The sequence below is a fragment of the Lygodium microphyllum genome, chromosome 21 (genome assembly GCF_053477565.2).
Source record: "Lygodium microphyllum isolate KBCC chromosome 21, Lygodium_microphyllum_v1.1.10, whole genome shotgun sequence".
Lineage (NCBI taxonomy): Eukaryota > Viridiplantae > Streptophyta > Polypodiopsida > Schizaeales > Lygodiaceae > Lygodium > Lygodium microphyllum.
In genome coordinates, this window is record NC_141155.1 from 56,894,121 (window position 1) to 56,966,209 (window position 72,089).

At 41.3% G+C, this 72,089-nt stretch overlaps 1 protein-coding gene across 1 annotated transcript; it reads left to right on the forward strand.

Annotated features, from left to right (window-relative positions):
* Window positions 1–20,297: 20,297 nt before the first annotated feature.
* LOC148018032 (protein S-acyltransferase 21-like) lies at window positions 20,298–50,302 on the forward strand. The gene is made up of 9 exons (XM_087661770.1): window positions 20,298–20,715; window positions 41,956–42,069; window positions 42,155–42,550; window positions 42,668–42,736; window positions 42,830–42,901; window positions 47,783–47,911; window positions 47,991–48,071; window positions 48,169–48,363; window positions 48,452–50,302. Exons 1-9 carry the CDS (start codon window positions 20,671–20,673, stop codon window positions 49,694–49,696), a joined length of 2,346 nt encoding a protein of 781 aa, XP_087517896.1. The 5' UTR covers window positions 20,298–20,670; the 3' UTR covers window positions 49,697–50,302.
* The last annotated feature ends 21,787 nt before the right edge of the window (window positions 50,303–72,089 follow it).

Genomic DNA, 72,089 nt, shown 5'->3' on the forward strand with positions numbered 1-72,089 from the left:
CTAAGTGAAAAGCAATCACCGAGTCCTCCAATACTTTTTGACTCAGTCTACTTTGACTCCGAAGCAAAGGCGATGGGTAGCAACCTTACAGAACTATGACTTTGACATTCACACATGTGGGGCAAGGATAATATTGTGGTTGATTCTATCTCTCGAATGTGGGCATGCAGGGTGTCATCTATCTCAGAATTGCACAGTGATTGGGTTGAAGAGCTCCAAGAGGCTTACTTGTTAGATGATCATTTCAGCCACATATTTCAGAAATTACAGCATGGGGTTATGGCTGAAAACTCCCAATATCATCTCAAGCATGGCCTTATTTGGTCCCATAGCAAGATTGTCATCCCACACACTTCCCCCTTCACGTAGAAGATCATGGAAGAAATGAATTCTTGCCCCACTGCTGGTCACTTGGGTGTTTTCAAAACATATGACAGGATTGCCAAGAGCTTTCATTGAAAATGCTTATGGAGGGACATCAAGGACTTTGTGACCAAATGTGTTCCATGCTAACAGAACAAGGATAGTATACTCAGACCTGCTGGCCTCTTGCAGCCTCTCCCTATCCCTGAAGGGAAATGGACTCACATCACAATGGACTTTATCACCGGCCTTCCCGTGACTAAGAAAGGGTGGAATAGTATCTATGTGGTAGTTGATCGCCTCACCAAAGCTGCCCACTTTATCCCCACTAAGGTCCAATATACTACCTCTCAGGTGGCCACTTAGTTTATGGAAAATGTCTTCAAGTTCCATGGCTTACCACAAGTCATAGTACATGATCGGGATGCAAAGTTTATGAGCAATTTCTGGCAAGCAGTTTTCACCTCCATGGGGACCAAGCTTGTTCCATCCACTCCATACCACCCTTAGACTGATGGCCAAACTGAGAGAGTGAACAAATAGCTTGAGACATGCTTGAGGCACTTTTGCCATGATGTACAGCACAGTTGGGATACGTGGCTTCACTTGGCTAAGTTTGCATATAATAACTCCACCCACTCTAGCATTGGAGTTTCCCCTTTTGAGGCCTTATATGGGTATAAGGTTCCCCTTCCTATAGTCTTGTTTATTGATAAGATCAATCCTCAAAGTTAAGCTGAATTGGATCTCATGCAAGCTTTACTTCAGCAATGCAAAATGAATCTTCAGAAGGCCCAAACACACATGAAACTCTATGCTGATGAAAGACGTAGGCATTTGGAATTCCAAGAAGGGGATTAAATACATGAATACTCAAAATTAGCTCATCAACCCTATAAGATGTCTCTCCAATTCATAATGATATGTGGTATACCCTTTTTCCCAATGATACCAAGCTATGGATTAGGATTCATGGGCTGAAATGGCTACTAAAATGATTGCTTATCTCAACTCTCTTTGTCTACCATTTGTACTACCACAAGCATGAAATCTTTGCACTAAGCTTATCTAAAGATTCTTTAGTAAAATATGTAAATTTCTCCAAGGAATCCTTAGTAGAGTGGGCTATTTGCTCCATGGCTTCCTTGGTTAGGATTTTTTATTGGACCATTTGCTTCACTACTTGATTTGACTTAGAAACTAACTCTATGTGCTCAATGGCATATCTAGTTTTATGGTTATAAAGTGTAACATTTAGAATGCCATATGTGCCATATTCTTGTGATTCTTCTTCATCATGATGTGGCTTGGGTATTGCTTCAAGTGCTTCTTTGATTTGTTGCTAAACATCCTCGTTAGCTTTGTTATTTCCCTTATTTCCGGCCATTTTTGCTCACTATCACAATGCAATCTAAGCAGACCTCCTGTCACTAAAATGGCTATAACTTTTCACAACGGCATCAAAATGAGGAATTTTTTAGTTCAAAACAAAGCTAAAGAATAGTCTTCAAGATGAGCTATAAGGCTTGACTTCAAATTTGAATTATAATATTTTGAAAATATTCTTTTTCTACTGCATAGAATAGCCCAACACCTTATAAATTCCTTTTTTGGGCCTTTCCACTACTAATGTAGATCCAAATTAAGGTCTTAAGACTCTATAGCACCCTAGATAGGACCTGTAGGTATTGAGTACCACCTGTGATACCTCATATGAGTCCTACAAGAGCTTTGAAATACCCTATAGCACCTATAACCAAGTGAATAATGCCCAAAAATTGGGTCATAGCACCTTGTAAGCAACATCTAAATGGCTAAATATCCACCCCAATAAATGCTCAAGTTTCCTTTTACTCTTGCAAGTACCTAAACCTTCCTTATAAATGCTAAATGGACTTGGAATAAACTTGTAATCCCCATAAACTAATCAATGAAGGCCCTAATTGAATGCTCTTCAAATGAGATCTTCAAGTCTTCAATTTCTCCACTCATGGTACCTATGTGAGGGGTAAAATGATGGAATGGGCTCCCTACATGGGCTCTGGATCATTGGGAGATTGACAAAGTTTCCCCTCCCAAGTCTATCAGTTGTACCCCTTCAATATATTTGATAGTGAGGGAGGGTCACCTCTCTTTTGTCTCACTATCTCCCTCAAAATCCACCTTTCTCCTCGATGGGTGTATACATGACAACAAGAGCATTCTAGTCTATAAAAACAAGGATGAAATGCATTACTAAAATGAGTCTTTCAACCTTTAATGATATACATGAATTGATTAATCAAAAGAGAATTAAAAAATGGGGATTGTTGGCTAAGGGTCTTACCACTGCAAATCAGTGGCTTACTAGTTGTAATACTTACCCTTTACAATTTGTTTCTTGGGTACAAGAGAATCAAAAGATAAAATTTTATTTATGCATAAAAGCATGCAATATTGGAACCATGATTGAATTGAAATGGAATCAATGATGAAAATTTTATGCATGTAAAATTAGAACCATGATTGAATTGGAATGGAATCAATTATGAAATTCAACTTAGAATTGGAACCATGATTGAATTGGAATGGAATCAATTATGAAATTCAATTTAGAATCTTTGATTTGTCTAGAGAGGTATTTAATCTCTAATCTATGGTTCATTCAAGGACTCAGCAAACCATTATCTCTCATCAAAAAATGGATAATCTTGAGCAAGTGGATTAAGAGAGATTTCAAATATTAAAAGTAGATGAAATGCCGCTTGTAAGCTTGAAGAAGATGGAAGATTCAAATAGAATCAAGCCTCAAAATTAGTGGAAGAAGAATGCCTCATTCAATCCATATGCTCCATGCTCCATGCTCCATATGAATACCCATGCTTTGCTTGAAGATAGAAAGCCTTTAAAGAATAAGTACCATGAGCCCCTTTGAATGCTTAAACGTAAGAAATTCAAGCTCTTTGACCCAATTTCCAAATATAACTCTTTTATGCTTGATAGGCTAGAGTATCCTTCAATGTTGATGGTATTCCACCTCAATGCCCTCTTGAATAATGCCCTTTACCTATATATGCAAGCTTTTTTTATGATTCTTGAAGGCTTTAAAAGAAATTCAGCAATACCTTACTATCCATGAACATTGGGAGAAGAAGAAAGCTTGTGGAAGAGAGAAAATGGCTCAATCTTAACACCATGGATAGCCCATAGTAAGCAAGGTAGAAGCAAGAAAATGAGTAATTCCATCATATTCTTCAAGATTCTTCACTGTGGAGACTATTGCCATGTTTCTGCCATAACTAGGGTTTGAGTGTGAAAGAAACAACTTAAAGCTTGAAGGAGAAGCTACCTTACTTGTCAAGGATGGCATGACTTGATCCTTGATCACCATGGAAGATATTGATGCTTACATGAAGGAGATAATCATTGCTATGTTCATCACAAAATGTGTTGCATAAGCTAGTCCAAAGCTTGATCGATCTTGGCAACAAGGATACTCTATGGATTAAGCATGTTGTGTAAATCATTTGCCCTTTAATCAAAGAGAGAGATCATGCTCACATTGGACATGAAAAGAGATTTCTTATTGTCCTCAATGGAAGTTTGAAAATGCTTGAAGGGAAGAAGAGAGAGAAAGCATGTGTTGCAAAAAGAAACTAGACTTCTAACCCAAATTAATTCTATTTTCCCTTTATTTAACCATTTTACCTCTAGAATGGCTTATTTCTTGACCATGACCTACCATTTTGTCCATTGTTCCTCTAACTTGGTTTCCATGTCCTCCATCTAGCTCTAACTAGGTTGTCCTCTACACTTGAAAGCTCCCTGGTCTCTACACCTATCCACTTCAAGAGCTAACACCCTGTCCTTGTGAGAAATTGGAATGTGACTAGTCTAAGAAGGAAATCTAAGATAAGATTATGACCAAATGGATCAAATACCGATGCTTTGATAGCACTTGTCAAGAAAAGGACTAAGAGATGGGAGAAGAGAGAGAGGTGATGAGAATAGATAAAGACTCGAGTATACTAAAGATTAAAAGAGATGGCACATATCAGAGGATGTGCATGTTTAGAGGGGATGGTTGAGAAGACAAGTCATAAAATGCTAATATATATCAATTCAAGTGACCTTGTAGAATGTTTATGACATTGACTATCATACATGACAAAACTTATAAGTATTCACATTGGTATATACACTTTGAGATGTAAAAGACAAGAAGTGCCAAAGTATAGGTGTAAACTTGTATGCATAAAAATGAGTTTTAAAGGGGATCAAATAAGTGAATAAATGCATGTATTTGGTGAGAATTAGGAATAGAGAGAGACCAAATGGGAACTCCAACAATCACAATGTGTGACTAGGCCTTCCTTTATTCAAATTGTTACTAAAAGAATAAAGAATAAAGTGATGATAATGAGCACCCACCACCTGCAATGTGAAGTGGTGGGTACTGTCAATAAAGTAATACACTGGCGGTTAAGCGCAAAACACCTTTACCCCCAACAACCTCCCACTTAAAGGTAGATCTGTCCCAATGAGGAGTGAAAATAAAATAAAAAATACAGTACAATGTACACATGTACAACATGATGAGGAAAAACATAATCGCATCCAATGTCCATCAATCTCCTGAGGAAGGCAAAGAGCTCAATAGTGAGGCTTTTCATGAGCACATCTACATGATTTTCATCAATGGAGAACTTGACAAGGTCAACAAACTTGTCCTCCACGACCTCACGTATAAAGTGATACTTCAGCTCAATGTGTTTCATCTTCACATGGAAAACCTGATTCTTGGCTAGCTGAATAGCACTCATAGAATCTGAATGCAGCGTAGGTATAGTATCAATCCCAAGGTCATGAACCAAACAACCCAACCAACCATATGGCCTCCATGCAAGCCTCAGTTAGTTGCAACATACTCGGCCTCAATGGTAGAGAGAGCCGTATATTTCTGAACCCTGGACATCCAAGAGATAGCACCTCCAACATAGGTGAATACATAGCCAGAAGTGAACTTCCTACTATCTACATGTCCTGCATAATTAGAGTCTATATAGTGCACAACTCTTGTAGCCTAGCTACCATAGCAAATACACATATATGTTGTGCCCTTTAGGTATCTCATGATACCCTTCACAGCATCCCAATGTTTCTTGCTAGGTGTAGCCATATAGTGTGCCACAATACCAACTGCAAAGGCAATATTTGGACAAGTGGCTATCATGGCATACATCAAACTACCCACAGCTGATGCATAAGGGATCTTGGCCATCTCGGCCCTCTACTCATTTGTTTGCAGACAATTTACTTGTGAGACCTTCACATAAGAATGTAATGGACAACCAATAGGCTTCACATCCTGCATGTGGAAACCCTCAAGGACTTTATGAATGTACTCCCTCTATGAGAGATGGAGTAGTCCCCAATGCCTGTCCCGTTTAATGCACATACTAAGAATGTGAGAGGCATGTCCCAAATCCTTCATCTCAAAGCTCTTCTTCAGTTGAGATTTAAGAGCATCTAGCTCATCATGAGCTTTCCTTGCTATCAACATATCATCCACATAAAGTACCAAAACAAGCAATGAGCCATCATAGGCTTTCTTTGTGTAAAGACACACATCCATAGCACTCCTATTGTAGCCCTGTGACTACATAAAGGCATAAAACTTTTGATACCAGTCCCTAGGTGCCTGCTTCAAGCCATAAATACTTTTCTTCAACTTGCACACTAGGTGCTCCCTGCCAGGTTCTGCAAAGCCCTTGGGCTGCTCCATGTAAATCTCATCTTGCAAATCCCCATGCAAGAATGTAGTCTTGATATCCATCTGATACATGTCCAAGTCAAGCTGCGCAACTAAGGCCAAAACCAAGCATAGGGTGGTCATCTTGACTATAGGAGAAAATACTTCATCAAAATCAACTCTATGCTCATGCTTAAGACCCTTAGTAAGAAGTCTTGCCTTATAAGCCGGCTTAGGGTATCCAGGGATACTTTTCAGCTTGTACACCCACTTGTTGGCAGAGTCTTCTTGCCAGGAGGCAAGGAAACCAAATCCCAAGTCATATTCTTATGTAGGGAGTCCATCTCAAACTGTATAGCCCTCTCCCATGAGTGAATGTCACCCATGTGCATAGCCTCATCATTGGTGAGAGGCTCTCCTGCATCTGTAACCAAGACATAATGCATTGAGGGCTCAAATCTATCAGGTGGACGTCTAACTCTAGTAGACCATCTCATGTAGCCTCTGCTACATGTCTAGCATCCTGTCCAACACCTTGGCCATGTGTACCAACTACTGCTGCAGGCTGTCCAACTAGCTATGCAGGAGCACGTGGCTCCTCTAGAATATAACCCTACGTATGTCCCCCACCTTCTTAGGCTACATATGCATCTTGTCTTCATGGAAGACTACATCATGGCTGTGGATGACTTTCCGTGCCTGCGGATCCCAGAGGTGGTAACCCATCTCGCCTACATCTCCATAGCTAAGGAAAATGCATTTGACACTCTTAGGATCCAACTTAATCCGCTTGTCCTCGGGTACATGACATAATGCATCACATCCAAAGACACATAGATGCTCATAAGACGAAGGTTTCCTAGTCCATATCTCCTCTGCAACTTGGAAATCCAAACCACTAGAAGGTGATCTATTGATGACATGCACAACTGTACTAACTGCCTCAACCCAAAAGCTCTGTGGTAGGTGTACATGGCTAAGCATACTACGTACACGCTCCCGGATGGTTCTATTCATCAGCTCATCCAAACCATTCTGGGATGGGGTATAGGGGGCGATCAACTGATGCTTAATACCCCTCTCATCACATAGCTACTCAAAGGCATGTGAAATATATTCTCCCCCATTGTTAGTCCTAAGGCATTTCAACCTATGCCCAATCTGGCTCTCAACTAATGCAAGCCATCTCTGAAACACAGCCAAGGCATCTGACTTAAGTTTAATGGGATAAGCCTAGACTTCACATGAAAATTCATCAATAAATGTCACAAAATACTTTGCATCACCCACAGACTAGATAGGGAATGGGCTCACACACATCCGAATGTATCAATGCCAAGGGCTCACTCATGCATGTCCTACCACACTTCTCATGTGTATTCCTAGTCTGTCTGCCATAAAGACAATGCTCACATGAATCAAAACATGAATAGTCAAGGGGCATTAAGTACTGCAAACCAAAAAGCATTTTTATTCCCTTTAAAGACATATGGCCCAAACACACATGCCAAAGAGATACATGTGGGATGGAACCCACTGACAAAACATGGTCAAGAGAGGGCCCATCAACTACAAGAGGATAAAGTCTGCCAGCCTTTGCACCTCTAGCAAGCACAAGTCTGCCATGGATGATCTTCTAGGTAGAATCCCCAAAAGAGACATGAAACCCAGCATCATCAAGCTGCCCTGCAGACATAAGACTGTGTGTAAGCATAGGTACATGACATACATCCTATGACAGAAAAGTACTACCAATAGAGAACTGCAGCCATACATTCGCAATGCCAACAATAGCAAGAGGCATGTCATCATCCAAGTGAACTGAACTAGAGACAGTGCATTAGGAGTGGAACCACTCACGGCATGGTGTAACATGAAATGCAGCACCAGAATCCAACAGCCAGCACTACACATACGTAGAGTGAACCTCGATCAACGACATAGCATCACAAGAACTAGTTGCAACTATGTACTCCCTATCAAAGCCATCAATCTGCATGACATTTGTCTCCTCGATGTTCACACTGGATTTCACAGGCATAATGTTGCGATCAAAGGACTTTTCCCATACTTTGTCTTTCCCATTGTCTTTGCGCTTCTCATTGTGCAACTCATGACACTATGGGTGTATGTGAACCTTCTTGCCGCAATGATGACATGTCATACTAGCATTTCTTCCACGAGACTTGCTGCGCGGCTTACCATGCAACTTAGACCTAGACTTCTAACAATCTCTGCCACGTCTATACCCACGGTCATTCTTTCCAGTACCATCTCTGTCTCTAACAGTCACAACATGCGACACACAAAAAAGGCATCCAAGTTCTTATGGTTGATCTCTTCCTGCAAGAGAGCACTCTCTACATCAGGCAAGTTCATAATAGTAGCAGGAGCACATAAGGCAGTGTAGAATACATCCCATGACTCACTTAGAGTCCCAAGCAAAAACAATGGAGTAACCTCATCATTAAAGATAATGCCTTGCAAAGTCAAGTTCTTGAGAATAGCATGGAACTAGCTCAAATGAGTAGACATTGTCATATTCTCCTTCTTGCGCAGGTCAGTAAGTTGCTTCAGCCAATACATCTGACTTGCTAAACTTTTCTTATCATAAAGGTCCCTAATTTTATCCCAAAGCTGCCAAGCACTCTGTGCTTCCTCAAACACATTGTAATGCTCATGTTCGGTGAGAGAAGATGAGGATGGATTTGCATAACTCATCAAGCTCATCCCATTCATCATCAGTTATAGTTTCAGGCTACTCGCCATGCATCCTTAGTGGCTTTATCTACGATTTTTGCATCAATACTTGCACAATTGGCTCTTCCAATATGCATAATTCGTACCATCAAGCTTAATGATGTTGAAGATAGCACTGTTAGTGGAAGAAGGTCCCATACTGCAAGCTGAAATAATGTAGACAGTTCAAAATTGCTTATTGTTTTCTGTTGTAAATAACCAAAATACCACCAAAACCAAGGCAAAATGACCACAAACTAATAGCTAATGATGCTGCCCACCAAATACCATCAAAAGTACATAAAATCAGGATAATTAAACATGAAAATTTCACGTCAATCCATACTTAAATGCTTGTTGTAATAAATTATAGCCAAGTATAATGAGAGCAAACTGTAGGCAAAATGAATGCACCAAGTCAACCATTGACTGTCAAAGCATAACTAGCATCAAGCGGATATAAATCAGCAGGTGATAGTCATACGGACATCGAGCAAACACCCAAGAATGTCAAATGAATCCATCAATAAGCTGGCACACCCCTTATGTTATAGGGCAAGTGTACACAATATTGGCAAGACCTAACACATAGATGTATGCTCAGGAAGTGCAAAGCCCAAATTAGCCCAAGTACATCTGTGAGGACCACAGCATATCAACCATGCAACATCCAAGTGAAGATCCCAATCTCAAGTATCCGAATGCTCAATTAGCATAAACCGCCTGCTTAATGTCTATCAAGTGTATCAAGATGCTCCCACTGGCACAAAAGCTGTAAATATCAAGCAAAGAATCTCAACAAGGACATATGATAGCACCAATGCCAGAAGATCTAAGATCAAGCATAAAAAAAACCTCATGAGCATATAGGCCATGCATCATCCATATATAGCATCCATAGACATCAAGTACATCCAAACTATAACTCTGGCAAGCCGAAAAATAGCCAAAGGCTGAGTAGCATCCAACTCTAAACAATGTAAGGGGCATGTAGTAGTGGCATAGATTAAGCATATCAAGTCGATCAGACATAAGAAAAGTACATGCCATAAGTACATTAGAGATGAAGATCCAAATGCTATGCGAAGCGAGCTCAATCTCAACTAATGATTCAAGAGCAAATCCAAGCTCTATGTTGATCCCCGAGAGTCACTGCATCAATGTATACATCCAAAACATAGCCCGAATGCAATAGGCATATCCAAACATAAGCAAAAGAGCTTCAACCATGAATATTCCAACAAAAAATAAAAATCCAAAACTGAGCAAACAATGGCTCAATTCAAGCTCAAAACCATAGACAAACCATAGGTATACTTTCCCATATGTATAGGCACTAACCAGGCATAATCGGGCATCAAATGACTATGTATTATGAACATAAAGTGTAATGACAAAGGGCTGCCCTATTTCGGGCTACCTGTGGACTGTGTAAAATAGTCAATGATTGAGCAAATTCAGCCCCAAAAGCATCACACATCATAGGCATACATTCCCCTAGCATTCAGGGCGCATATCGGGCAACCAATGCCAATGTCAAAGTGGTCCATACATTAAATGCTAATGTAGCACTACTATGGACTGCCTGCAAACTGTGTATAACAGTCCCAAACCTGAAGTAAATCACATCAATGCTCAATGCCAAGGCTCGGGATCAAATGCCAAGCATAAACCAAGTATATAGTGCCCAAATGAGGCTACCAATGACTGGAATGAGTTGGAGGAGATCAAACAACTGATCACGTGCTATAAATGCACTTGGAAAAATGGCACAAATCTACCTAGAGATGCTACTCATGTTTTTGTGTTGGTCAGAGTGGTAGGAAGCTCAAGTGGGTACCAAAGAAGGCACACAACAAGCTTGAGGTGCCCAAGTAAAGCCTATGTCAAGATATGGAGCACCGGAGCTTCAATGGTGTTGCCCCCTTTCACTTCTCAGACCTGTAGACTTGTAACTAGCATGAAGTGAAAGGGGGCATCACCCATCAAAGGAGCACCGGAGCTTCAATGGTGCTGTCCCTTTTCAATGGTACTCGGGAAGCCGGGGAGTGACAGGAGCTCGGGAGAGTCAGCTATGGCTGTCGGATGGCTATCGGGAAGGAGACCCAATGAGTGTAGGTAATCAATAGGAAGATAAAGGAGTTACGAACCAAGTCAAAATGCTCGAGCAACCATGATTTGATATCGATTGAAAGGTGAGAAGGATCGAAGCTTGGTTCAAAGAGCTATGGCAGGAGAGTAAGAGCAAGAAAGAGAGAGAGACTAAATGGCGACTCTAACAGTCACAATGTGTGATCGGGCATGTCTTTATTCAAATTGTCACTAAAAGAATAAAGAATAAAGTGACGATGATGGGCGCTCGCCACCTACAGTGTGCAGTGATGGGCGCTCGCCACCTGCAATGTGCAGTGGCGGGTATTGTCAATGTAATAATACACAGGCGACTAGGCAAAGGTGCCTTTACCCCCAACATTTTACACCAAAATTTGGGACTCTGATGGTGGGAAACAAGGCAGTGAAGGCACTATTTGTTTAGGGGCATATAAAGGAGGCATGAAGGAAAAACATTAAGAGGTACTTCAAGGTTGAACACAGGTTGCTATTGGACTATTATATGCTGAAATAATCTATTCTAAACTAATGTAAATAGGCAATTTGAGGTAGCCCACTAATGTCATAAATCTCTTCTTTATTATGCATACTTAGATGTCTTGAAGCAAGAGATATAGTGAACTATTCTTATGCTTTCTTGGTTCACGACTACTTTTCCTTAAAAGAATAATGTACAATGTTGAAGGCATGGGTCCTTAGTGATCTCGTGTAGGGTTTATTATGTTTATATGGACTGAATAAGTGTAGGGCTATTCTTATGTATGAACAAGACTGTTTAGGCTCTATAAAAATATTATTTGTTATTTAAACTTTTATATGGAAGTATATGCTTATAGGGCTAATCATAGATGAATATAGATTGAGTAGTAGTCTCAAAAATTGATATATATGTAGATGTATATGCTATACTTGGTTTGGAAGCAACTTCTTATGGGATTTATATTTTTGAGCATATTTGATTCCTTGTGTCTAAACCTACATAGCTTTTCTCTCTCTTTTCATATTTATCCTCTAATATTCATATCTTAGTGCTATGAGCTCTTCTTTCCTGAGACCTATTGTCTTTTGGCCATACACACCAAGTCTCTTGACATTGCTACATGTGACATTGGTCGCATTATGCTTGGTAGATAGATGGCAAGGAACTAAGGTGTTTTGTATTGTGGCTAGCAAATTATTAGTCAGACTTTTGTAGAATAAATATTTTGATTACAGCACATTTTACTACTTAAGGATTAATTATTTTTGGACACTTCACTAATGTAGCCCTAGCCAACTTGAGGACAACCCTAGCATAGACCTCAATGAACAAGCTAATGATGTTGAGTTGATTGATTTAGAAGAGGAGAACCTCTCTCAGGGGGGAGAATTCATTGCGCAGAGAGGGCCACAAAACTAACAGAATTAAAATACTCCTCTATTCTTTAAAAGGAGATGCTCCAAGGTTGGATAGAGGAATAACCACCCATTTGGTAAAGGGAATGACTCAGCTAATAAAGGTAAGGAAAAAAGATATTCTTAAAGATTAAATGATATGAACACTCAAGAATACTAAAGGTCTAACTGATCCTTTGAGATTGAAAGTGTTTAAGGGGTGGATTAAAGATTTATAACCCCTCCCTCTAGCAATATTATCAATCAGCAAAGAAATCAAAGAAAATAGTATTATTCTAGAGAAAAATATAAAAGTTGTTTCTAATGAGTTCAAGTGGTTTTACACCAACCACAACTCAAGAAGTAAAAGTGCAGCCCATCAATGTAAACAAAGAGGTCTAGTCAGCAATATTTCTAAAGACCCGACCAATAGATGGGTGGCACTACATATGAAAGGAGAAGAGGAATTAATTATAGTTTTTCTATATGCAATAGATAACACAAATGAAAGAGTTAATATTTGGGGTGGGCTCCTTAATCTTTATTGTCCTGCCATTTTGGGTGGTGATTTTAATATGGTCAAAGACCTAAAAGAAAGGGCAAGTAATAAATGGTAGGGAAAGAAACAATTGGGACATGTGTAAAACATTCCACAACCTAGTAGATTTAAGCCATGACTCATGTTTCACCTAATTAAACAACCCAAAAGGCTCTCACATGAGAAAAGCAAGACTTGACACTTCTATGTTTTAACAAGGTTGTTGTTAATGTCTATTAGTTGTAGTTTTGGGATTTTGAGGGATATAGTAATGTATGACCAAGGAAAGTAGTACAAAAGGATATGGACTCGAGCCTTTGTGGAAGAACCCAATTGGCTAGAGCCTAGAGTGTTGTAGTCAAGAATACATGGGATTTGCTCTAAGAAACAAAAAGAACAATCACTCTCAAACGATAAAGTTTAGAAATAGTAAGTATACTCAAATCCATCAATTAGAAATAGAAGTATCTAGGGGGAATACCCAGCTGAAGAAGAACTTACACAAGTAAGACAATAACTTGGAGTCATGATGAAGAGGAAGCCCGTAGATATCAAAATATTCAAAGAAGAAATATACCTTATTAATTGCTCATTTTCTTCTAATTTTAGGGGGAATCAATATTAAATAGTGGTCACACCTCTCTCTTTTCACTCTCTTCGTTTCCTTTCATATTTAATGGTCTCTTTTCCAAAAAAAAAACTAGGACCTCGAGAAGGGATTATGACCTCTAAATGTCTATTTTTTGAGTTCAACTACATTTTCTTTTTGGGCTTTGCTTATTTACATTCCTTTACTTTTGTACTTTTTATATGTCCTTGTGTTGTTTTTGTTTGTTCTTTTTTTTTCCCCTGGTCTTCTTTCTCTTCTCACCATTTCTCTTTCCCTCTTATTCATTTGTAACATTGGAAGAACCTTGAGATATCATTTCTCATGTTCTCTTTACCTTCTAACCATTTTTATTTCTCTCCTACTTGTATGCATCATTGGAAGAAGAAGCCCACTAGTGGGACGAAAGAGTGGGAAACCCCAAAAGAAACGTTCTCAAGGCTCAAGAAGAAGAAATAAAAATATATCATCCTTCTTCTCAGAAGAAAGATGGGAATGTAGCTAAATGACATCTAAGAAATCCTCTTGATAGCCAATAATTATTTTGAAATAAATCTTTAGTAGCCCAATTGTTGCTGATGAGGAGGTCATGGCTGTTATAGCCCAAATAGTTGGAACAAGAAAGAAAGTCATCCCTCGCACCCTGACCAAATTCTAGATGGAGATATATTGCTCCTAAAGTTGAAGACACAATCGATTCTAGGTAAAGGAAAATGCCCAAGACTAAATGACTTGCCAAATGAATTCTACAAAGAACTCAAAGACATTATCATTGCTCTGTTATTTAGTACATGGGTGAAAGCTATGAGGTTCAAGGCCCTTCTTATTAAAATCAACAAGGGTTTGATAAGATTGATACATAATAGAGATGATAAGGAGTGTTTAAACAACTGGTGACCCATTTGAAAATGCTCAAAAAACCAACCATAACTTTTTTTTTTTGGAGATAGATTTTGATAAAGCATATGAAAAATTGTACTGGACATTTACCTTCTAGTCTCTTCACAACATGGGACTTAGGAAGCATTTCAAAGAATATGTCAACATCCTCTTTGGCAATGCATCGATGAAAGTTGTAATCAATGGTGAGCTAACTAAAGCCTTTGCCTTTAAAAGATCAATTAGATATGGCTACGCTCTAGAACCACTATTGTTTGCTATTTCAACAAATGCTATCGAATGGCTAGTGGATGAAGAAGTATAAAAAGGCAACATACAAGGAATGAAACTTCCAAGTAATAAATACGTGCTCCTAAATAGACATCTTAGCCAAAACTTCTTATGGGCCAAAGACAATGAGAACTTCAAAATACCAAACATCGCATGGTCTCTGCACCCTAACTAAAAAGAAGGAGGGTTGGGACTCCCAAGCATTAAGCACATTGCCAATAGGATGGTAGCTAAATGGATTGCCAGAAGAAGCTTTCTTCTCATAGAAGAGAGCTAGGCAGAACTAACTACACCATAGTTGTTCCAAATTTAAGGTAGCAAGGGTTGAATCACATTACAATAGCCTTCAACCAATAAAATCATAATCCAAGTTTGGTCTAAATTGTCTAAAAAGCATGTGGCAAACATGGTTTAAATATACTCATCTTCTAGCCCTCTCCACTAGTCTTAATTTCACTTCACCATGGTGTTGGTTAGACTCCATTATGTTTAGTTTCTTTCATCCCAATTCATATACCCAATGGCTTGTAAAATCTACAAGAAAGGGTGGAAAATGGGATGATGTTGGGGATCTGAAAACAAAAGATTGGCTACTGTGTGAGTAGCTTAAAGCAAGATTCCAATTGTAACACCATGAGATAGAACTAATCTTAGAAAGAGTATCTTTATGGAACCAACATCTCAAAATGGCCATTTGCCTTCACCAATAATTCAACCTAAGAGACCTAGTTTAGAAGGATAGCAAACCTCTTCTCCCAATCCCTCTACTAAAAACTTGTAATGCATTACTAATCAATAAATCAACAAGAGGTGGCATCTAGGATAGAATAACAATATAGCTTCCAAAACCCGTGGATCAAATCTATGCAAGGAAAATTTGCTTACCTCCAACGCCTAATACTACACAAAGCCCTATGGACCAAGGAAAGAGCAACCGAGTTAAAATTATTTGTGTCCAAGATGTAAGGACGAACTTGAGACTACTATCCTCCATTTATTTATCAATTGTAAGGCTAACTAAAATATTCTTAATTGTTTGTAGGCTTCAATTCAACAATCCCACCCCATTGCACTAAACTAGAGATAACTTTTGTTGGGGGAATACTATGGCATGACCCCTACCATATACAATTGGCTCAAGGGTCTCTACCTTTGGAATATATGGATTAGTAGAAACAATAGCTAGTTTGATAATAATTTAGCTAACCCACTAATTGGTTTCAAATTGGATGTATGTTGGGAGGGAAAATCAAAGGAATGTAGCCTACTCAAGCAACATGACAAATGGATAGAAGAGACAATGCAAAGGGAAAATGTGTGTGTGTGTGTGTGTGTGTGTGTGTGTGTGTGTGAGAGAGAGAGAGAGAGAGAGAGAGAGAGAGAGAGAGAGAGAGAGAGAGAGAGAGAGAGAGAGAGAGAGAGAGAGAGAGAGAGAGAGAGAGAGAGAGAGAGAGAGAGAGAGAGAGAGAGAGAGAGAGAGAGAGAGAGAGAGAGAGAGAGCATTGTCCTTCCCTCTTACATGCCCCCTACCTCCTCCCTATTTAAAACACCACTATGTTACAACTATGGTTTTGCTATTGGTTTGGTGGGTGCATTGCACACTATTTCCTTTTTAGTGCAAAGCATGACAAATGTACATGAAAAAATTCAAGGTTGTTTAATGCATCTTGAGCTAGTAGAATCTATTGACCATTTTACTCTTTTGTCTCTTCTATTAATGGTTAGAGTTGTCTTGTTGCTTATCAACCAATAGCTTTGACTTGATTGTCACACTTTCTCAACATCCTTTAAAGTTTCAAATTTGAAAATGATTAATTTACGCAATGGCTTAAATTGTAAACCCTTTGATATGTTTATTAAAGGCATGCACCACTTTCTCAAGTTGGTTGAGGAAATATTTGCAAGGTCTCTCAAATTGCACCATTTTTCTCCATTGTTGAAAAAATATATGACATCTCCTATGATTTGATATGTATGTTCAAATCTTAATGGAAAGTGTTGCAAAGAACGCAAAGCATATAATGGGCAATCATACATTTATAAGTTTCTTCTTAGCTGAATTAGAAGATGACGATAAGATGTTAATTGCTATATTAATCAAATGACTTGCATGAAGCTATTGATGGCATATAGGGTTAGTAATATTGTCTACACTTGCATGTGTTGAATGCACCTATGAATATTAAGGACATGGCATCTGTTCTTGTAGTTCAATATCCATTACGACTACAAAAAGTAACATTCCATAAAGGTTTTGATATTAGACCCTTCAACATCAAACTAAAATATTTTAATAGATAGGATAGATGGTGTCACATCATGTAAAATGTCTTAGAATCCAAGGTAATGGGCTAGTTACTATTATGGACTTCGATACAATTTTGATGCTATTGAGCGCTTAGAGTTATTTATACAATTAGAGATTGACATATATTAACATGTTAACCTTTATAATAGGCCGTACATGTTTGTGCATTATTCTCTTAGTTGGGTATGGGTTTTGAAAAGAAAAAAAGGGTAGTAGGGTTTTTTTGTAGTGGTAAGTTTCTAAAGTTCCTTCATTTGGCTTCTATCAAATGATGAGCTTAATGATTGAATGATGCCTCCTTATTACCTCTATTGTAAGGAATGTGAGGAAAAGAGGTTCTAAGAAGATTTTTCTTGAATTGTCCTGTGTACTAATTGGCTTTCGAATGATCTCCCGTAGAGACACAAACCATCACAAATCAAAATCCATCCGCCTCACATGTTGGAAAAGAGCGAGAGGAGGAAGTGGAACGAGCCTGTTTTGGTAACCTTTGTTGTTGGTGCCTTAGTAAAAGAGAAAGTTAAGGTGGTTACTAGAGTGTTTTAATGAGGGGCATGCAATAATTGTGCTTGCTTATAAAGGCAAACAAACACAAATGATTTTATGTTCACGTGAAGATGGAAAAGGGCCTTTTGAAATCACTTACACAAGGTTCCAATTTCCATTGACGTGGTAAAAGCCTTATGGGAAGGGCTTGCTATGATGATGATGATGATGATGATTGAATAGATTGTAGGGGAGATGTTGGAAAGCCACTTGGAGGTCATGGGAAGCCTTTGCATTCTAAAACATTTGTTAGGTTGTTTATGTTTCAATTTTTGGAATCAAAGATGGAGACAAGAAGGCCAATGAGCTTTGGGATGGGGAGCCGTTGACTACTCAATACAAAAAGAACACACACACACACACACACACACAAACACACACACACACACACTCTCTCTCTCTCTTCATAGAGTTCCTATCACATCAAATGTTTCAAGTTTCTAGCAATAAAATAGAATAGCATTTCATGTAATGTATCGAGTGGGTATCCGTTCATGAAGAAAGTATTTGTGTATTCATAGTGGGAAAACGAGGGACACATGTCAATGCACCATTCGAGACAACCTTGCACTTTAAAATTCCCCTCTATGGGCCACCTCGGTAGTTCGGCTTGAGGTAATGAACCACATTGTGGAAGTGGTTATTTTTTTGCCTTCTTTATGAGAGTGGGGTTGGTTGTGCTAGTGAGCGTGTATTCACATGCTTAGCAGGAATGCCTATCGCACAAAACGAGCACATACTATCGACACTCATTAAAAGTTTGTTCTATTAGACTCTCTCTCTTTCTCAAAGAATCAAATTTAGCTATGTTAGTGTGCTTTTCTATGTGTTTGGTTTTGCAAATTAAATCATTAGCCTATTAGTTCATGATGTTAAAATATAAGTGCAAGTCAAGTGTAACAAGGGCTAAAATAGCACAATTGCCTATACTTGACTTAGCCACCATTATCTCATGTTGCCATTGACTAGTGCTTATGTAAGAATAATCTACAACCATTACTATAGTTATTAAATGGAATCTCTTAAAATACTTGGGTCTTAAAAAAAAAAGAAAACAATTTGCCAATTTAATGTTACTTTTGTCACCTCTTACATCTCTTTTCGCATCTTTGCTACCATCTCTATCTACGCTTATAGGCCACCACCAACAATAACATAGGAGGCGTGATCCTTTCTTGTCTTTTTTGGATGTTTGATAGCTTCATGTGTATGAAAGTTCCTTGATTAACCTATAAACTTAAAAAGAAGTTGATTAAGAGAATTCATAATTGATGGGTAGCAAGTCTATTGGGGTCAACTTTGCAAAAGAAGGCCTTCTTGTTCCATCGAGAAAACTTATGACATTTGTTTCTATCAAGCTCCCATATACCATTAAGCTCCTATTGATATTCTTTGATCTATTAAAAATGAATACTTAGGTCCATATTATGGATCATGTTTGGGAAGCTATAGATAACCAAAATTAAAATGGAGAATTTGCCAACTTTCACATTTCTATATAATTACACAAGTGACACATTAATTGAAGAAGGCCTAGGTGAAGAGAAGGTAAGGGCATACTATAGAGGTAGAGGTAGAGGTAGAGGCAGAGGTAGAGGTAGAGGTGAATGCTTAAGAGTTTGAGATGGCGAGTGGCAAGTGTTTGCAAACAGGCCAAGGAGTGGAATCCCAATTGTTTGGGAATGTGCACGAGTGATGGGTCAAAACCCACAATTGCATGGCTCTAGTAGTGTTGCACTTTTAGGTGAAAAGGTGGTGTTATCCATCAAAAACTCTACCAAAAGGCATTAAAAACACACGATAAAAAAGTGCACGAGGAACTTTACTTAAACAGAATGAAAAATGTGAAAAGCTTAAACTTTAAATATTCCTCTTAAATAACCTAAAAATGGTAAAATAAGGGTCCCTTTTGGATACTCCTTTTATATAGTTGGATCATATAGATCTATATGGAATGTACTATACAAATTGCACCACAAGGTTCTTTGTGTGTTTGGAATGCAACTATGGATGTGACATTAGTGAATTGGTGCCATGGCTCTATTGGTATGACCTAAGAGAAGCTTCACATGACCATAAATTTTTGGTGAAAATTGACAATTTTATTGGGACAATTGGGATGTCACCACCTTTCTATGTGGATTTGGAATCGATTGTTCCTTTGCAATGAAAAATATGCCATCCATTCTAGTAGGCCAAAGAATTGGCCCTCTAGAAGAAGTGGACATTGCCCCTCTCTCTTTGGAGGTTTGTCTCAATGTAAAGAATACGTATTTGCTGTAAAAGCTACTCCGGCAGCTATTGGAAGTCATTCGTGAAGATTCATGCTCATGTGAATTTGCTTGAACCCTCGAAAGACAAACTAGCACGTACTAGTTCACAGGAAACATATTTGGCAGTAGATACAAAAACCTGTAACTCAAAATTTCGGAGAGGATTTTCAGTCAAATTGCATATGTTTACCATTTTAAAAGCTAAAAAATTCAGGAAGTTGAAGGTTTCAAACATGCATCCTAAAATCTCGGAAGGTTTGTTAAAAATTCTACAATTCATTTGACATGAAACCTCGATTTTGAGAACAGTGCTAGTAGCGGGCAACAAGGTGTCGACTCGGGCACTGGGTCTTAAGGTGTGGTGGGTGGGTTGCTAGTGGGAGGCGTGTTTGGTCATGTGAAGGGGGCTCTCAATGAGTTTGTCGGACCGGACTACATGCGATAAAATTACTGCGCAGAGCGCCCCCCCCTTTTCACAGCGCTAGCGCTACTCTTTCAAAAAAGGCACCCACGCGCTAGCTACACGATAGTTATTTTGGCCTTTCCGTCCTGTATGCTTGGGTTGGTGCTGTCTCTCCCCTCTCTCTGCCCCCACCCCCCTTCTCTCTCTCTCTCTTCCTTCAGTCCATCGGATTTCCCGGACGCAGCAGCTCCCCTTGTCGGGACGTGCGTCCTTGTGGAGCTCCTCCTGCCGATCCATACCAGAAAAACCACACACACAGACAGCATCAGCTGCATCCGCCGCCCCGAAACCCTAACCAGACAAACCAACCTCCCTCCATAATATAGCTCATGTTACTCCTTCCGCAATTTTTTTGCTCCCTCTGGCGTGCATTCAGGAGCCGGCATTTTTCTTGAACCTTTTGTACATGCTTCCTTGCTCCTGGAACTTGTAGATTTCTGGCCGCGATGGTCCGCCGCCATGGCTGGCAGCTCCCTGCTCACACTTACCAGGTTTGTGCCTTGTTTTTCTCGCATGTTGTGTACAGATCTGCTTGGGGTTTCTTGAGAACGTTACAACACCAATTTTAGCAGTTCTGCAATATTAAAATTGCGTAGCAAAGCCTTTGACGCTTGTCTTCACAAGTGATCTTGGATAAAGCTCTTTGTCTAGCCAAGTTCAAAATGTTACCATCGTTACGCCATCTTTATTGGAGTTTGGCACCGGATTGAGGAGCTGCCGCTTCTTAGAGCCCAGAGAGAGAGAGAGAGAGAGAGAGAGAGAGAGAGAGAGAGAGAGTGTGTGTGTGTGTGTGTGTGTGTGTGTGTTCCCCCCCCCCCCCCCCCTCGGAGGGGGGGGGGGGGCGGATCAGGCCTGAAGCATGGGCTTAGATTGGTGGCCTTTCGTCCCTGGAGCTCTGCGACTATACCCTTAACATTTATCGCGCATTTTAACCGCGTAGTTACCAAGCCACAAATAACTTGATTGACATCAAGTGAAGCTCTAAAAAATATGACACCTCGATCTTTAAGAACAGTTATGTAGTCATACGAACTCTCATAATGAGTGTGCTTACACACATATGTGGGTACAGTGCAAGTACGATCGGCTTGTGAATTATAGGGACGGTGGTGCATTAGCCATTCAGGAGTTGAAGGTCACGAAGAGCAGAGGTGACACCATGGAGATGTCCTACATAGGTAGTAAGTAGAGTAAAGACAGGTTAGTCAGCCCCTAACCATATTGAAGTTTGAGAATCATTAGACTAGTGAACTTGTACATGCTCGACCAATGATGGATTGATTGCTTAGTAGAAGGTTGTTTGAAGTGGAATTTGTTAGCGAGGATTTGATGTACTTTATAGATTATTAGAAAATATCACATATTGCTTGCAACAATTATAATTGGGAGAATTTCTTATGGCAATTGTTTCTTGTGCTCCATATCATTCTTTGAATATATTATGATATCTAAGAATATTGCACGCCATACACAAGAATGATCTTCTTCATTGACTTTTTGCCTTTGCACCAAAGATCAATATCAACAAAGATCTTCAACATTTGATAGAATGTTGCAAGATGATTAGTAAGCCCAAACGACATCACTAAAAAAATCATATGAGCCAAAGATTGTCTTGAAAATTGTCTTGTGGACATGTTGTTTTCAATTGTGTCTGATGATACCCAGACTTCAAATCTATTTGGCTGAAATTTTCACATCCTTTCAACTCGTCAGGAATATCATCTAAGGAGGAAAAACCTCTCAATAATATATATTAGAGACCCATCAAAGCTTTCTAGGGGGAGAATTTAAAATAAACAATTTAGTTTGAACCATAGCTGATTTAGGTCAAACTTTTACTTCTAGCTCAAATTTGGAAGTGTTCGGATCACTACCTTAACTAGGGAACACTTAGAAAGATGCTTCAATATAGGAAAATGATTATTGATGGTGATCTTGTTCAAGGCGTTGTAGTTAATACATGTGCCATTCTCTAGGAAAAGACTTGGAAAATTCTTTATATTGCGATGAGAAATCAGTCTTCACTTTATCCAACTTAGACAAAATTATACTTTTGTCTCATTGTCACTCTTGTCCATTGAAAAGAATTGAAGGTGATATTGGAGGGATTAATTTTGCCTTACATTTTACATCTAAAATATAAGCCTTTTCCCTATGTTTTAAAGTAATTGTTTTATTATAGATGTTCACCACTCTATGAACCTTGCGGTGCTAAGGTACATCCAATTAAACATCACAATCCTGAAGTGGCATGGAATAGAACTTCTTTGGATCTACAACTCTAAATACGAGGGTAACTATGTGTGAGAGAGAGAGATAGAGAGAGCATGCTTGTAAATCTTGGATATCTTGGAGCCATGTTTGCACCCCGAAGTCCATGGGAGGTGGGGGGCTATTTTGGATGTTGAGACGTATATGGTAGTCCTTAGTTGGTCTCTTTTTCTGATGATGTATGCCAGTCAATAACCTTGGATTGTTATTATCCTTTTTTTTCTTGAGCTTTAGGGCCTTTGGTATTGTAATACAAAGATTTAGGGTCCGTGGTGGCATATACTTAATGCAAAGGTTCATTCCTCCATATCTACTTAGTTTTTCTCAACCATTTGGTATGCTTATGAAAATTGATGCTTTGCAAGGTCTAATGGCATTCGATAGAGGACAAATTTGCTGCCAAGTCATTTAGTTGGAGTGGAGTTAGCTTGTTTGCTATCCATACCTTCATTCCTCAGAGGGACTTAATTTGCCACGTAACTCTATTTTCTCTATCATGTCCATATACGTTGTTGCACGGAATATGCGTGGGAGTTTGCGAAAGTCGTTCGTCGTAGGGACGCTTTGCGAGATGGGAGCAAGATCAAAATTGATTCAAGACAACAGATTTGATGACAAAGGTTTTGTGTATTGCAGTTCTATTCCAAGTACAAATCCAAAGCCCAATCAAGTCAAAGCATAAACATACTCTTTGCAACCCTAATTCCATGTTGTAGCAATACATGGAAAGTGCCAAAATTCTCTTTGATGATAGAAGGTCTCTCCATGTCAGCATAGGAGTTTCAACCCGAATCTTGTTAAGTTACCTTGTCTTGAACTCAGCTGCAGTAGCAAATACTTCTTGAAATATACCTCCAGAGGTTTGTCTTTATGTCAACTTTGCATACATAGCTAGATTAGTTTTTGCCTTCTCTGCATATTGTGAGCAAAGATTGCCTAGTTCGCAATGGTGGATGCGCAACGTCACAACATCGTTACTTTGTGTGCGTGTGGGTATTATACCAATGGGCTCTCGGATTATTTTACTCAATTGTTCCTTTAGTACATTTGTTTAAAGGTTGAAATCCCCCTCTAATTCTGGTGCAATGTTGCACGTGTTCTAGGTCTAGGGGGAGCCCTTCGATTCTAATTTTCTTTTCGTTGTTCTCAATCCTTTTATTTTCTTTCATTACTAAGACCACATTTTGTGAAAAAATGTATTGAATTTGAATTTACCTTCAGTTTTGTTTGGAGTCTCTCTTGCATGGGTTCCTCCTTTACTTCATGTTGTTTAGCTTGTATGCCTTTTACTTGCTCTTGTAATTCCACAATCTACTTTTCTTTTTTGATCATTTGAAATTTCTTGCTTCATGGTTGCCATCTCTCCTTGTAGTTTCCATGATTCCAGTAACAAATCCTAATGGTTCACCAATGGGAGGAGGGATTGAGGGTGACTCGTTTTTGGCAGTGGTAGCAAAAGACTTTTTCCTATCCATACTGTTGCTATTGAACTTAGAGAGGGGACTGGTAAATCATGCCACCAAGGGGGTTCCCTCTCCCTCCTTGTGATGTCCTTTTAGTAGGGGGTCTACAAAGTGAAAGGTGGCTGAAAATATATGTTGAAAAAAAAGGGGAGGAGATTCATATCTAAAGAAGCCTACAGTGGGGGAGGATTGGGTAGGGGCAGGACAGAATAGGGCAAGGGTAGGTTAGGCTTGGGGTGGAGGCGAGGGATGTGGTGGGAACAAGGGCAAGTCAGGCTTGAGATGGAGGTAGGTCAGGCTTGGAGCGGGGAAGGACTAGGGCGGAGGTGGGTTAGGTTTGAGGTGTGTTTGGGTAGGTGCTGCTTGAGGGCAAGGCGGATTAGGGTGGGGTAGGTTAGGTTAGGGTAGAGTTGAGGGCTAGGCATGTTAGGAGGGAGGGAGTTGTCATGGACACCAAGAAACCTAATATCCTCTCGAAACTTCTAGGGAATTGAGAAAGTTTTAGAAGATTCTTTGGAAGGTTCTAGAAGATCTTGCATCATTGTTTATCGTAGAATTGTTTATGTTATTGCTTATGTCAATGATGCATATGTCAATAATGATGACATCATCTAGAAGCTTCTCCTCATTGTCCTCAACTACGTATAAATAGAGGTCTTGGGCTACAAGCCCTTTAGTCTTGGCCAATGCTAGTTGCGAGGCTTGTGCGAGGTAAGTCCTTTGTAGCTGCGGTTCAAGCCATCTATCTCCAGTTCTTGTCTTGTCTTTGATCGAGTCTTATATCAAGATCTTGTCTTGTATTGAGCTCTTGTCTTGTATCGATCTTGTGTCAAGAAATATATTGTTGTACTTTATCCTTTTGTAATAAAGAAATAAGTTTTTTTTCTTCAAGTTACTTTCTTGTAAGATGTGAGGTGACAATCTTTGTCCTTGCGAAGTTCTTGTTGCTCTCATAGAGAGAGAGAGAGAGAGAGAGAGAGAGAGAGAGAGGATTAACTAACTCTATAATTATGCGTTCTCGGCTGCTTAAAAATGACTTCCCCTTTTGAACTCTCTTTTTTTATAATAGATGTAAAAATACAAACTTTAGTATGAGTTGAATGTTTTCTACCAAAAAAGGTAGTGTCCATGCTTTCACTGTTAGCAGAGTATTTGTCAGCTTATGTGTGAGTCTGAGCTTGATCTGGGCTGGGCATTTTTTTGTTAGGTATTTTAGGTATTTTTCTGGTGTGGCATTTTATGCCATTGGGGCATTTTTATGCACCAGTCGGCCAGCATTAATGCTGTCCGACCAGCATTATTGCTCCCCACTTTTTCAGCCTATTTATACTCAGTGGCTCCTCCTCAGTCAGTCACTTCATTTCACCATCTGCAGACTCTGTGGAGAGAGGAGCCAGTGCCAGTGCCCACGCAGCCAGTGACTCACTGTTGTATGCGACTGTCTCGTGTTCAGATATATGGATTCCATTTCTCGTGCATACGTCTGAGTTCTCATCTGTATCGTGTTCTTTTCTTTTCTCCCTTTGTCTTGTGTTTCAGCAGTTTATTTTAGCACATGCTTATGCTTCCACCGCTGCTCCACTTCTGACATGGTATCAGTTTTCAGGATTTGTGTTTCTGCTGTGTTTTATTGCTGATTTCAGGACTGTTTTGTACCCCTGCTGATCAGACGACTGCTGTCTCAGCCAGGCGACCTGTTTTGGGGCTGTTTTCAGCCTGCGTTTTTTGCAGTTTTGCCATCGCCTGCTGCCTCCACACCCTCTGCTGCCTACGCACCCTCTGCTGCCTGCGTTTTTCATCTGCAGCTGCTGGCGACAGTTTTCTACGTGTTTTTCTCCAGTTTACAGCCTGCGTTTTGTTGCTTCAGCATCTCTTGTGGCTGGGTGACTGTTACTTCAGGCCGTTTTTGCTGTTTTTGGCAGTTTTTGACTGATTTTTTGACTTTCTGCAGCAGATTTTGTCTTCTATTGATCAGATTTTGGGTTATATTGCATGCGAACTCTCATTTTCTGCAGTCTGTGCTTGTGTTTTGGCTGTGTTTCCTCTCTCAATTCTATCTCTTCTCTACTTCTCTTCTTATCCTCTCCATATGGCTCCTCCGTGCACTTCCACTGATGATAAGTTACATATGACCTCGATGCTTCTTGAGCATGAGGCATCCTTGAGATTACAGGGGCGGCTTTCGGCACATTATGGAGGTGAGGCTTATGTAGCTTCAGAGAGGGGTGACGGGAAGAAGAAGTCGAAGGCCCAGTGTTACCACTGTGGCAAGAAGGGACATTTGCGGAAGGACTGCAAGAAGTTAGCGGCTTCCAGGAAGAAGGAGCAGAAGACGAAGCGGGATGTTGACTCTATCGATGAGTTCTCTCCTTCATCAGACTCCGACTCCGATCCTCCGACCAACGTGAAGTCCAAGGCGCGGAAGGGATCCCCTTCTTCGGATCGCGTTCGGATCGCGGGAGGGGTTGGTGGCCCCTTCCTCGGCTGCTTTCTAGTGGTGGTGATGAGGTCATCCCTCACGACTCTCTTGTGCCAGAGAGGGAGTGTGAGCGGGTGTTCAGATGGGGCAGCCGCGCCTCATCTATACTTTTATACAAGTGCACAGGTTTCAGAGAGGGACGTTCCTGACGCATCGACTTCAGTCTGGCGGAATTAAATCCTGGAGGTGGGATTGACATCCAGGTTCATGCTGAGCTGGTTATCTGACAGAGAGCGGTAGGCTTTCGTCTGGAGCTCACATGAGGGGACACTTTGGTGGTCTGGGCCAAAGGCAGGGAATCCATGGTCACCTATGTTCAGGGGCATTTTTGACAGGATGGTCTTGTATGCTACTACGAGACATTGGTGATGGACACAGATACATGCTATGATCTTCTCTATTTTCAGGTGTTTGGTACGATCAACATCGACATCAGGTTCTCTCCGAGGCACCTTGGTGGTGGCTTGATCACCCACTGCTTGGGTATCCATGGTTCTACTTGGTGGTTCTATGTTGTATAGTTTCTGATCCCTTTTCATTGTACTATTGTATTGTATCAGATCACTCATGATCTGAGAGAGGGTGTTAGCAGAGTATTTGTCAGCTCATGTGTGAGTCTGAGCTTGATGTGGGCTGGGCATTTTTTTATTAGGTATTTTAGGTATTTTTCTGGTGTGGCATTTTATGCCATTGGGGCATTTTTATGCACCAGTCGGCCAGCATTAATGCTGTCCAACCAGCATTATTGCTCCCCACTTTTTCAGCCTATTTATACTCAGTGGCTCCTCCTCAGTCAGTCACTTCATTTCACCATCTGCAGACTCTGTGGAGAGAGGAGCCAGTGCTAGTGCCCACGCAGCCAGTGACTCACTGTTGTATGCGACTGTCTCGTGTTCAGATATATGGATTCCATTTCTCGTGCATACATCTGAGTTCTCATCTGTATCGTGTTCTTTTCTTTTCTCTTTTTGTCTTGTGTTTCAGCAGTTTATTTCAGCACATGTTTATGCTTCCACCGCTGCTCCACTTCTGACATTCACTTGGTATTATACAACATGTAAGCATGGGGATAAGATAGAATGAGGCTATATCTATCACACTTTCTTCTACATGTATGATATGCCCTCACTCTCTTGTGGCCTAAATTTCTTCCCTACATGTTGTTTAAGAGCATGAGACTTTGGGATTAAAAGCTTTGATTCAAACAAGATCTAGGTATAATATTAGGACATCTCGTTATCAAATATGCAATGATAGACTTAATAGGCTCAAGATGACTAAGACGAGCCAAGTTTGCCTCATTCATAGGCCCTATCTCCTATGGCATTGATGCGTAATCTTTTTGCCAACTCTAGAGATATGAAGTTTGCTTGTGTACTTGGGACAATGAAGATCAATGATGTCTGAGCTTTCACTTTGTCCTAAGCTCTTGACAACTTTGAAGCATTTTGAGTCTTCACCTTCACCTCAAAGTTGTGTTAGTGTTGTAGTATCTAGATCTCTTGGGTAACAAGGCTCATGGCTAGAGGGCATTTTTGTTTTGAGGTGGGTGCATTTAATGCTGGTTGACTTGAGTTTTAGCCACATTTAGTGATGACTGACCTCATTTTATTGTACCTCTCTAGTCTGTTTATGGGTTCTCTTCCCCATTGTTTATTGCTTATTCATGAGCACATTGCTTCCTGTTGGATAGAGGGGGAATGCAACAATGTGCTGGTTGCCCACAGTTTGTGCTGTTGTATACACTCTTGCGCCTTGGTATGTGAATTCCATTTCTTGAGTTACATTCTCTTTGAGTTCTCGTACTCTTGTTTTTTTGGTCAATTTTTTGTGTTTATAGTAGCTCTATCAGTTGTGTCTCTTTGTTTTCGTAGTTCCACACTATTTTGATAAGGTACTAGTGAGCCACATGTTGCAAAACTCGTGTTTGAAGGATACACAATCTTTGGGTGCTTTGCCCTAAACCAAGGAAATTCTCTGCCATGTTGGATCATTCCCTTTAAAAAAGTAGATGCCCTATGCACCTTGGACCACTTAATATAGTTCCTATTTGAATAATCTATGTCAAACTATTGGACAAGAGACAAAGCTCTCATATTCTCTTGCGTTTCACTAAAGGTGTCAAGCGTTTATTGATTGGCCTCCTCTTTGTAAACTTTGGCCTTTTCCTTTGGAGTGAGATTGTCATATAAAAGTGTTTGCAAGAATTTAGGCTGACTTGCATTACCAATTGTTTGATCAGTATTTTCAGCCATGCATGTTAAATTTGCATTACTAGATATTGGTATCAAGATGCTTGGTAGATGGGGTTACACCTTAGCTTGAAAGCTTGCTTGCATGCCCATATTTTCATACACTACATTAGTTTGTATATTTGCAAACACATTTCTTTGCAAACCTATTGGATCACACTTGTAGGGCCTTAGTTAGTTTGAAGACAGGTTGCCATAGCTTGAAAGTTAACATAGAGCCTTCTTCAAAATAACTTGGATCAATAGATGGTGATTGAATTGCATGTTGTATGTTGAAAATTATGACCCCATTCATTGATTTCAGCCAACCAAAATAATAGTCTAATGAATTGGAATGTTTGCATTGGTGGAATCATTGGCTGTCTATTGTTCAATAACAAATTGAAGTCCAGTGGGTTGTCTCCTAACCACACTAGAATTTGGTATTGGTGTATCTTGTTGCCTCTTTGTTGGCTCAAAAGAATCCAACAAATCAGCAATTTTAGGATTCTTCATAAGCTAGGCAAAAAGTCTCCATTGCACTAGGACTAAGTAAACATGGTAATTGTGCTAAGCAGTTGTGCTTTGAATAAAGCATCATCATCCGCGTCAGTGCTCTTGAGCTCCCTAGACTTTGAAGCAATATTTGTGCGAGCAAGCAATGGAAGCGAAAGAATAACAATTGTTACATCAAGAAAAATGAACATTGAAAGAGAGAACACAAGAACTCACACAATAAATGGATGTATGATGGAATCCATAACACAATACCAGAGATGCATTGAACAAGCCACATAGATAAATGGCATGTATGGTAACTAGGCTCTAGTAGTACCTCTAGATTCTCTCTCTCTCTCCAATTGGATGTTGTTTGATATAACAAGAATTGATGAGTGGAGAATATATAGATTCTAGGGTGAGACACGAGAAAAATGAGCTAGCCCTAAGTGGCTTGCAAACTTTTCCACCAAGGTGCCCAAGACAAAGTCTAATAAAGAGCCTAACACCCATGAAATGTACACCACTCGCTTTCTCAAATCATGGGTAATCAATTTGATAAATATACAATGGGGTAACAACAAGCCTCTAGGAACCATTGCCATGTCCCATATCATAGCAATGATCAGCCATAAATCTGCTGTACCACCATAGTATTGTTAGAAGTGGAGCAACGGTGGAAGCATAAACATGTGCTGAAATAAACTGCTGAAACACAAGACAAAAAAGAGAAAAGAAAACGATACAGATGAGAACTCAGATGTATGCACGGGAAATGGAATCCATATATTTGAACACGAGACAGTCGCATACAACAGTGAGTCACTGGCTGCGTGGGCACTGGCACTGGCTCCTCTCTCCACAGAGTCTGCAGATGGTGAAGATGATGATAATGACTGAGGAGGAGTACTGAGTATAAATAGGCTGAAAAAGTGGGGAGCAATAATGCTGGTCGGACAGCATTAATGCTGGCCGATTGGTGCATAAAAATGCCCCAATGGCATAAAATGCCACACCAGAAAAATACCTAAAATACCTAATAAAAAAATGCCCAGCCTAGATCAAGCTCAGACTCACACATGAGCTGACAAATACTCTGCTAACACCCTCTCTTAGATCATGAGTGATCTGATACAATACAATAGTACAATGAAAAGGGATCAGAAACTATACAACATAGAACCACCAAGTAGAACCATGGATACCCAAGCAGTGGGTGATCAAGCCACCACCAAGGTGCCTTGGAGAGAACCTGATGTCGATGTCGATCGTACCAAACACCTGAAAATAGAGAAGATCATAGCATGTATCTGTGTCCATTACCAATGTCTCGCAGTAGCATACAAGACCATCCTGTCAAAAATGCCCCTGAACATAGGTGACCATGGATTCCCTGCCTTTGGCCCAGACCGCCAAAGTGTCCCCTCATGTGAGCTCCAGACGAAAGCCTCCCGCTCTCTGTCAGATAACCAACTCAGCATGAACCTGGATGTCAATCCCAGCTCCAGGATTTGATTCCGCCAGACTGAAGTCGATGCGTCAGGGACGTCCCTCTCTGAAACCTGTGCACTTGTATAAAAGTATAGATGAGGCGCAGCTGCCCCATCTGAACACCCGCTCACACTCCCTCTCTGGCACAAGAGAGTCGTGAGGGATGACCTCATCACCACCACTAGAAAGCAGCCGAGGAAGGGGCCACCAAGCCCTTCCCGCGATCTGAAGAAGAGGATCCCTTCCGCGCCTTGGACTTCACGTTGGTCGAAGGATCGGAGTTGGAGTCTGATGAAGGAGAGGACTCATCGGTAGAGTCAGCATCCCGCTTCGTCTTCTGCTCCTTCTTCCTGGAAGCCGCTAACTTCTTGCAGCCCTTTCGCAAATGTCCCTTCTTGCCACAGTGGTAACACTGGGCCTTCGACTTCTTCTTCCCATCACCCCTCTCTGAAGCTACATAAGCCTCACCTCCATAATGTGCCGGAAGCCGCCCCTGTAATCTCAAGGATGCCTCATGCTCAAGAAGCATCGAGGTCATATGTGTAAAACTGACAGGAGTCGATGATGTCTGCGTCCGCAAAGCATTGGCCACTCCAGCAAACTCTGGGGGGAGCTTGTAGAGGACCGTCCCGACGAGATGCGCCTCGGGAAGAGCAGATTGCATGTGCCGAAGCTGGTCCTGTACCTGCGTAACACGAAGAAGAAAAGACTGAATAGTATCTTTCGGCTCAAACTTCATCTGCTGGAGCTGGCCATAAAGTGTGACTGCCCGCATGGTGGAAGGTGCCTCGTACATCTGCTGCAACTTTTGCCATACTTCAGGAGAGGTCCTACAGGAGGTAACCGCCGGTAAGACCGCTTTAGAAATACACCGAAGCAACGCCGAGTAAGCACGAGCATCGTCCGAGTCCCATGTGAGCACCGCTTCCTCATGGTTGTCCTCATCAAAGTCTTCAGGAAGAGGAAAAGGACGGAGAGGTCAAGCAATAGCTCCACAGACGATGTACCATAACCGCTTCTGCACAAACCAATCTTTCATGACAGCACTCCATGTGAGATAATCAGGTCCATGTAACTTATCATTAGTGGAAGTGCACGGAGGAGCCATATGGAGAGGATAAGAAGAGAAGTAGAGAAGAGATGGAATTTAGAGAGGAAACACAGCCAAAACACAAGCACAGACTGCAGAAAATGAGAGTTCACATGCAAGATAACCCAAAAGCTGATCAATAGAAGACAAAATCTGCCGCAGGAAGTCAAAAAATCAGTCAAAAACTGCCAAAAACAGCAAAAACGGCCTGAAGTAACAGTCACCCAGCCACGAGAGACGCTGAATCAGCAAAATGCAGGCTGTAAACTGGAGAAAAGCAGGTAGAAAATTGTCGCCAGCAACTGCAGATGAAAAACGCAGGCAATAGAGGGTGCGTAGGCAGCAAGCGATGGCAAAACTGCAAAAAACGCAGGCTGAAAACAGCCCCAAAACAGGTCGCCTGGCTGCTACAGCAGTCGCCTGATCAGCAGGGGTACAAAACAATCCTAAAATCAGCAATAAAACACAGCAGAAACACACAGCCTGAAAACTGATACCATGTTAGAAGTGGAGCAGCGGTGGAAGCATAAACATGTGTTGAAATAAACTGCTGAAACACAAGACAAAAAAGAGAAAAGAAAACGATACAGATGAGAACTCAGATGTATGCACGGGAAATGGAATCCATATATTTGAACACGAGACAGTCGCATACAACAGTGAGTCACTGGCTGCGTGGGCACTGGCACTGGCTCCTCTCTCCACAGAGTCTGCAGATGGTGAAGATGATGATAATGATTGAGGAGGAGTACTGAGTATAAATAGGCTGAAAAAGTGGGGAGCAATAATGCTGGTCGGACAGCATTAAGGCTGGCCGACTGGTGCATAAATATGCTCCACTGGCATAAAATGCCACACCAGAAAAAACCTAAAATACCTAATAAAAATGCCCAGCCCAGATCAAGCTCAGACTCACACATGAGCTGACAAATACTCCGCTAACAAGTATGTTCAATAGTGACAAGTGATGCTTGAAGAATATGTTTTGAAGTAACTGAATGCACCATCAAGAATACTCCAAGACTCCAACTTTGATTGCGATTCTCAATCTAGTAGACATCTAAAGAAGAAGCACTAAGTTGATGTCGATCATACTCAAACCTTGATCATAGAAAGCGGAAATAGCTAAATCTCTTTGTCTGTCTCACTAATGCCTTGTAGAAGCACATCATGACTATGGATTCCTCACCTTTAGCTAGATTGCCACAATGTTCCCCTATGTGGGACTAAACAAGAAGTAAAACACTACTCGTTATCCAAACCTCCCATCATGGACTTGAAAGCTAAACCATCTCTAGGGTTTGGATTGCTAGGCTATGTTGATGCATCCATTCCATTATATGAATGTATAGCTAGTATTAACATCTTGAACTATCACACTCTCATAATCATCTCTCCTTGGTTTAGGGGATACATGAGGAGTGTCATTTCACTACTATAGGATAGTCATATCCTTGCTTTGTGCCAAGGCATCAGTTGGAGGAGAATGGATGTTGTAAAGGAGATGAGGGAATCCTTGATTCCACATAGGCAAACCTATCAAGACAATGGTCCAACCATGCCATAGGAGAAGTTGGCTTTCCTCCTTGACACAAAACCACCATATTCGAGTTGATCCAAGGGTTAAGTGTTGGTGGAACGGCCATTTGAGTGTAGCTAAACAAAACAGGCCATGCCATCTAAGAACATGGTGACGCTCTTTATGCTCTTTCCATCAATCACTATTGGCAACAAGATCACCACCGAAGAAGCATTCATATCGATAGCATATAGATGGAGGTGTCAAAGCAATTGGAAAGTTACCTCCAAGAGAACTTGATGGAGCATGTTGGAAACTTCCAACCTCCTAAGACAATCCTAGGAGCACCAAAGATGCAGAGTGAATCCATGAGGTGTGGAACATGGTTGAAGCAGAATGTGAAGAACCTGTAGTTGTGAACCAATGACCAAGCATCCTCTAGGCTCAAAAAGAGAGCCTTAGAAGATCAAGGTTAAACCATGGTGAAGAAATTTCAAGACACTCAAACTGAAAAGTCATTAAAAAAGATTAGTAAATTGCAAAGTGATGAGGGAAAATGAAGAGAGATATACTTGGGGAACTTTGGTCAATCAGTGCAATCAATCAAGAGTTCCACAATTCACAATAAAGTTCACACAAATACATACACATAAGTGAAAAACATAGATGTACCATAAATCAAGAGAGTGTAGTGAGTAATCATGACAACCAACACAATAGACCGTCTCTATAGTTGAAAACACAAAGTGCAAAACAAAAATGCAAAACACAAAAGTGTGCATATAATTAGATCAGCAATAATACAAAATTTACCATATGCAAGAGTAGCCCAACCACCAAACGCAAGATCAATAAGTGCCACAAGGGGTAGTCAACAACTGAAGAAGCCTTGGTCAAGTCACGAACAACTTGAACTGAGCGAGAACAATTGAAATCACAAGTTAACTGATAGAATGAGGTTGGAAATCCAACATCAAACTGAGGTTGCCCAATAGGAAATTAGGTTGCCTACACCAAGCAACTTGTTGAGAGAGGAAAAAGCAAACAATAGCAATTAGGTTGCCCAACTTGTGAATAGGTTGCCGAGTGGCAAACAAGCTTGAGAGTAGCAAAATGCAATTGTTGCAAACCTGAAAAGAGTGAATAACAGTGCACAAAACATCAAAACCAGCAACATTGGTTGTTTGATGCCATGTGAGAATGAGCAATAGAAGCAGAGGGATCACAAGTGCTGAATATTGAGAAGAATCAATGGTCAAAGAGAGAACACAAGAACTCAAACAATGAATGAATTTGCAATGGAGTCCATAACACAACACAAAAGATGTACCATACAAACCACATAGGTGAATGGCATGTGTGGTGACCAGCAGTACCTCCAAACTCTCTCTAGATGAATGTGATCCAATGTAACAAGAATGGAGGAGGGGAGTGCATATAGACTCTAGGGTGAGACCCGAGACAAATGAGCTAGCCCTAAATGGGTTGCCTAATTGCCCATAAACGCGCCCAATACAAAGCTCTAGTAAAGAGCCTACGCTTATGAAATGTACACCATCAAGATCCATTTGATCCTTGTGTATCGGAGGATCAAACTTCAATACATCCTGTACATTGAGGGCACAATAAAAAGAATCTTGTCCAAGAGATCTCATTGCTTCAAAGAATCCTTGCTACCTTTCAAGCGACCCATTCTCTTTGAATGCTTTTTATATTAGGCTGAATTTAAGACTTATGTCCTTGCACCTTGAGCAACATAGGTTCACCCTTTTGCTGAAGTTGGTGATGTTTAAGCAATAAAACCATGAATCGGCATTTGGTGAATCAAAGGGCAATGAACTTTAACTTTGCAAGCACTTGCTTTCAAAAATAGAAATTCAGCAATAGAAAAAACAAATCAAATAGTGGAGCTAGAGTGCTCATGTACTTGGACTCGAAGGAAGGTTGGCCCCAAAGCCAAGTGCTCCTTGTGGTATTTGTTTATCTTTATTGAAGAATCAATACAATTGTTTATGGATCCATTGTGGTTTTGCACATATATTTGGTTGCTCTCATGGGCCAAGGCCAAATGTGAACTGGCATTTAGTGATGTGTAGGCAATAAAACCATGAACCAACATTTGGTGAATCAAAGGGCAATGAACTTCAACTTTACAAGTATTTATTTTCAAATATATAATTCGGCATAAAAAGAACAAATCAAATAGCGGAGCTAGAGTGTGCTTTGTTGGTCCCATAGCTAGGTGCCCCTTGTGGTGTTTCTTTATCATAATTGAAGAATCATTACAATTATTCATGGATCTACTATGCTTTTGCACCTATGTTTGGCTGCTCTCATTGGCCAAGGTCAAAAGTACCAAATAAGAACCAAAATGGCTGAAATTCCAAGGAGATAAAGAAGACCAACTTGCTCAAACTAGATCTTCCCAAATAAAATTGACAAGATCTTGAAGTAGTGTCCTAAGAGCTCCCTAGTAGTTGAAGATTTTGTTGAGGTAGGGTCTACTAGCGGAGGTATAAATGATCACCACCTTGGTTTCTCGTAGATTCACAATGAGGCCTATATTTGTACAAAAAGTATGTGGGGCTTTCATGATGATTTTTTAGTCCCAATATGTAAGTGTCATCAACATACAACTAGATTGGGATCAAGACTTTTGCTAGTTTTTTTGGTGGATCCCAAATTCTATGTTTGAAATTAGCAAACTTGTCAATGTAGTCCAAAGAGTGCGTGAGAGGGACAGCCTGTGTTGAATACTATGGTGACATGCCTTGTTGGTTGTTGACTTACAAAGTGTAAGGATCTTGTGTTCTCTCTCCAATGGTGGTCATGTATCTTGGAGTTGGTGTAGTAGCTTGGCTCATGGTGTTTTGTTAAATGGCTTACAAAAATTCACAATGCATCAATGCATCCTCTATTTCTTTGCTTGAAACCCTCAATATATGAGAGAGAGAGAGAGAGAGAGAGAGAGAGAGAGAGAGAGAGAGAGAGAGAGAGAGATCAAAACTATAGATTGTACTTACGTGGCCGAGCACCTCCAAAATGCTATCATTTGATCAGTAATGCTGTTACCAGCCCTTGGAAGGTGTCTCCTTGCTGTCCCCTACTTGTTGAGGCCCCTAGATGGCCGTCTTCTGCAGCAAATTGTTGTTCTGCAATTAGAAAGTGGATCAGTAGCTCCCTCTCTCTCTCTCCAAGGTTGTAAACTAATTGAATGGCTAAGACCCAGTACCCAAAACGTTTTCTCGGTTTGCATGGGCATTTTTGCCAAGTGGCAGCCTTCTAAACCCATTTTCAGCATTACCTAGCCATTTAATTAAATTTCAGAATTCAATAATCTTGAAAATTAATTTCAACCCTTCTGACCTTGCCCAAAATTAAATGTGCCCATCCATAATTAAATTGCCTAGGCTATTTGCAACTTGGAGTGGTCTCTAACCTTCGTTGACCCTTAGATTGGCATAAATTAATTAATTAATGCTAGTCCCTACTAGTGTCACCACACTGACACTTATTGGCCAAAGAACTGTGCTAGGGTCAAAATGACATCAGCTGACCCCCAAAGCCCAACTGACATAACTTATCACAACTTTTGCCTTTGACACCCATTGCATCCTTGGGGTCTTTTGCTTGTTACCATGAAATAACTCCCATGTGCATCACATGTGCTAAAAAGCCTTGCACATTCGATTAATAACTTAATTAAATGTTATTAGTAAGATCAAAGTAGCTCAAAATTTCATGTCCTCGTGATAGTCCCAATAAGATGTGCCATTGGAAGAGCAGATTGCATATGTCGAAGTGTGACACGGAGCAAAAATGATTGAATATTGTCCTTAAGCTCAAACTTCATTTGTTGGAGCTGTGCATAAAGTGTAATTGCACCCATGGTGAAAGGTGCCTCGTACAACATTTAAAGCTTCGACCATACTTTTGGAGATGTCCTGCAGGAGGTAACTGTTGGTAGAACTTCTTTAGAAATACATTGAAGAAGAGCAAAGTAGGCACCCGTATCATCCGTATCCCATGTAAGCACAACTTTCTCAATACATTGAAGAAGAGCAGAGTAGGCACCTGTATCATTCGTATCCCATGTAAGCACAACTTCCTCATGATTGTCCTCATCAAAATCGTTTGAAAGGGAAAAGGACGTTGAGAATGCGGAATAGCTCCACAAACAATGTACCATAATTGCTTCTGCACAAACCGGACTTTCATAACAGCACTCCAAATTAGATAGTCAAGCCATGTAACTTATCACTAGTAGAAGTGCATAGAGGAGCCATCTGAAGAGGATATGAAGAGAAGATAGAGGATAGAAGGTTTACAAATAGAGAATACAACCAATCCAACATCAAAGATTGCACAAAAGGAGAGTTCACATTCAGTGTAAAAAAATTATGAGTAAAAAAAAAGGACGATTGCTATAAAAGGATGAAAACTTAACCAAAGGCTGTGAGAAATAGCAAAAATGGCTTGTAGAAACAGTTGCCCAACATAGTAACATGGAATGGGTTTTGGGGACAAGAATGGGAACCGGGAGGGAGGCAGGAATTGCCATCTCCTATTTCCATGAGAGGGGCTCTAACACGAGGATGAGATTGGGATAGTATGGGGATGTGATGGGACTGGCATGGGAAGCTAGAAAATGGCCATCCCCTGTTACTATGTGGCTTGGCCACAATTAAGGTTAGAAAAGAAAAACCACAAGTCAATGGAGTAATAAATGCAGCAAATTGACGATGATTAGAGGAATTTTCGCATGCTGAAAATGCAGGCTTCTTGGCACAAAATGCAAGCAAGAGTGAGCAGCAAACAGGTTGAATAGGAGGCAGCAGCAGGTCGCCTTATTAGAAGAGGTGTGACAAACTTGAAATCAGCAGAAAAACATTAGTAGGAGCGTAGATCCTGTAGTTTGATACCACGTCAGAAGTGGATGTAGAAATGGAAGCGTACATGTATGCTGAACACAAGACAGAGAGAATAGAAGAACGTTGTGAAAGAAGAGAACTAAGAAGAATGCTTGGGAGACGGAATCCATATACCAAGACATGAGACAGTCGCATACAATAGTAAGTCACTAGCTGCGCGGGCATTGGCATTGGCTCCTCTCTCCAAGAGGACCTACAGGTTATGAATGCCATGACTAAGGAGGAGCATAATGTACATGCAATAAATATGCCATAAACAATAGCTGGTCAGCCATCATTAAATATTGGCCGGCTGGCATAAATGCCTAAAATGCCACAAATAAAGCACAATGAAAAAAGCTTGAAATATCTAACACATGCCCAACCTAATTTGGCATGCAGAGACTCACACATGACTAACATATCTGCTAATAAAGATTGCACTCCATAAAGCTCCATAGAGGATAATTGGTGCCATCTAACTTGTCCTCTTGTGTGAGGACTCCCAAATGTTGCTTTGATGGGTTTTGTGAAACAACATTGTTGCAATTTATACACAAACTGAGTAGCCAAACAGTTCCATGTTGAAGTGCGAAGTGTACTCAATTGAGTACCAAAATCCCGACACAGGATACTAAAGCAAGTGCAAAATTGTCAAAATTCTCTCTTCTTGAAAAACGCTCCCAAATTGCATAAACAACCCAAATTGCAATTTACAGTAATTCAGTGCCATACAATTGCATATGCCTCAATATGTGTGCCTAACATTAAATGCAACAACTTAATGCTGAAAGTTCTCGATTTTTCATTGCAATTTTAGATTTACAGAAATTTCTTTGCCCAATGTCACATAAACAGCAATATAATGCTGTTGTAGCACCCGTCCAATGCTTGGGGATGTGTGCCATGCAAAAGCCCCAAGATCTTGGTAAAGAAATTCTAAGAAATTTTAGAGATTTATACTATAGCTTGAAAATCAGATGGAGTATCACCTCCGGATGTGTGTCCACAGTAAGTAGCAACTTTAGGGCACCTCAGGATGTGTGTTGGATGTGAGAATAAAAAAACCCCAAATTTCTTGCACCAATGTCAAAGAGGTTGTGCAATCTTGGCAATTTTGGTGGAGATTCACACAGGGAGCTTGAATAAAGAAAAAGCCCCAAATTTTCTAGAAGAAATTTCAAGAACTTTTAGAAATTGGGAAATTCGATCAAAAATCCCAAACTTGGCATGGAGTGTGAGAAATTGAAAATTTAAGTGAAATTGGGGATGAAACAAGCAAGATGGATGAGACATTGCTAAGATTTTTGAAAACCCCCTAATTTAGAAAAGTAGGTTTCTATATGTTTTTCTTCAGATTTGTAAAAAATGATAGATAGGGTTGAGAAATGGCGAGCAAGGCTGAGAAAATGGTGGATAGGGTTGAGAACATCGCGAGCAAGACTTAAGAGAGGCCATGTGTGTAGGGTTGCGTGCAAGTCAGTGTATGGGATTGCGTGCAGACTGAAAGCAATAGCAACACCTCCTTCAAAACAACTACTTCACTTCCAAATCAATAGCTTTTCCCTCCAAAACAATAGCTCCTCTTCCTTTATCGGTTGAGTGGACTTTGTGTGGGTGGCACCAACTTAGCAGTGGAGAGATGTAATCCACATGTCCAGCACCGATGCCAACTGTTGAGAGAGAGAGAGAGAGAGAGAGTTATATTAACGTCTACAAAAGGCCAAGTTGGCCTATGAGACCAAAAGGTTACATACAAAGTGTCTGGGAAGTTTTCCAAGTCCAAGTAAAGCTACTATCTAGTGTTATGGTGAACTAGGTGAGTAGGTACAAAATGGTATATAGACTCGATACAATCTAGATGCACTTCAAGTGCAGTGTGGAACTGCTCATGGAGCGTGGTCATCTTGAGCTGTCTTGCATGGGCCTATCTGGCATGGGGGAGAGAGAGAGAGAGAGAGAGAGAGAGAGAGAGAGAGAGAGAGAGATTAATGTCTACTAAAGACTAGATTAGTCTATGAGACACATCCATGTACAAGAGAACATCCTCATTGTATCAAGAAAGTGTAACGTGGAAAATCCCATCTAATGTGCAATGAATGCGTGCCTTATCTGGGCGAGCCATTAGTGTATACAGCTTTGTCCCTTTGGGCATGTGAGACTACATGTATGTGAGGTACAACAATGCCATGCAGATCTAACTCCATCTACTCAGGATGGGGGGTGCAAGATGTGTGTTTGTGTTTTTGGGGGGTGGGGGGATGGGGGCCAGGGGGAAGCTCTTGAGTATCTCTTGGGTACAAGAGCCTATGCAATGGGCCAAGTACATCTCGTGTGTCGAATTTAAATGATATCTCTTTGGCGTGAGTAGGGACATCTCCAGCTAAAGGTGTCAAGTCTCGGTGTGATTGTGATCTCCAATGCCCTCTATAGGGATAGCCCTCTTTGCCTCATGGTCCTTGTGTGTGTATGTTCTTGAGCTAGTGCTGCCCCTTGATAAAACTTTGCCTGGGCTGCCTGCCGTACTTTGTCCCGTGTACGTGACACTTTTGGAGAGAGAGAGAGAGAGAGAGAGAGAGAGAGAGAGAGAGAGATTCTCCGAGGTCCACACATTTGGACAGCTCTCTGGCACATTTGTCACGACTCACGCCCGTATTGCCTTCATTGTTAATTCGGCCTTGAGTATTCATGGTCATGTGGCCTGTGTTCAAGGATTATTGTTATGGCAGATCTCTTCTATGGTTTTAGTGGATCTGGTTCTCCTTTGATGTGGCTGCTCCTTGGCTGGATATTGTTTGCTCTATTCCTATTGTGCCCTGAGCATGATGTTTGTGTGCTAGGTTTTTTGTAACCTTTTGGTTTGACTTGAGAATTGTTAGGATTTTTATGGCTGGCCAGAAGGCCTGATGTAAATACTTATTTAATTTAAGCTTCTTCATTTAAAAAAAGGAAGAGAGGTTAACATCTACTAAAGACCAAATAGGCCTATGAGACATCCATGTACATGAGAATATCCTTATGGTATCAGGGAAGTGCAAAGTGAAAAATCCTATCTAATGTGCAATGAGTGTGTGCCTCATTCTCTAGGTGAGCCATTAGTGTATACAAGTATATCCATTTGGGGATGTGAGACTATATGTGTGAGAGGTACAACAATGCCATGCAGGCCTAACTTGATCCAGTGATGGGGTGACATAAGATGTGATTTGGTGGGGGGGGGCGCTCTTGGAACAGGCTCCTGAGTATCTCTTGGGTATAAGAGCTAGCATGACAGGCCAAGTACATCTCATACTGCTGTTGAATCTGGGTGACCTCTCTTTGGTGTGAGTAGGGCCGTCATGCAACTCTGATCACCTGTGCCCTTTGTAGGGAGACCCCTCTCGGTCCCACAGTCCCTGTGTCTGTATGTCCCTGAACCAGTGCTGCCCCCTGGTAAAACTCCACCAGGGCTGTCTGTTGTACTGTCTTGTATACCTACCAGTAGTAGGGATGCTCTGACTCAGGATCTCCAGTATATGGCAGCAGAAACATCTCTGATCTGGTGTAGTCATCATTGACTGTATGGTCTGCTGCCCCTGGAACAATGTGTGATATCTTGTTTGCAGAAATTAAACTGAAGCAAATTGTCTTCAGCTAATTGAAATACGATTCTTTATAAAGCTTGATATAAGAGTTTTCTGTTAAAGTTCCAACATAAGAGGTAAACCTAGGTTATGATAGCATCATTTCTTTTCACAGGCTTAAAGCTGACCCATTATTGCACTATTGTTTTGTAGGTTGTGGCAATCACAGTCTTTTTCCTCCTAGCAACGGCCTTCTATGTTTTCCTTGCTCCTTTTCTTGGAAACACAGATTTGGAACATTCTGCTGTTGCAATCTATTCTGCAGTAGTAAGTCTTATCTTCCCATTCTGTAAAGAATTGTAATTAACGTAGATCTTATCTTGAATGCTAAGAAAGCTACCTTACTGTGCAGGCATTTGCAGTTTTTCTTCTCTATGTCAGGTGCACAGCTATTGATCCAGCAGATCCTGGAATCTTTCAGACGAGCTGGAAGTTTGTGCCAAAGGAGGGGAAGGGACCCCTATCTGAGTCGTCTTCAGCTCTTACCTCAGCTCAGGGCATGGCTGGACAGTTTCCCAGATTTGCAAATTCAGGAGGGAATCCTGCAGTGACACATTTTGATGATCAGGCGAGTAAAGTGCCCAACCCCAACGAATTCAGGAAAAGGGGAGTTTTATGGATCTGCTCTCCAATCCTCGTATGCATGTTGGGGTGGCTTGTGAAGGATGATAACTGTAGGAAAGATGTTGCTCAGCACCAAGCCGCCACTGATGAAGATGTTTTGTTCTGCACATTATGCAATGCAGAGGTAAGACATTACTTTGGGTTGCTGCTAAGGGATGACTTGTGTGGCTTCATTAATTTGCAAACTAAATACAGCACTTTATAAAGCAAATCTTAATTAAGCAGCTTCTGTGCTATGCAGGTGCGCAAATTCAGCAAACATTGTCGAAGCTGTGACAAATGTGTTGATGGATTTGATCATCATTGTCGGGTATGAAATTGCAAATACCAAGCTCTGTAATACCCACCTTTGTTCAAATTATGCATAAAGCCTTCTCAAAATTGACTTTTCTGAATGATGCAGTGGTTGAACAACTGTGTTGGGAGGAAAAACTATGTCACATTTGTTGCACTTATGGCTACTTGTCTCGTGATGGTAAGAGACATCTTCGGTCTTGTGCTTGGTCAAAAGTTTTGAATTACTGTTTAACTATGCCTCTGAAGAAGTTTTGTTATTTGTATTTGCTGGTAAAGTGCAATGTGAGAGAGATTGGTGGCAGTTGTGACTGATCTCTATGTTTGCTCAAAAACCATGCATATTAGATATAAAGCAATTTTAGTAGCTAAAGAAAACAAGCAGGTCTTTTATGTGTGCAAGACCCCCTGCATTAGTTGAAATAGGGCTTGCTGGATGGAGGAATACCTGCTTAGGTTTGGTTGGTTACTGGAGGCTTAGATTTGGCTGGGTACTAGAGGCTTACAGGGACTCTTGATAAGGAGCAAGTTAGCATCATTGATGAAAAGTAATCCTTGTCAAATGCAAGATTTGTCTTGGTCTCAGCTCTTTTCAATGACGATGATGCTATCAGTTTGTAGCTTATTGTGTCTTTATTTTTTGTACATTCATATTTAATTTTTTGAGGTTTCATTGATTGGAAGTCAATTTTTGGTTTTTAATATGGCATTCTAGACCCATTACCCTCAGTCATGGATGTTATATTGGCTTCTGTTGCCTTTGTTTCGAGCCTTCACTTTCACTTTGACTTATTGGATTTTTCCCTTCCACTCCTTAAGTAACCATTCATTGTACCTTGCTTTTTCATTTATTTCATGATCGTTTCATTCCATACCATGCATTTATCAATCATGTTGCTTGTACATTTTTGTGCACTCTGTTAGCCTTGTTGTTTTTGACATAGTATCAAAGCCAAATTTTTTGATACATGAAGTATTGTAAGTATTACGGTTTTCAAGTGTACCCAAGCTCTAATATTTGATGTCTCAGCCGGCTTTGCAAAAACAATCCCCATGAAAGCCCTTACCTTCTTATTCAATTTCTCCATTGATTAAGACCCTTAGGGTACGGTATCATCCTCCATTATCTACAAGAATTTCAGCATCATTGTCCTTAGATCCTTGGAAGGCACACCTAATCAGGGCAACTGCTTGGAACTCTTGTTCATAGCTAGACCCAATGTTAGGTTTGTATACTAATTATGATTTATGCAGTTCAAAAACACTTATTCATTACTCCCTTCGCCCTATAGACACCAATAGTTAGTTACCATGGAGACCTAGACCCATATCAATATGTAAGCTTGAGAAGATCTAGAAGTCAAAGATCCCGTACATGTATATCTTGAACTCTTATGTTTTACTTCTACGTGTATATCCTCCTGGTTACGAACCTTCACGGGACTTCAAGTCATAACCTATCATCAGGCACAAAAAGGCACAACGGAATGGCACACAAGATATATCAATAAGGAATCCTTGTATTCATGTTATCGAAAGATACAACATTGAGGCACATCTCAGGACTACACCCTCGTGACACCGCATATGTGAGGGTTCACCACTGAGTACAGGGAATCACACGTAAAGTGGAAACTAAGTAGAGTTCAGAGTCACTACTACTCCCTATATAGGTGTTTTTGGCTCCAATGCCACGGTTTAGCTACAAAGCCCATAACCTTACACTCACTCCTGCTTAATAGATTACTGTCCTCAGCAATCTAAGGGTGGTTTCTTAACTCATTTCGAGGTCTTAACACAGCTTATGCTATCAAGTTGGTCAGTGTTTGCCGGTCTAGGACTTGACTCATTAGCGGGGTCTTAACACATGCTTTTCTATCAAGTTGGTCAGTGTCTATCGCACTACTACCTGGGGGTCTTAACACAGCTTATTCTATCAAGTTGGCCATGGTCTACCAATCTAGACTTAGTTCTTTTTATTCTTTTGCATTTCAGTCCACCCTCGACTCAATTACATTTGAGGAGTGGGGGCTTCATAGTCCTAACTTGATGTGGCTTGGTGCTTATGGTGTTGTATGCCAAGCTTTGTAGGCATGATCCCAAGTTGTTGTATTGTTGGGGCAAGGCGTGGTGGTGTAGTTGTAGCGATGTTGTGCCACGCCTTAAGGGAGATAGTCCATTGCATTGCTCCTTGCGCCATTCCTCCCTTTCTTCGTGCCATAGCCTTGGGCCTTGGGGACTTGGGTCTCTTGGTTTGTTTGCCAAGACGCTTTGCCCCCATCGCCAAGTCAAGAACTTGGGCTGTTTCCCTTGGCCTCCTTGCCGGATCTTTCTTGCTTGCCGTGAATGTAGACAAACCGGTTGGTTCAAAGTGTCTTCTCGTCATAGAAACATGGAACGGGGAACGGGGACGGGGACGGGGACGGGAACGCCAAACCTAGGGAACGGGGACGTGGGAACGGGAACGACATTTCAAAAATCAAAATTCATGAAGTAAGTAGGAACGGGAACGCCAAACCTAGAGAAGGAAGAGAAGAAAGAGAAAGAAGAGAAAGAAGAAGAAGGAAGAGAAGGAAGAGGTTGGAGGTGGGAGGAGAAAGAAGAAGAAGGAAGAGAGGGAAGAGAAGGAAGAGAAGAAAGAAGAAGAAGGAAGAGAATGAAGGTGGCTGGGGGCAAGATGCAGGCGGAAGCAATATGCAGGCGGGAGCAGGACGCGACCGGGCGGAGGTAAGTTTTGCCACGTGGCGTTCCCTGTCCCATTTCAGACAGGGAACGTTCCCTGCTGCGTTCCTGTCTGAAACGGGACAGGGAACGCTCCATCATTTGGAAACGCGGTCCATGACGGATACATTCCGGGGACGGCGATTCCGCGTGCCGGGGGGCCGTTCCGGCCGTTTCCTGTCACTATGCTTCTTGTACTACAAAAGGTGCGGTCTTGGTGCATGGCACCTCTTTGGCTCTTCTTAGCCTCATTTGGAGTTGAAGTTCTTGAAGGGGAGTGGAATAAGTCATCACACTTAGACCGGATTTTGGTTTGCGGAAGTAGAGATATCTTTGAAGTTCTTGGGGTGACACCCATATGTGGGGTGCTTGATGTGTCATGGATCTATAGGATCTAGATGACAACTCCTTGCACTGCTTGCGGCCTGAATGTTGAGATTGCAATCTTTACTAGCATTGAGTATGGTCCCAACGAGTTCCATAGTCCAAAGACATTCACCTTAAGAGTGACTAGGAGAGTTTTCCAAGACTCAATTAGCAAGGTTCCCTTCCATGACACTAAGTTACCTTGATTAAACCATATTGCGCGAGCACTCCCTCAATCTCTCCCTTCTTTGAGGCTTTGTTCTCAGACTCATTTTGTCCAAGCTCATAAGGGTTTGCCTGTTCGGGCTCAAAGGTGTAGCCAATGACTCCATTGCTGAAGCGCACTTGGTTCCTACTTTGATTTGAGTTGATTGGGATGGGATGTGGCCTTTGAGCAAAACCTTAGTTTGCTTTGTCTTTAGCTGCGAGTTTAGCTTGGGGGTTTTTGGAGGCATCTTCATTTTCATCTCTCATCTTGACTCTAGTGGCTTGCCTCCGTTTTTTGGCCTTAGGCGCCTTCTTTTTCGTCTTTCTTTTTCGTCTCATTCTCCTTCTCCTCATTCTCTATCTTTCCTTCTTCTTTTCGGCCTACTTTAGCTAGGTTTATCTTTTCTTGCTCTCCTTGTTCTAGCCCATCTTCTTCCTTTGGCTTCCTAGCTCTCCATACTTGTTTTTCTAGTGTGGCTGCTTTGTCTCTTTCTACTTGCTCAATCATTTTCCTAACTTTCTTCTTCTTGTTTTCTTCTACTCGATTCCTCATATCTTGCTCGAGCTTTTCTTTCTCTTCTAGCTTCTTTCTAGCTAACTCTACTTGCTCTTCTATCTCTTTCCTTCTCTTTTCTTGTTTCATCTTTTCCTCGATCTTCTCTATGGCTCCATATAATAAGTCTTTTTCTTCTTCTATCCTATCATCTTTTTCTATCTCATCCCATATTTACATGATTCTATAAGCTTGTTTTGGACGAACGAGCTCCTACCAATGCATCGTTGTTCCATTGCCCTCAACATCTCCAGTGCGCCGCTAGCTCCCCGCTGACCCGTGGTGTGTGTTGCCAGCTCCCCGTCTTCTGTGTCACCTATCCCCCCTCGTCTTTCCCTAGCGTGACCCCCTCGTCTCCCCCCAGTACGACTCCTCCTCCCCTGTTAGTCCCTGCCTGACACCACGTCTTCTGTCCCTTTCTCCCCCTGCACGCCTCATCTCCCTTGCTGCAACACGCCACTGCTGCTGCAACACGCCACTGCTGCCCCCTCTTGGAACCTCACCCCCCCCCCCCCCCCCCCCCCCCCCCCCCCCCCCCCCGGCCAAACCCGCGATGTGTCCTCCTGCTTGAGGATCTGGTTCCCTGCCCCTCCGCACTTCCCTCTTCCCCTCCCCCCCGTCTTTTCCCGTACTGTCTTTCACCTGTTTGTTTTGTGCAACTATGATAGCTCACACCTTTCACCTAACGCCGCAACATGACACTCCAAACCTGGTGCATAGGTATCAAGGTCATCTCTGCTTGGCACAAACTCAATGACATCATCAGTGATGAAGCTTCATCATTGATAGTGGTGTATCTGCCATGCTGGTGCAGTGCAAAATGTCTATCTAGAACTATATGGAAAGTTGAAGATCGTCGAATGGGAAGTTTGAGGTCACCTTAGCTTTCACATGCCAGTAAAGTCAATTTGACTGATTTCAATGGGTTTGAAAAATTGCATGTGTCATGGACTTGCTACATTGCTCTAATAACTGGCTAGCTGTGCAACAGACTGGTTAGCTGCATAGCATGGTCTTGCTGTCCATGCTCTATATGTTTCTTCTGTCACGTTCATAGTATAAATATGTTGTTACAACTTGAGTTAGAAGAGACAACTTCCATGATTGGTGGCTGTTTTCAACCAATAGTTTCAATGCTTGGGTTTTGTTTCTAACCAGTTTGAACAATTTTTTTAATTGAAAGTTCTTTTATTGCCTGGTGCTTCATAATTGCAGCTTATACTAGATTGGGGAACTGGATTGGCAGTACTAGTCCGATGCTTTGTTGACAAGAGGGGCATTGAAAAACAGATTGTAGCGAAGCTTGGAAATGGTTTCTCAAGAGCACCTTTTGCTGTTGTGGTGGTAAGTCAGTTGGATGGGTAATGTGCTGTCAAGATTCTTTTTAATTATGGACATAAAGATATGGGTGTGCCAACTGTAGGTGCTGGTTACCCTGGTTCCTTTATTGGCATCCATACCTCTTGGAGAGCTGTTTTTTTTCCACATCATACTGATTAGAAAGGTTCGTTGCTAATCATGTAGTTAATGTGCTTCTGCAACCCAGTCAAAGAGTGCACAATGGATTCATTAAGGCTGCTACAATGGGTCTTAATTTTTAGGGAATTACAACTTATGAGTATGTGGTAGCAATGCGGGCACAAACTGAACCACAAGGAGTGCCAGAAGCAGAGCAGCAGAGCATGCCATCATCTCCAACAAGCTCAACAGCAACAGGACTCAGTGGCTCAAGTTCCCTTGGTCTCCAGTACAGAGGAGCCTGGTGCACTCCTCCAAGGGTTTTCGTTGAGCATCAAGTAAATGCAATGCTTTTTGCTGCTTGTTTTGTTCCTACTTGCTGAAGCTATTTAGGCACTGATTTCTTTTATTCCATCTTTGTAATAGGAGGACGAGGTTGTGCCACACTTGGGTCCAGGCAGGGTTCCATCTACTGTAGATCCAGATTCTGCAAATTTTGCTAGTAGAGCAGAAATGAGATCACAAAAACGTGCAGTTAGAATCAGTGCTTGGAAATTGGCAAAGCTGAACCCTAATGAGGCAGTTCGTGCAGCTACAAAGGCTCGAGCAAGCTCATCTGTGCTGCGTCCAGTAGGAGCGCGTGATGTGGCAACATCTGAGATTGGCTACACATCGAGTAGCAATGCAAGTGTACGAAGCAATGTGAGTGGAGATTATGGTTTCATGGGAAGCAGAAAAGGAATCAGGCAAGATATTGGCTCACCTAGAACAGCCTATCCTCCCAGCCGTGCAACCAGTGGGGAGTTCGGAGGTGTCAGTCGGAGCAGTTTAAGCAGTCCAGGTCACACAACTGCTAATAGCTCTGCTGCACTTAGCCCTTTACCTTTAGAGAGGTATGGAAACACAGCAATGCTATCAAGATTCAGAGGTTCTTCTCAAAATGTACAAGGACAAATGTCCTCTGTTCCTGCTGATAATGCTAGACAAGGTCTGCCTATTTATCATGGCACTGGAATGCTGCCCTCATCCATTGAGTATCCGTCATGGTCAGAAACCACACCAGTCAGTGTTGCTTCAAGTGCTGGTGAGAGTATGGATGGCAGACGGATTGACACGGGTGTGGTTGATACAGATCCGAGGTATCAATTCAGTGCAAGTGCAAGAGAAAACCAAAGCACTGTTTACTGGGACCGTGCAGCCGGCAGATTCATATCAGTACCTGATAGGGATCACTTAATAAGAATTTCAAACCTCCCATCATCACAACATCTACAGGGATCATCCAGTATGGCTCTACAGACTCCTCCATCAACTGAGGAGGTCACTCGACAAGGTTCCCCTTCTGAGAATGTTTCCACAGGTCAAGGTGGCTTGTCCAGTGAACCCAGGTCATTTACTTCACCTGACAATCTTCTGTATACGGGGACTTCCATCTTTTTTGGGGGACCTCTCAGCATGCCTGTTTCTGGAAGTACGAGAAAGGAAAATTCACCAGTATCAAACAACAATACAAATCGACCTATTAGACATGGGGCAAGTAGCAGTATTCAGGTACCCAGCACTGGCGAGAACACTACAATACGGGGATCTGCTTTAAGATCTCAATCTCCTGTTTTTGTTCCCCGGACCTCGCAGATGCATCCTATGTATCCACATTTTGCACCCTCATGACTTCATGCTTTGTGAGTTGCTGCACAATATCTACAATTTTCTGCCTGAAGCCAAGTGGGGATGCGGTTGAGACTCCAAATTGTCGCTGATTATTGGTCCTCTGCTGAAGGAGCCAGGGCCTCACTATTAGATGGATTCTGCCTTCCTAAGCCAGTACAGGCGGCACATCTAGTTGGGTGTGAGGTAACTGAATCCTCCAGAGATTTGATGGTATTGCTTTGATGAAGGCTGGCGGCTGTTTTCACAGCTATGCACAACACTAAGGCACCCGTTATATGGATACACAATCATCATCTCATTACAGGGCAGTGGTTTACGTAGGGCCGTCCATGGATAGGATACACACTTGGGAGCCTTAGCTTGTAATCCTCATTCACCTACATCTGAAATAGGGACTCGGAAATTGTACGGAATTTGTTTGTACAGACAAGAATCAAATGGATTTCTCCTCTTTCAATGGAAGTATGGAGATCTTCTATCTTCATAGCAGATCTTCAGCGGGTATTTGTCTTGAATTTTTCTTGTATCAATGTTGGACCCTGATGAATCAATCTGAAATGGTACGATGTGAAATCGCAGAACATGTTCTCTCTTTCTTTCGTGAAGAATGTTCCCTCTTGCGTCCAACATACTCTTATATTGGAAAATCAATATCTCTTGCCCAAATTGAATCATAATGTCCAACTAAGGTCTTGAATAATCTATTGGTAATACCATAGTTCATTATGCCCAAGAAGTATTTTAGTACTTGTATCCTTGCTCTCTAATGGTTCTCTGGAGGATCGTTTCATAACCTACTCAAGACTCCAATTACATAATTAAGATCTAGCCTAGTATTGCATAGAGAGATAGAGCTTACTTTCCACAAGCTTCCAATACTATTGACGTCCACAAGTGTGGCAATGCATCTTTTGATGATAGTTTTGCATTTATTCCATTGATGAAACCACTAATTTATAGTTCTTGATCCTAAACGCCTTCAAAATCTTCTCAATGTATATTTATTGAAAAGTTAAGATTTTGCAAAGTTTTTTGAGACACCTCAATGCCAAGTAGGATAGGCCTAAGTTCATTGTAACTCAACATCTACATGTGGTCTTTTGAAGCATATGCTAATGATCTTTTATGATGATCAAATCATCTAAATACAAACCATCGCATAGTTATTCTCCTTGAAACAAATTCAAGTTAGCATTCAATGTATGTTTAGTAAATTTGATGTGCACCCCCACCATAATAAGATGAACAAATACCCCCCTACTTCCCCCCCCCCCCCCCCGGCAGTAACAAACCCTCACGAGACTTTGAGTCATAAGCTGCCATAAGGCACAGAAATGGCACATTGGAAAGACACACTAGATATATCAATAAGGAATCATTTGATTCATGATATATAAAGATACAACATCGAGGCACATCTTAGGACTATACCCTCGTGATGCCGCATATGTGGTGGTTCACCATTGAGCATAGGGAATCACATGCAAGATCAGATCCCAAGTAGGGATTGAGTGATACTACTCCCTATATAGGTGTTTTTGGCAACAACATTATGATATAGCTACAAAGCCCGTATACTCACCCCCACATAATAGGTTGATATCTTCAACAATCTAAGGGTAGTGCTTATTGATTCATTCCAAGGTCTTAACACAACTCATTCTATCAAGATGGTTAGTGTCTATGATCTAAAACTTGACTAATTAGTGGGATCTTAGTGCAACCTTTTCTACCAAGCTGGTCAGTGTAAACTGCACTACAACTTAGAAGTCTTAACATAACTTTTCATATTAAGGTGTGCCCATCCAAACCTGGTTTTTATTCTTCTTTATTCTAGTCCACCCTCGATTCAATTACATTTGAGGAGTGGAGGCTTTATAGTCCTACCTTTATTTCACTTGGCTCTTATGGCTTTGTATGCCAAGCTTTGTAGGCGTGATCCCAAATTGTCACATTGTTGGGGGTCAAGGCATGGTGGTTCAATTGGTGCCATGTTGTGCCACACCTTGAGGGAGGCAATCCATTAGGTTGCTCCTTGTGCAATTCCTTCCTTTCTTCTTATCTTTGCTATGGGCCTTGGGGGCTTGGGTCTCTTGAGTTGTTTGCCAAGATGCTTTGCTCTCATCTCCAAGTCAAGTACTTGGATTGTTTTTCTTGGCCTCTTCACCAAATAATTCTTGCTTGCCTTGAACTTAGAAAAAGGTGGTTGGTTTAGCTTGCCTTTTCACACAAAGTTGTGGTCTTGGTGCATGGCACCTCTTTGGCTCTTCTTAGCCTCATTTGGAGCTGAGGTTCTTTGGGGGATTTAGACTAAGCTGTCACACTTAGCCCGGGTGTGGGGTTACAGAAGTAGAGGTATCATTGAAGTTCTTGGGGTGATGCCCATGTTTGGAGTGCTTGGTGTGTCATGGATCCATAGGATCCAAATGACAACTCCTTGCACTACTTGTAGCCTGAATGTCGAATTCTCAATTTTTACTAGCATCGAGTATACTCCCAAAATGGGTTCCATAGTCCAAAGACATTCACCTTAAGAGTGAGTTGGAGACTTCTCCAAGGCTCAACTAGTAAGGTTTCCTTCCATGGGATTAAGTTACCTTGGGTGAACCATATTGCAAGCACTCCCTCATGCTCTCCCTCCTTTCAGGTTTTGCCTCTTCAAGCTCAAAGATGTAGCCAATGACTCCATTGTTGAAGAACACTTGGTTCATACTTTGATCCGATTTGGCTAGGATGGAATGTGGCCTTGGATAGATGTAACGTGCCTAGGTCGCGATACATTTTAGTAGTCCATCGGGAGTCTGATCTAAAAGACGCTACCTGGCATTCCCACGGAATGTCACAGGGCTTGTTGGATAGCGAATCCCGAGTCTACTCCACAACGAAGTGTATTGACCAACCCTGTTAGGATCGACCTGAATCTTTTGGGTTTCTAATGGTCAAATCATGCTACAATCTTTTAGCATTGGTCTTCAGATGACTACTTTGCGCAGAGTATCTAAACTGAGGCGGACTCATACCACACTTGGTTCAAAGAGAATGGAAAATGAGAGGGATGTATCGCTCGACCTCTCTACCGTAGCGTAAAGTCCCATTCCGGTCTCCTAAAACGATATGAGTTGGTGTTCTATCCTACATTAACTATGGTCAATACCTCATCATGGTTTGAATGTTGAGAAGCCTCCCAGTTCTTAGGACCGCCCTACTCTAGGATGAACCCGTCGGAGGTTCTGCCCACCCCCTTCCCTTGATAGCTTTAGTCTTCTACTTACCTAAGGGCACATTAGTGGCAACACATTCAAGCAGCTTCCTTAATTAATCCGTTAGTCACATATTCCTTTATGTAATTTTATGCACTGACACAAAAACAGTTCAGAAAAATTCCTTGAAAAGTAAAATATATATTAAGATTTTAATTGAGATACAAATCCTGTCCATAAGATGATTCTCGCTTCCATAAGGATGCGTCATATTATTCTCCAAGTTTTCACCCTTGCACTAGTAACGGGGCCTCGAGAATCCATCTCAAGTCATGTAGACCGTTTGAGTAGGACCTGGAGGTAGGGAATTTACAGTTGGAGCCCCTCTGTGGCATCCAAGCATCCTCCTACAATATAACTAGTCCACGGAGAGACCTCTCGTGGCGGGTTTGCTCCATATTCCCATTACGATTTTTTAGAACCCCCTTCGATAGGGTTGGCAGCTAGCTAGGGGTGGTATGGCAAGCCCCTACGGGAATTTAACCTGATTCATTATACTAGTTTCTTATGAGAGCTCGGGTCAAACAATCCTTTCACAGTCAGTGTTCTTAAAATTACAAGCACAAACAATAATAAGGGCAAGTGCTCAGAACAATTGCTAAGGTGAAGTTCCTTTTTGAACGCTTAGCATTCAACCGTCGGATTTTTCTTGCCTTGGTGAGATTGGCCATGATGTGTTTGTGTCAAATCCCCGATGTTATCATCCATATCTCTCACGTGACAGAGGTATTTTAGATACACATCCTCTTACTCCTGGAGGAGTAATCTATGCTTCATCCCTTGATTATCCTTGCAATAGGAATTGCAATTTGCCTTTAGTAGGCATTACCATCCCCATTATTATCCCCATGAAACCCTACCCCAATCCTCTAGGATTTAGAGTTTTCGTGTAAATCAAATTAAGTCATCCTAGATCACTCTAGGCCCTATTTAGGGTCCCTCCTATTCTCATCATCTCACTCTTATGATTTCCTTGTAGAAATCATTTTCAACTACCTCATGTATGATAAGAATAACTCTACGTAGTTTGGATGATCACCATTATCATGGGGTTTTTATTTTTTCATGACAGCAAACTCTAGTTTGCTATGAATAGTCGCATGTTTGTGGGCATTTATACTCTCGCTAATCAGTGTGGAAAGAGAAATCAGGGGTCTCATGGGTTGGTCCTTAGATAGTGTTTCCATCGTTTTGATAGATGGGTAGCAAATATCACTCTAAGGTTTACCTATTGATCGGGAATCCTTAGGAATAACCTAAGTGAGTTGACCTTCTTACTTGGATAGTTTTAAATAGTCTAATTATCCGCGTCATTACCTCAAGTTGATCGAAGCTTGTATGTCTCTCAAGTATTCATTATTGTAGACACATTTTTTTAATGCTTCAGTGAATGCAAGTATCCTAATTCATGCACAGTTCAATCATGGGGTGGGAAAGCAGTTTTGTGAAAGAGAAAAAAGAAGAACACTTTTACCTCCTTCAATTTCTTCCTCTCTGCAAGTGAAGCGAAAATTGAATACACTACTTATGCAAGCGAAGAAGAACTTAACTCTTTGCGCATGCAGTGAAGCAAGAATTTACTAGTTTTCATGGATGCATTTATTTCTTGCAGAAACGAATGTAAATATTTCTTTATTAACTAAGATACTTAGAATCTTGCCTTGCAATCATACGACACAACTTTCCTAGATGCAAGTCTCCATGATATCTTTGATGTAAAACGTCAATTCCTGAAAATCCATATCATTTTTCTACGCACTCGAGTGCAAACATCTATCAATTCATTTTGTCTCTCATGCATACCAATGCTAGCACATAAAATTTAATGCTCCAAGAACAGAAACCAATACAAAATCCCCTAATTTCTATGTCTGCCAATGCGAAGTCTATTATGCAAATTGTTACATTCTATAACATGCTTTTAGTGCAATAAAATCCATAATTGTTGCTAAGGTGTAAGCACAATCTCCAACATGGTTTTTAATGCAACATAATTGGTGGCTTATTATCATGAATTTTAACATGAATAATTTTTTTACTACTTAACATAATTGATCTGCGTTTATTGTTTCTTTTAAGATGATTTCTACTAGAGTAAAATTAATTAAATGCACCTAGTTACTAAGTGTTGCAATTCCTTGACCCATAGCTCCATCATTTGATGCGGGATTAGCATTTGCTTGAATCATCTTTAAGTTTGGAGCCATTATTTAGCTCGGGCCTTCTTCAACAGATGCACGCATAGACTATTATGGAACCTTGCTCACCCGGTCTTTGCCCCATCACATGTGTCTCTTGCAAGGTAGCTACTAGCGTGGATTGCAAAATTTTTTTGCAAAGCAACTGTAGAATTTCCAGCACTATGATGGACCTTACACACTCTTGGGTGAGTAGCACCTAATATCCATAGGGAAAATTGGACTTGGAGGATAGTCATGTGAAGTGTCGCTATGATGGGAATCCTTTGGAAGTTTCTAGAAGTTCTCTCTCTCTCTCTCTCTCTCTCTCTCTCTCTCTCTCTCTCTCTCTCTCTCACCGTAGCTGGCAAGGGGGTTTATAGGGAGGAGGAGGGGTGTTATGGGGGCATGACAAAGCCCCTCTCCTTACCCTCCACCTGGGTGGCGGGCTAAAATGGCTGCCGCCATGCCATGTCGTCATTAAGTTGGGGAAGGGATAGTGGGGGGGAGGGAGGTGGCACACATGTGCCCCTCCTCATCGTCATCGTCGACTTCTTCTTCCTCGCCATCATATTCTACTTCCCCTCCCTCCCACCATTTGGCGGCGTCGACAAGGGGGAGTAAAAAAATTTCAAATAATTTTAATTATTTTTAAGGGGGATTCCGACGGGACATGAAAAAGGGGGGGTTATTACATCCTAATTATTTTTAAGGGGAGGGATCCTATGGGACGCAAAAAAGGGGGGGCTATTACATCCTTCCCCCCTTTAAGGGATCGAGATGTCCTCATCTCGAAAGGAATTGGGAGTATTGTTGGTTGAGAGTACTCTCATCAATCCATGTGGCATCTTCTTCTGGATAGTCCTTCCACTGGATGAGGTACTCTCTGAGAGTTCTACTCCTCAATCGCTTCTCCCAAATGTTTAGGATTCTATTGGCCAGAGCTCAAGGACTCCTTGGATTGGCATTACAACTTGTTGATCATTGAGTACATGGCTAGGATTGGATACATATTTCTTTAGTAGGCCAACATAAAATACATTGTGAACCTTTACATTCTCAGGGAGTTGGAGTTTGTAGGTATTGGGCCCTAGGCACTTGAGGATCCTATAGGACTTGCAATACCTTGGACTTAGATTTGTAAACTCTCCCAATGATAAGGAGCTCTTCTTGGGTTGTACACAAATAAAAACCATATCTCCTTCTTTGAAGAGTCGCTCTTGTCTATTTAGATTTGCATAGGCTTTCTGCCTATCCTTGGTGGCTCTAATGTCTTGTCTGATGGCCTTGACCTGCTCATCCATTTCCTCTAGCATTTTCTTGGAAGCTTCTGCCCTCAAGGTAAGATCTGAAAAATTCAGTGGAGTACGACAGTCATGCCCATACAATGCTTAAAAAGGTGTCATTTGAATGCTTTGCTGGTAAGAAGCATTATAGGCGAACTCTACCAATGGTAGATATCGGATCCATTTATTGGGTTCCCAGGAACAATATGCTCTAAAAATATATTCAATGACTTAGTTGACTCTCTCTAGTTGGCCATCGGTTTGAGGGTGATAGGATGTACTGAAACAGAGTTGAGTCCCAATGGCCTCAAATATCCCTCTCCAAAAGTGAGATGTGAAAAGGGAGTCGCGGTCACTAATGATCCTTCTAGGCAACCCATGGAGTCTGAATATATTCTTAGTGAATAATATGGTAATATCTGAAGCTTTATAGTTTGTCTTGTCTGGAATGAGATGTGCAACCTTGATGAGCATATCTACTATAACCATGATTGAGTTGTATCCTCCTTGAACTGAAGGTAACCCAACAACAAAGTCCATGATGATAAATTTCCACTTCATTTGAGGAGCGTTAAGAGGTTACAGCTTTTCAAGCATCTTGACATGCTTTGCCTTAATGCGCTGGCAAGACAAACATTCCGTGAGATATTTGAGCATATCTCCCTTAAGTCTTTCACAGTGATAGCTCTTTTTGACCATGTTAAGGGTCTTAACATATTCGAGATGACCTAAAAAGGGGGAGTCACGTGCTTCCCAAAGTATTCTCTGTTTGAGTTTCTTGCTTGAGGGAATGCATAATCTTGTCCTAAAATAGATAAGTCCTCCATTGACATAGAATTCTTAATACTTGATTTTAAGTCTGGGTTTTTGGCCCTTTTCCAAAATCTCCTTTATCATCTTTAGATATTCCAAGTCATAACTAGCTTCCTCCTTAGCTAATTCAAGGATAGGGTTACTAGGCATTGACACCATAGTTGCTAATGATTCTGCCATTGAAGGTTTCTCCATAATAAGAGAGTTAAGGAACGCCTTTCAACTTAAGGCATCAACGACTATATTCTCCTTACTAGGTCTATACTTGATCTCAAAGTTATATTCCTGCAGAACCTCAATCCAATGTCATTACCTCATATTGAGGTTAGCCTAGGTGAAGATCCATTTGAGGCTTTTGTGGTCCGTGACCAAAGAGAACTTGTTGCTAAGCAAATAGTGTCGCCAAAGTTTGAGAGCATGAATAATTACTAGTAACTCCATGTCATGTGAGTAGCATAATTCCTCTCATGGATTTTTAGTTTCCTTGAAGAATATGCTATAGGATGACCTTGTTGCATTAGTACATGCAAGTGAGCTAGCATTAGTGACAACTTTGAATTCCTTGCTCAAGTCAAGGAGTTTTAGAATTGGTGATGTCACTAAGCTATTCTTGAGTTGATCAAAACTTGATTGTTCGATGGGCATCCACATTATGGCAACCTGATTTTTTAGAAGATTTGTGAGGGGTGTTGCAATTAAGGCATAGTTCTTAATGAAGATCCTGTACCATCTTGTTAGGCAAAGAAAACTACTCACTTCCTTGAAAATGGTTGGTGGAGGCCACTCTTGGACATCCTTAACCTTTGTAGGTTCTATAGAGATTCCTTCTTTTGACACAATACACCCAAGTTATTCGATCTGTTTCTTGAGGAAGGCACACTTTTTCTTCTTAGCATAGAGCTTGTGTATCCTCATGGTCTCAAGGATGATGCAAACTTGGGGTTCATGATCCTCCTCTTCCTTGGAATAAACCAAGGTGTCATCAAAGAAGACAAGTACACAATCATCGATCTAAAAATGCCATGCATTAGCCTATTAAATGTGTCAGGGGCATTAGTCAATCCAAAGGACATTGCTGTGAATTCAAAATGACCATATCTGGTATTGAATGCTGTCTTAGGAATATCCTCATTCTTGATGTGGATCTGGTAGTCTCCTGACCTCAAGTCAATTATAGAGAAGATTTTTGCTCCCTACAATCGATAAAGTAACTCATCTATCCTTGGGATAGGATATTTATTCTTGATGGTTACTTGGTTCATGTCTCTATAATCGATGCAAATGCGAAGTGTACCATCCTTCTTCTTCTGGAACAAGACTGGAGCCCCCCAAGGAGAACTGCTGGGGTGTATGTACCCTTAGTCCAATAGTTGTTTGAATTGTTCTTTTAACTCGATAGCTTCACGAATGGATATCTTGTAGGGCATTTTTGCAATTGGTGCAACACTTGGTATTAGCTTAATCTCATGGTCAACTTCCCTAGGCGGTGGTAATTCTATTAGTTCTTCATGGGAATACATCTATATACTCTTTTAACCATGATGGTTCTTCATTGGAGTCCTCTACATGTTTCAGCTTGTTTAGCTTAATCAGATAGATGGGTAACCCTTTCCTTATCCCTTGAGCTATTCACATTTCCTTATCTAGCTGGATCTTTGGTTTACCAACTTCTCCTTGAGTTGTAACTAACTCACCTTTAGGATTCCGAAAGGAGACTTGGCCCTTCCCACAATGGATATGAGCATTGTTGGGGACTAGCCAATCCATCCCGAGTAGACACTCATGGACCCCTAGATTCATTACCCTGAACTTAACAGATGTGGACTCTTTTTCATGTAGAAATTCCACCTTAGTAGTTTGTCTAGGGCAAGTAATTTCTTGCCCATTTGCTAATTCTACAAGCAAAGTAGGTATAGCTATAGTGGCTATTCCTAATCTTCTTGCACAAGCTGGTAAAATGAAGGAATGAGTATTGCCATAGTCAATCAAGGTTTTGAATTTCTTACCTTGGTAATCTGATGGAGTTTGGATCACCGAAAATCGGCAATTCGGCCCCTTTTTATGGAGAGTGGCATGAACTGATGCCCTCTCAATCTTAGCTTCCATGGACGGGTCTTCCCCTTCATTGATTTTCTTAATGGTGATATTGGAAGTTATTTCCCTTCCCATTGCTGCACGACCGTGGCCATGGGTCCATTGAATTTTCCTTGACGACTGTCTTCACCAAGTTTGGGACATTCTCTTTTGAAGTGTCGAGGTTCCTTGCAGTAAAAACATAGCAAACTCTGGTAATTTCTTTGAGTGGGGACAAAGTCACTAATTGCATTTGCCTTCGGCTTCTTCCGTTATTCTTGACTCTGTCCTTACGCCCTTTTAAATTGAGCCTTCAACATCCCTAGATTCTGGTTTTTGTGAGACTAGGGTCTAATATTCCTGGATTTTGGTTGGGACTTCTTGGGCAATGGGTCCCGCTCTTATCAATGCATCTTGTAAATCCAAAGGATGCAATGGTTCCAATTGAGTGTTCATTGGTGGATTCAGCCCATTACGAAACTTAGAGACTTGTTGGAAAATACTCATTGTCGGGGTGTATTTTAACAAAGGAGAGAAATTTTGAGTAGTACGCCTCCAGAGACATGCCCAATTATTTTAGCTTAAATAACTCATTCATCTTCTGAGTTCTGTATGTAGGTGGCATATACCTCCCCTGCACTGCTTCTTTTAACTTAACCCAAGTTATCGAGCATTGGCTTCAACAGTCTTCCCTTTCCCATCAAATTTTGGTGGTTTGATTTGTTCGAGAAGAAACTTCTTCTCTTGTGTCTCTGCTTGGCTTCGTGCGAGAATAAGATTTTGATTCTGTGTTTGGGGTTGTATCTAGTTTCAATTTAAACTTTCGTGTTAAGATTGCATTTACACGTCTCTTCACAACTTATCTCAATGCGCATATTATTTTTCATCAATATTGTGCAACATGTTAGATAATCATAAAATTCTTATTTATCCATAAAGAAGCATAAGCCTCAAGTACAATTATTCGAGGGGATATAGAGATAGGTTGGGATGATTTTTCTTTCAAAAGACACATTAGAGCCAGGTTAATAATTCCTTATTAGATTCAACTATAGGGACATGATAGTAATATGGGTTTGGGGAACGGATCCTCAGGAAGTGATAAGTCATGGGAGTTTAGGAAATCCCCGTTTTTGATAGCCATGACGTTTGTTTAGCCCCATTACTTTAATTCTATCTTCTGGCAAGACTTTGACCACCTCCTCATAGATGTAGCAAGTCTATTCTACCTGCCGGTGTCCAATGTGTAATTAATGAAGCTGCTTGATGCATAGCCAACTTAATGTGGTAGGTAATTAGATAACTAAAGCAACCCTTAGGAAAGTGCGGTGGATGTGGCCATGGGTCCATCCTACGGATGGGTGGTCCCGGTTGGCCAGGAACTTTTCTCAATTGTAATGGACACCAAGGAGCTCTTCTCAAAGGAAATGAACAGCAAGGGCACTTACCTAGAGTTTAGGTTACAACAAAGATCCTGATTTATGTTGTTTTAGGGGAATGGAATGGGACTATGCCTTATGGCACAGAGGTTAAGCCTTGCATCCCTATCGTTTCCCATTCTCCTTGAACCAAGTGTAGCGTGAATCCGCTTTGACCCTAGCATTTCTACATAAAGTAGTGCGCTTGGGGTTTGCCATGCGATTTCCAAGCTGGGCTCTTTCCGGTTCGCTCGCAGCTACTAGGGAAATCCTGGTTAGTTTCTTTTCCTCCGCTTAGTGATATGCTTAAACTCAGCGGCGGGTAGCCTTGCTTGATTTGAGGTCCGAGTTGCGTTTCGGGTTGCCAAGGGCAAGCCCCGGCTCCAAAGAGCCCGATTCGACACGTGCACCCTGGAACACGTGTCTCATGGAAGATGAATAACTTGATAATCTTCAAGTCCTCCAACCATTTGAGCCTCTTCAAATTGTTTTGAAAATAGACAATCTAGTTGGCATCTATGTAGCAGTAGCTTGCACTCCAAGTCCAATGCCTTTCCACATATAGCAGTGAAGGGTTGTAGAGGTGATCTAGGACCCCCATCATGTCGGTTCTTCTACGATAACTTGAAGAATTCATAGTAGTCCTGAACATGATATGAAATATGAGGAATTTGCTTCATGCCTCCTAAGTCTGGAAGCAACAACAATCCAAAAGTGAGTAAAATTTTATTTTTTTCTAGTGAAAACACCACTTCACTCCACCTGATTTATTCTTATCTTGATTGTGTTATTTGTTGGTTCACTCTGATACCAATTGTAACTGCCTGGGTCGTGACACATTTTAGTAGTCCATTAGGAGTTTGATCTAAAGACGCTACTTGGCATTCCCATGAAATGTCACAGGGTTTGTCGGATAGTGAATCTCGAGTCTACTCAGCAACAAAGTGTATCGGCCAACCCTAGTAGGATCAACCTGAATCTTCTGGGTTTCTAATGGTCAAGTAATGCTATAATCTTCTAGCATCTTCAGACGATCTGCTTTGAGCAAAGCATCTAAATTGAGGCGGACTCATATCGCACTTGGTTCAAAGAGAATGGAAAATGAGAGGGATGCATTGCTCGACCTCTCTACTTCTAGGGTAAAGTCCCATTTTGGTCCCCTAAAATGATATGAGCATGTGTTCTATCCTACATTAACTACAATCAATACATCATCGTGGTTTGAATATTGAGAAGCCTCACAGCTCTTTGGGACCACACTATCGTAGGACAAACCCGTCGGAGGTTCTGCCCACCCGCTTCCCTTGATAGCTTTTGTTTTCTACTTACATAAGGGACATTAGTGGCAATACATTCAAGCAACTTCCTTAATTAACTCGTTAGTCACATGTTCCTTTACGTAATTTTATGCACTAACATGAAAACAATTTAGACAAATTCCTTGAAAAGTAAACTATATATTAATATTTCAACTGAGATACAAATCACATTTATAGGACGATTCTCGCAATCCATAAGGACGCGTCATATTATCCTCCAAGTTTTTGCCCTTGAACTAGTGACGGGGCCTCGAGAATCCATCTCGAGTCACGTAGACAGTTTGATTAGGACCTAAATTCATGGAATTTACAACCAGAGCCCCTCATGGCATCCAAGCATCCTCTTAATCAAACTAGTCCATGGAGAGACCTCTCGTTGCGGGTTCGGTCCATATTCCCGTCACGACTATTCACAACCCCCTTCGATAGGGTTGGCAGCTAGCTGGGGGTGGTTTGGCAAGCCCCTCCAAGAAATTAACATGATTCATTATACCAAGTTCTTATGAGAGCTTGGATCAAAAAATCCTTTCACACTCAGTGCTCCTAAAATTACAAGCACAAATAAGGGCAAGTGCTCAGAACATCTACTAAGGTGGAGTTTCTTTTTGAACGCTTAGCATTCAACCGCCGGATTTTTCTTGCCTTGGTGAGATTGGCCATGATGCATTTGCATCAAATCCCTGAGGTTATCATCCATATCTCTTGCATGACAGAGGTAATTTAGGTACACATCCTCTTACTCCTGGAGGAGTAATATACGCTTCATCCCTTGATTATCATTGCAATAGGAATTGCAATTTGCCTTTAGTAGGCGTTACCATCCCCATTATTATCCCCATGAAACCCTACCCCAATCCTCTAGGATTTAGAGTTTTCAATCAAATTAAGTCATCCTAGATCACTCTAGGTCCTATTTAGGGTCCCTCCTATTCTCATTATCTCACTCTTTTGATTTCCTTGTAGAAATCATGATCAACTACCTCATGTATGATAAGAATAACTCTATGTAGTTTGGATGATCACCATTATCATGGGGTTTTTATTTTTCCATGATAGCAAACTCTAGTTTGCTATGAACAGTCGCATGTTTGTGATCATTTATGCTCTCGCCAATCAGTGTGGAAAGAGAAATCAAGGGTCTCATGGGTTGGTCCTTAGACAATGTTTCCATCGTTTTGATAGATGGGTAACAAATATCACTCTAAGGTTTACCTATTGATCGGGAATCCTTGGGAATAACCTAAGTGAGTTGACCTTCTTACTTGGATAGTTTTAAATAGTCTAATTATCCGCATCATTACCTCAAGCAGATTGGAGCTTGTATGTCTTTCAAGTATTCATTATTGTAGACACATTTTTTTAATGCTTCAGTGAATGAAAGTATCCTAATTCATGCACATTGCAATCATTGGTTGCAATCATGGGGTGTAAATGTAGTTTTCTGAAAAAAAAAAAGGAACACTTTTATCTCCTTCAATTCCTTCCTCTCTGCAACAAGTGAAGCGGAAATTGAATACACTACTTATGCAAGTGAATAAGAACTTAACTCTTTGCGTATGTAGTGAAGCAAGAATTTACTACTTTTCATGGATGCATTTATTTCTTCAAAAAATGGATGCAAATATTTCTTTATTAAGTAAGATACTTATGATCATGCCTTGCAATCATACTAAACTTTTCTAGATGCAAGTCTTCCTCATGATATCTTTGATGTAAAACGTCAATTCCTAACAGTTCGTATCATTTTTCTACGCACTCGAGTGCAAACATCTATTAATTCCTTTTGTCTCTCATGCATGCCAATGCTAGCACATAAAATTTAATGCTGCAAGAATAAAAACCAATACAAAATCCCCTAATTCCTATGTGTGCCAATGCGAAGTCTATTATGCAAATTGTTACATTCTATAACATGCTTTTAGTGCAATCAAATGTTGAGGGTAAAGGCGCCTCTGCCTAGCCACCCGTGTATTACTACACTGACACTATCCCCCATTGCACACTGCAGGTGGCGGGCGCCCGTCATAGTCACTTATTCTTTATTCTTTTAGTGACAGTTTAAATAAAGGAAGGCCCAGCCACACATTGTGGTTGTTGGAGTTTCCACTTTGAGTTTCACTCTTTCTCTTGCTCTTGCTCTCCATCTGCCATAGCTATCACTACCAAGCTTCTTCCTCCTGGGTTCCACTTCCCTTTCAACTTGTATCAGAGCAAAGGCATTGGAGCTTTCATGGCATTCTCTTCAGCCCGGATTTGAAGAGCTTCAACCCGAGCTTCAACGGTAGCCATGGCACCTTCATTTGCATGTATGTTTTGATCTCTTGCCTTCTCCCTGAGCTTCCAACCTTCCATTGGCACCTTGCAGGGCTACATCGAAGCCCCCTCAACATTGCCAAGTGCTCCAGAGCATTGCTGAAGACCCCCCAGCCCCCAAGAGTAGCTAGTGCAAAATGCAGGGCATTTTTAGGGGGCTGGGCTGATCTCCTCCTTGCACTTCCATCTTCTTCCCCTGCTTCTCGGCACTCTTGGCAACCTTCCTGATCATTGTTGGAATCCCCGGCATTAGTTCTTGGCTCCAGATGATTGATTCGAGTGCTTTCGCCTTTAGCCATTGCTGTATACACCATCCGAGGATTGTCAAAACAAGGCAACACTTGACGTTTACTGTTTGATGCTTCTTAGCATTGCCCATTTGATGCCTATTAAGACCGGTGATGCTCGGATGTTATGGGATGCTATGTCTATGATTTAGGACTGATTTGGAGCAGATTTGGGCACTGATTGAGCTTCATTTGATAGTAAATATGCTACTATAATACAATGGGTTGAAGCTCATTTACTTGGTGTATGCATTGGTTCTTGGATCCGGGGTGCTTACAGGAGATTTGAATGATCATACCGATGTATTTGGAGATTGTCAAATGCTTCTTTTTGGTTCTGAAATGCTTTTGAGCTTGGATTAGGCTCCACCTTGGTCATCATTCACTGACATTTGGCTTTAGTTTAGCATGCTTTGGACCGGTTTATGCCTATTGTCACTGCTTGACATTTAGGCTTCTTGCATTTATGATTTGGTTAGATATGAATGCCACTTGGTTTGCCCATGCTTGACAGTCACTTGGAGCTTCGTCTTTAGATGTATTTGAGCATTTTGGACCTACTGGGCATTACATTTGGTTGTCAGTTACATGCTATTTGAATGCTTTCATTCTTATGCTTTACGGGTCAGAGATAGCTTGGGATTTATGCTCTGGATGTACCCTACTAGGATTTGGCATGTCTGATGCTATGTACTCAATATATTTAAGCATTGCTTTCTCTATTTGCATTTTTCTTTACTTCCAGTGGGAGCCTCTTGGTATATTCGAAAGTACACAGAGTCTCACTTACACTTGAGCTTAAGCTTGTGGGACAATTATATGCATTTGCTCTCATGCGAGCTTTATGTCTGCAGTTAGTCTATAGTGGGCTGATTTGATATGCCTATTGGGGTAGGCACCTATCTCTATCATAAGTTTGTCAGTTTTGTATGCATCTTGGATGGTTATGCACTGAGCTTCTTGCTCTATCAGTTGTGCTTGTGCTTGGTCTCTTCTCTTACCCTAAGACACATTACATGCTTGACTTCTAGACCTATGAGATGTCTCTTGCCTGACAGGTTATTTGTTTGATAGTTCTTGGTACCTTCTTGCCCCTTGACACTCACTGTTGGATGTATCTTGCTACCTAGCAGTTGTAGTGACATATGTATCAGTGATTGCTTTACTTTGGGATAGTTTTACATACTGCTGTCATTTATACTAGCAAGCTAAAATTTGCAGATTTCAAGCACTTCTATGAGGGTAATGCTTACTGTTTGATGTTATCTTGGTCATATTTGGTGGACAGGTAGTTCTCTAGGTGATATCCACTCTTTCAGCCAGTTTTAGTAGTGGTTTTAATGCATTTTCTACTAATTACAGCAACATGCAGTTTTGCATTTTTGCCTTCATTTGGGATAGTATGACTGGTCATCTGAAAGACATAGCTCTCTTTAACATTGCCAAGTTGGATGGTACCAACTATGGGTATTGGAAGTCTGAGATATGGCAGGTTTTGGTGCAAAAGTTGCATATTAAACCCTTGCGTTTCAAGGGTGTTAAACCCGAGGATATGGATGATGATGTTTGGATGTGGAAGTTGATGAGCTATGCAAGTCTATCATTATCTTGTCACTCTCAGAAGAGGTCCATCATAATGTTGTTGAAGATGAGAGTCAGAGTGCATGGGATTTGGAGAAGATTTAGGAGCTTTATGTGCAACAGAGTCCTATGTCACAGATGTATTGGCTGAAGCAGTTAATGGACCTTCACATGAAGGAGGGGACATCCCTATCTTCTCGCTTCAGTCGGTTTCATGCTATCATGTAGAATCTGTTCTCAAAGGGTATTGAGTTCAAAGACAACTTGCACCCGTTGTTTCTGCTTAGCACCTTGCTTGAATCATGGGATGTTTTCTGTACTGCCAGATGCACGAACAAGCTTGATGGGCTGAAAATCAAAGATGTTGAGAGTGCTTTATTGATTGAGGAAATCAACAGGAGAAACAATGATATTTCCCGCTCTTCACATGCATTGACCGTTAGAGGTGGCAGACATGGCATGCATGATAATGATCATAAGTGTAGGGACTCTCAGAAGTCCAGGTCCAAGTCACATGGCCGCAGTAAGTCCCGTGGATGGAAGTCTGATCTTACCTGTCATTATTGTGGGAAAGAAGGACATATTAGGCCGTAGTGCCATAAGATGCATGATGATAAGTGCAAGGAAAAGAGAAAAGAGAAAGTGTAGGAAAAGTCTTCTGAGCACAGTATTGTACCTACAAAGTCCAGTGTGAAGATAGAAGAGGTTAATGTCATGCAGGCCATTGATTCAAATGAAGATCACATACTTGTAGCTTCTTCATGCGATGCCTTATAGGCTTTTGAGATACATTCTATGTATGCACAGTGGTGGCTTTTGGATTCGGGTACGTCATTTCATTTGACACCCTGTAGAGATTGGTTTCATACCTATCGTATCATCTCTGGTTTTGTGCATCTTGGTGATGACATGTCTCTTAACATTGTGGGCATTAGAGATGTTAGGCTGCAGTTTCCTTCTGGCAGTTCTTTTGTTTTGCATGATGTATGCCATGTACGTGCATTGACTCGCAGCCTTATGTCAGCTGGACAGCTTGATGATGCACGGTATTTTGTGTCTTTTGGAGACTCTGCATGGAAGATTACTTGTGGCAGGCTTGTGCTTGCAAGAGGTGCCAAGTCTGGTAGCCTCTATCCCTTACTTGTATCTAGAGCTACCTTGGATCATGTTTTGTTTCTGGGTTCTATCCCCCATGTATCCCTTTGGCATGCTCGTTTGGGGCATATGTCCCTTAAAGGAATGAAAATGCTCAGTGCTTATCTTCCGCCTTTTGACTCTTCGCATTTTGATTCTTGTGATCATTGTTTGTATAGCAGGCAGACTAGAAATATGCATAAAAAGTCTGGTAAGAAATGCATGGGTGAGCCCTTGGCCCTTGTGCACTCAGATGTATGTGGGCCCATACCTTGTCAGTCACTCGGTGGGGCAAAGTACTTTGTTACTTTCATACATGATTACTCACGTAAGTTTGGGCCTATCCCATAGAGAGAAAATATAATGTCTTAGACACATTTCAGCGTTGGCTTGCATTAGCAGAGAACCAGTCTGGGAAAAGGCTAAAATGCATAAGGTCAAATAATGGGGGTGAGCATGTATCATTTGCTTTTGAGTAGTTTTGTGATGAGCGGGGTATTAAGCATCAGTTGACCGCCCCTTACACCCCACCCTAGAATGGTATGGCTAAATGCATGAATAGGACCATTCACGAAAGGGTAAGTAGCATGTTTAGCCAGACTGGCTTACCACAGCACTTTTAGGCTGAGGCAGTTACTATTGGAGTGCATCTCATTAACAAGTCGCCTAGCACTGGCATTGACTTTCAGGTTGTAGAGGAGGTATGGGTAGGCAAGTCCCCCCTCTTATGATCATTTGCGTGTCTTTGGATGTGAGACATTCTACCATGTACCCAAGGACAAACGCAATAAGCTGGATCCTAAAAGTGTCAAATGCATTTTCATTGGCTATGGAGATGCAGGAGAGATGGGTTACCGTCTATGGGATCCGTAGCCGCAGAAAGTGATCCGTAGCCATGATGTTATCTTTCATGAGCACAAAATGCATATGCAACCTGAGAAAGTGGTTGAGGTATGCAGAGTTATCTTTCAGGAGGAGCCACCCACTCCCATTCAACCCGCTCCTCCATGGCCAGCTAGATAACGTGTAGCATCACCTGATGCTCATAGCCCAGATGTTAGACATGTTAATGTTAGACAGGATGTCGGTCAGGCAGCAGAGCCTAAGTTGAGGCATTCTACTAGAAAGAGGAGACCTCCTGACCGTTTTGCACCCTCTATGGATTATGTACTAGTTACATATGCACGAGAGCCTCTCACTTATGCTAAGGCTATGCACAAGGGTGATTGTCACTCTTGGGAGAGGGTTATGCAGTCTGAGCTTGACTCATTGCATAAGAATCAGACTTGGGATTTGGTTTCCTTGCCTCAAGGTAAGAAGGCTTTGCCATGCAAGTGGGTGTACAAGCTAAAAAATACCCGTGGACACCCCAAGCCGGCATACAAGGCTTGATTGGTTGCTAAGGCTTTTAAGTAGGAGCATAGTGTTGATTTTGATGAAGTCTTTTCTCCTGTGGTCAAGATGACCATCCTACGCTTAGTCTTGGCCTTGGTTGCATAGCTTGACCTAGACTTGTACCAAATGGATGTCAAGACGTCCTTTTTACATGGGGACTTGCATGATGAGATTTTCATGGAGCAGCTTAAGGGCTTTGCAGACCCTGGCAGGGAACACCTAGTGTGCAAGCTAAAGATGAAAGGTGAGAACGCCTCAACCTAGGATGTCGGTCAGGCAGCAGAGCCTAGGTTGAGACCGTAGTCTCCAAAAGATACATGATAACCTGGGTCATCAAGCTGTCCAGCTGACATGAGACTGCGTGTCAAAGTAGATACATGACGTACATCCTGCATAACAAAACTGCTGCCAGAAGGAAACTACGGCCTAACATCACCAACGCCCACAATATCAAGAGGCCTATCATCACCCAAGCACACAAAGCCTGAAACAGTATGGTATGAATGAAACCACTCTCGGTAAGTTGTCACATGAAAGGACGCACCTGAGTCCAAGAGCCAATACTGTGCATACATAGAGTGTATCTCTGTCATCTACGAAGCACTAGAAGAAGCTGCAAGAATATAATCATCATCAACATCCTCAGGCTGCATAACATTGATGTCTTCAATTTTAACAATGGACTTTGCAGGCACTATGTTGCGATCACAAGACTTATCCTACACTTTGTCTTTCCCCTTATCTTTGTGCCTTTCATTGCTTAGTTCATGGCATTATGGCTTAATATGGCCCTTTTTCCCACAATGGTGATAAGTAACATCTGATTCTTGCCATAGGATTTGCTACGTGACTTTCCACGAGACTTGGACCGAGATTTCTGAGAATCTTGTCCACGGCCACTGCCACTGCCATGCTTTCCATATCCATCATTCTTGCCTCTAACTGTCATAGCATAGGACACACGAGAGGCATCCAAATTCTTATGGTTAACCTCTTTCTGCAGAAGAACACTCTCAACATCAGATAATTTCAAGGTAGCAGCAGAGGCACATAATGCAGTGCGGAATACATCCCATGACTCATTAAGAGTACCAAGCAAGAAAAGAGGAGTGACATCCTCTGCAAAAGTGATGTCCTACGAAGTCAAGTTCTTGAATATAGCATGGAACTGGCTCAAGTGAGTAGACATAGTCACATTCTCCTTCATGTGCAGATCCATATGCTGCTTCAGCCAATACATCTACTTTGTTGGGCTTTTCTTGTCATAGATATTCTTGATTTTATCCCACAACTGCCATGCACTTTGTTCTTCCTCAAATACATTGTAATGAACCTGTTCTGTGAGAGATAATACAATAGTGGACTTGCATAGCTCATCAAGCTCAAGCCATTCCTCATCTGGCATAGTTGCAGGCGGATGCCGCTCAACCTCAATGGTTTGATCTACGATTTCTGCACCAACACCTACCAAATCTGGCTCTTCCAATAAGAGTAATTCGTACCATGAAGCTTAGTGATGTTGAAAATAGCATGATCAGTGGCGAACTTGCCATAATGCAAGCTGGGAGACTGTAGTCAATTCAAAATTGCTTGTTGTTTACTGCAGAAAATGACAAAAAAATCACCAAAATCGAGAGAAAATGGTGAGAAAAGTGTAGCCAAAGTTGCTGCCACCAAGTACTAGTGAAAGTACATCATTTCAGAATATTTCAGCATGAAAAATCCATGTCAATACGGAGTTATATGCTTGCTGTAATAAATGACAGCAGGGTACTGTGAGAGTCAATTGCTAACCAAATCACTGCACCAAGTCAATAAATGACAACCAAGACATGACCAGCTATAAATGGGCATAAATCAACACCAAACAGTCATCAAGACCCTGAGCAAACACCCAAACATGTCACCAAAGCATCCTTAGTGAGTAGGCATACCCCCTGGACAATAGGGCAAACTATACATAACACTGGCAAGACCTAACACCAGTAAGTGTATGCTCACAAGAGTGCAAAGCCCAAGCTCAAGTCAAAAGCAACTCCAAGACATGCAACATTTAAGTGTAAGAGATCCCAAAGTCTCAAGTATTTGCAAAATGCTCAAATAGCATAAACCTCCTACTCAATGTTGGTCAAGCATATAAGATGCTCCCAATGGCACAAAAGGTAGATAAACGAGCTCAACAGCTCAATCAAACCAAGTTAAAGTACCAAAGACAACTAACCAAGACAATGCCTCAATAGCATTCCAAGAGCATAACGGCTACAAAGCAACTGTAGGTAGCATCCATGAGTAAGACATACATCCCAATAAAGATCTTTGACAACCAAAATGACATCCAATACAAAATTCCGAAATAGCAAATGAGAATCCAAGCCAAGTCTTCAGAGAGCACTAAAGCTCAACAAGTACATGGTACACTGTGCCAAGACAAATGCATCAAGCCATAGGCGTCGGGTAAGCATGTACCCAAAGAGCATATAGCTGTCAAAGCACTAACCACTGTCAAGCATAGACCGATGTTAATAAGTGCAGGCTGAAATAAGCTCAAGCTTCCAAAAGGCATCCGGATCCAATGACAAGCTCGAAGTCGTCCCTCGATGATCAATACATCATAGCATAACCCAAGACATACACCCGGAACCAATAGGCATATGTCAAAGCATGAAAGATAGCTTTAGTCCAAGAGTATTCAGCATGCATTTACTGTTATAAACTGTCTATTTCCAGCCCCACAATCAAGAAAAAATCATAGCATGACATGTAGCTTCAATCCCCCAATCAATCGGGATGCAATAAGCATCAAACCGGTTATGTAGTCATGCCCAAACAAGCACAGGCATAAACTGTGAATGTAGCACTAGCATCAATGTCTGTAGACTGTTTATAACAGTCCTGAAATACTATTTTCAGCCACCAAACCAATGCCTAATCTCAAAGGATCAATGCCAAGTATCAATACATGTGCAAAAAGCCTGAAATGGAGCCCAAACAAGTGCTTAATGCCAAGCTGGAGCTGGAGCTGAAGTAACTAGTGTGTGGCTGAATGAAATCTATCCAAAATCAGGTGTAGATTAGCGTGATGATGCTGATGCTCCTGCTGGTCCATGTGGTAGGTATGGAGAGATTGGAGGGCTCAAACATGAGCCAAAGAGACCTTGGAACAAGCCTCTAGCAGCCCACAACCAGTGGCAAAGAGATATGAAGATTGGAAGCTTCAATGGTGGCTGCCCTGTTTACCTAGACATGTGGACTAAAATAAATATCTGAAATAATGAAGCAATATCTCAATGTCAATGCCTTGACGGTGCCTCAATAGGCCAGGAAGAAGCTCGGGAAG

Coding starts and splice junctions, on each gene's coding strand:
- LOC148018032 (XM_087661770.1), top strand. CDS start 20,671: ATGGTCCGCCGCCATGGCTGGCAGCTCCCTGCTCACACTTACCAG. Junction 20,716..41,955: donor TCCCTGCTCACACTTACCAG/GTTTGTGCCTTG, acceptor ATTGTTTTGTAG/GTTGTGGCAATCACAGTCTT. Junction 47,912..47,990: donor CACCTTTTGCTGTTGTGGTG/GTAAGTCAGTTG, acceptor TGCCAACTGTAG/GTGCTGGTTACCCTGGTTCC.